At 44.6% G+C, this 71,708-nt stretch overlaps 2 protein-coding genes and 3 non-coding genes across 7 annotated transcripts in view; all 5 read left to right on the plus strand.

Annotated features, from left to right (window-relative positions):
- Positions 1–8,476, plus strand: part of bicral (BICRA like chromatin remodeling complex associated protein) — a 15,333-nt gene extending 6,857 nt beyond the window's left edge. For both annotated transcript variants that reach the window (XM_061233190.1, XM_061233189.1), the window contains exons 5-13: positions 102–167; positions 491–1,819; positions 2,489–2,537; positions 2,712–2,770; positions 2,974–3,023; positions 3,577–3,722; positions 3,841–3,935; positions 4,289–4,391; positions 5,251–8,476. In XM_061233190.1, the coding sequence (XP_061089174.1) occupies positions 102–167; positions 491–1,819; positions 2,489–2,537; positions 2,712–2,770; positions 2,974–3,023; positions 3,577–3,722; positions 3,841–3,935; positions 4,289–4,391; positions 5,251–5,735 (2,382 nt within the window). In that variant the 3' untranslated portion in view covers positions 5,736–8,476. The remainder of the gene's footprint in view (positions 1–101; positions 168–490; positions 1,820–2,488; positions 2,538–2,711; positions 2,771–2,973; positions 3,024–3,576; positions 3,723–3,840; positions 3,936–4,288; positions 4,392–5,250) is intronic.
- An 8,664-nt stretch (positions 8,477–17,140) lies between these two features.
- LOC133121961 (echinoderm microtubule-associated protein-like 4) lies at positions 17,141–54,020 on the plus strand. Of its 2 annotated transcripts, XM_061231568.1 has the most exons (22): positions 17,141–17,282; positions 24,079–24,258; positions 25,108–25,243; positions 26,228–26,359; positions 28,414–28,439; positions 31,448–31,571; positions 33,462–33,611; positions 34,248–34,317; positions 34,823–34,933; positions 39,399–39,494; positions 39,730–39,864; positions 40,349–40,484; positions 40,578–40,729; positions 41,207–41,332; positions 43,119–43,250; positions 43,480–43,547; positions 43,678–43,766; positions 46,633–46,730; positions 48,086–48,173; positions 49,133–49,234; positions 49,786–49,916; positions 50,245–54,020. In XM_061231568.1, the coding sequence occupies exons 1-22, from the start codon at positions 17,258–17,260 to the stop codon at positions 50,665–50,667; spliced, it is 2,730 nt and encodes a 909-aa protein (XP_061087552.1). In that variant the 5' UTR covers positions 17,141–17,257; the 3' UTR covers positions 50,668–54,020. The 2 variants fall into 2 exon arrangements, with proteins under 2 accessions (XP_061087552.1, XP_061087551.1); XM_061231567.1 differs by lacking the exons at positions 17,141–17,282; positions 24,079–24,258 and having other exon boundaries at positions 25,151–25,243; positions 26,219–26,359.
- Positions 35,893–35,986, plus strand: trnai-uau (transfer RNA isoleucine (anticodon UAU)). The gene is made up of 2 exons: positions 35,893–35,930; positions 35,951–35,986. It is a non-coding gene; the product is annotated as a tRNA-Ile (tRNA).
- On the plus strand, positions 37,763–37,856 carry trnai-uau (transfer RNA isoleucine (anticodon UAU)). The gene is made up of 2 exons: positions 37,763–37,800; positions 37,821–37,856. It is a non-coding gene; the product is annotated as a tRNA-Ile (tRNA).
- trnai-uau (transfer RNA isoleucine (anticodon UAU)) lies at positions 40,955–41,048 on the plus strand. The gene is made up of 2 exons: positions 40,955–40,992; positions 41,013–41,048. It is a non-coding gene; the product is annotated as a tRNA-Ile (tRNA).
- Positions 54,021–71,708: the final 17,688 nt, after the last annotated feature.

The following is a 71,708-nucleotide window of genomic DNA, read 5'->3' on the forward strand; positions in this document are numbered from 1 at the left end:
GTGACAACATCCAGCTCTAAATGGCGTGTAATTGGCCAGGTTGTTCCCTGCTCTGAAGAGGAAAACGATCGTGGCTGACGTTTGTTGTCATTCTTTTGCAGATCAATGAAGATGACGTGACAAACACAACCATTGGCTCTGCCAACTCTTTCTTTATCAGCAATTCCGTAAGTAGATAAGTGTTACTGTGCACTCTTAGACGGTACACGTTACACTACATTTTCCATAACAGTTACACAATGTTCTGAGTTGTCAACTATTGTATTATACTGTCATTGCATGGATTATAACATGCACATTTTAATTTTGTTTGGAGTCACCAATTGTGCTGTACTCTCCTGCCACCTTGAGACACACTTCTGCTGAAGTTTACATACTCTTCTGATACACCTGTCCAAAGAGCAATCCCTCACCACACAGTGTACCAGAGGGGAGCTAGGCCCAGTGGCTTGAGAGGCGTGTAATGTGTCTTTGTCCACGTGTCATGCAGGGAGATGGTGGCTCCACCCTGAAGGATGGTGGTGGCTCCCTTCCCAGCGTGGGCGTGCCTGACGGGGCAGGGCTTCAGCTCCCCAACAACCTGCGGTTCATGGAGGAGGAGCTGGGCGAAGCTTTGCCCTCAGGGGCGGAGCTGGGGGAGGAGCAGCCCTTCGACATCCTCCAGAAATCCCTGCAGGAGGCCGACATCACCGAGCAGACCCTGGCCCAGGAGGCCCTGTTGGAGTCCCCGCCCGCGCCGGCCCCCTTCGCCCAGCAGCTGGTCTCTGGGGGATTCGGGGGTGCGATCGGGGCGGGGCCGTCCCCTCTGCCTTTCTCCGGGGCCCAGTCTCAGGGCGTGCTCCAGCAGGTCTCCCAGCAGCCCCTGCACAACGGGACCGCGGGGCACATCCAGGTGCTGGGAGCGTTTGGAGGTGCACCTTCGGTGATGCCCATCAACAGCCTGGAGCGACCCCAGATCGTCCTGCGGCCCGGGGGCGGGGGAGGAGGAGGGGCACAGGGCGGCATGTTCGCCCCCCCGGTCACAGGGCAAGTCGGCGTCCCTTTCAAGGCCAGCGGGACGTCCATCCCCCTCCAAAACATCATCATCCAGCAGGGGGGGCCCTCACCCCAGGCACTTATCAGGCCCATCCAGCCCAAACCGCTCCAGGTGGGCGGGCAGACTGTGTACAACATCAGCGGCCTGGGCCTCCAGGCCCCGCCCGCTGCCACGCCCCCTCAGCCTGGGGGCTCGTCTCAGCCGCCCCAACCGCAGATGAAGGTGGTCAACCACTCGGGCAACATCATGATCCAGTCTCCCCTGGGGCAGCAACAGCAGCAGCCACCGCCCAGTCAGTTCCTTTTGCCTGCCTCCTTATCACTCACCCCCACCACCTCCGCCCAAGGCCTGCAGGCCCTCAACGGGCAGATCCTCCAAACCTCCGACCGCACCTCCACCAGCACCACCTACTCCATTCTGACCAATCACAGTGCCGCCGTGCAGCTTGTCGCCGGGCAGAGTTTCGCGGGCCAGCTCATCGTCAACCAGGGCGTGGTGCCAGGAGGCGCCGGACAGGCAGCCCAGGTTTCCTGGGCGACGGCGGGTGGGGCTAAAGTGTGGGCTGGTCTCCCCGGCAACGTCCCGCCCGGTGCGGCCGTACAGAACCGCTTCACCCTGGTGAGCTCCACGGGGCCTCAGATGGTGGAGGGCGGGGCCCCGGGGCCCCAGGGGCAACAGCAGGTCTCTGTCAGTCTGGGGCAGAGTGTCCTGGTACCCCTCACGCAAGCCCCCGTCCCGGCCGGACACGCCGTGTCAGAGACTTACACTTTCTCCAGCAGCCAGGTGAGACGGGAGATGGTGAGATGGTCCCTCTCTACATCCCTCACTCCCTCATTTCGTGTGCCTTTCATTCCCGCTCTTTCCATCCCTTTCTTTTCCAGCCTCTCCCCTGCTTTGCTCCCCCTCTTTCTCATTCTCGCTGTTTCTGCTGCTCAATTCATGCTAGGACCATCCTACCTTTCTCTCACTCATTCTCTCCCCCTCTTTATCTGTTTAGGATTCAAACTGAAATTCCATTTAGAGACTATTATGCTTGTTTAATACAATCTTGCCAAGGCAGCAGAAATAAGTAATATGTAATAATGGCAACAAAGTTTAATTATAATAATGACAACATTATACAGTACATAAATACAATGATATATGATCAGCTGCCTATAGCTGAGAAGTTTGAATTTAGACCCTGACTCACTTGAGCTTCATATGCTTGTTGCATGTGAGGCAAATGCATGCATCTTGTTCAACTGATATTCTGTCGTTTCTCTTCAGCAAAATGTTGCCAAATGTACTTCAAATAAATTTAGATTTTCAGATGAACAGGGTCATTCCCTGTTATCAAAACATCAGGCTGGTCTGTTCTATTGTGATTTCACGGATAATCAAAAGGCTTTATTCGCCTGACAGAAGCTATCTCCCTCTCTTTCGGTGGTGTCTGACTTCTCTTACTTGCAGGACTTCTCATCAGTGACCCCCCAGTTTATCAGCCTACCAGGGAACAAAGGTAGGGTTGTGCAGATGCTTTTAAGTGTGTGTTTGTGTGTATGTGTGGCCATTCTGGTATGGACTTGGGTTGGATGACTGTGTTTATGATTATTTTGATGTTGATGTTCATAGTAGTAGTAGTAGTATGGATTGTAAAGTGACTTGCTTCCATTGCCTCTGAATTCCCTCACAGTTTTGAAAACAGTGATGCCCCTCAACCAGGTCGACTCCACCAACACAACAAATGCCCAGGTATTCATAAGATGGATAGAGTTGTGTTTGTGTGTGCATGGGTGTGTGTATTCACACATGTGCCTGTTATAAATGAAGAAATGCTAAATCCTGTTGTTTAATATATATGCCTAATATCCTATTGCCAGTACACAATTTGGTGTGTTAAGAAAAATGAATAAATATATACTGAAAATATACTGTGAAAACATTCACTTTTGCAGCTCAGCTCACAGAAGAGACCCGCCCCTCAACAGCTCACCAAAGGAATCATGTGAGTGGATGCTTCTCTTTGCTAGTCTGAGTCTATGTCCATGAGTCACGCAGCCCTGGCCTTGTCTGTAGCTGTGCTCTGATTATACCCTACCGTGTTCTTCTCTCCCGCATTTGTAACTGCCAGAAGCTGTATAACTTGTATTGCTAGTGGCTTTTGTCTCTGTTGCATGTGTTTGATATGTCAGTGATGTGTCTCTTTTGTGTAAAGGCCAGTTTATAATCCATGACATAAAACTTTATAGAGTGCCGCTTGACTGAAATTTCTGAATGTTTGTGAAAGTTCTATTGTCGCCCAACGTATACTGTGGTCGTTGTCCTTAGCCAAAATATATAAACGCACTTGGTTTGTACCAGCCGCCCAGAGTACAAACCAAATGTTGCTGCGACCAGTTGCATCCCTGATGCTGGACTGTAAACTGGCCTTTACTACGGATGTAGCTTAATGTGTGTGTGTGTGTGTGTGTGTGTCTGGAGAGGCTGTGTGCCTTTAAGGAGCTCTGATGTAACTCTGATGTGTAACTCCATGTGTGTGTAACCCTGCTCCACTGTAGGGTTCTCCAACAGCTGAGGCGGGACCAGGCCAAGGTTCTGGCAGCAGACAGACTGCCCTTCTCTTCCTTTGAAGACGCTGCTCACCAACTTCTGCCCTACCATGTGTACCAGGGTGGTCTGCCTACCAACGAGGACTTCAAAAACGGTGACTTCATAAGTTCTCTCTGTCTCCCTGCAGTGAAAAGTGTGTTTGTGTGCATGTATGTATGTGTGGGTGCCTCTGAATGCGGGTGCCAGGCTCTTAATGACATGTCTTCTTGCAGTGGATGAAGAGTTTGAGATGGCGGCCACACATGTGCTAAAGCGAACACAATCAATGCTGAATAAGTACCGGCGCCTCCTGCTGGTGGATGCTGAGGTGAGTTGCTCAGGCTTTGGGTGCAGTCACACTATTAGTGAACCATTAATGTGATTACACCAATGAAAATTTCACCAGTGATGGTAATGTGTCAAAACATTAGTTCAGTGAATCTAAATAAATATATTTTCAGCGAAATAAAAAAATACTGATTCATAATTTTGGCTGAAGTTTGCAGCTTTAATCATATAATTACGCCTTAAGGGGCTTAGAAAATCTGCCAATATGAGACAGTTGGCACACAAGTCACTGATCTGCATTTCAGATTTTGGTCTGTGGCTTGGTAAAAATTTTTTCTGGTGTTTATTTTCTCACCGGGATTAATGTTGTTTGACCCCGCCTATCCCTGTCAGCGAACCAGTCCATCGTCGGAGATGGTGATGATTGACAGGACCTTCAATCAGGAAGAGCGGAGCGACCTGACCCGGGACAAACGGCTGGCGCTGGTGGACCCGGGTGAGTGGGAGGGCCAGGGACAGTGGGCAGGGGGCAGATGGGTAATATCTACTTGTCAATAAACGCAGACATTATGGAGTATGTTCAGTATGGAGGGCAGTTTGTTTACATAAAACTGGAAAAACAGAAAGTCTAAAAAGGAATTCAAACCAAATACATATTCCCATTGTTCATCCTTCCATGTCCACCATATTAGACTCATCCTATGCAGGATTTCTTTCCTTGTTTCGCTACTGTGATTACAATCAAAAATGTCATCCCATAAATGACACCAACAAACACCAACAAAACACGATCATTTTGTTCCGGCTAGCTATTTAGGTAGCTTTATAACATTGTATTGCAGACTTTTGGGATCACGTGTTTCAAAAATATTATGCAATAGCTGCATTCATACCAGTCTAGCAGTCAGAAGTATGTCAGAATGCTCGGTAGGCGTGTCACAATTATGACATAATTGCCTGATTGCAATTATTTGAGCTGACCATGTTTATTTTGAGTAATCGTTAGATGCCATTATGCGTGAACCAACTAGTCTCTATTTATAGCGTATTTAAGACCAACCCTTTAACGTTGCCAAACAAAACTGAATTTAGTTGGCTAATAACAGCAGTTACCTGATGTTATTGAATACTGACCAGTTGGTTAGCATTAGGTTAGCCACTAAGGGGACCCTATCTCTCCAGCTCCAGCACTAACCCAGCTGAAAATGCACCATTGTATCCAATCCTCAAGGTTATGTTAGTGATAAAGTATATATCTTCCTTCCTAATTGCTCCTGTTTACAGCTAGTGCCCTGTCATTGTGAAGAAAGGGTAATGTGTCAACAATATTGATCTGTTTGTGGTTGTTTTTTCAGATGGCTTCCTGGAGGATTTCTGCTGTCTGGTCAAGCCTGAGTGTGTGAGCTCTGCAGGGCTGGAGACATGCCCCGTGGGGGTAAATGAACTGCAGCCGACATCCCCTTGCCTCCCAAGGATGGGGCATCACCACGGCGACCTGAAGGACACGGGGACTAGGCAGGCAGACCAGAAGGACCCTGCCCACAGGACAGAGCAGCAGCCCGGGTGCAAGGACCCGGGGTGGGAGGGGCCGGAAGTGTCCCTCAGCGAGCACTTGGAGACAGCCATTAAGAGCATCCTGGACCTCAAGAAGACCCGAAGGCGCAGCTACGTCGGCCAAGTGCCCCCGGCGACGCCGTCGTCCACACAACACCACGCCCCTCTGCCGCCTCAGGGGCGGGGCTCAGAGAAGCCCCTCCCCTCAGAGCACAGCCAGGCTCCAATGGCCACCCACACGGATTCGGTGCTGGAGGCCGCTGTAAATAGCATATTAGAATGTTAAACAGTGCCACACTCGTAATTTGTGTTTGTACCCCTCCCCCAACACCGCCAACTGTGCTTTCCCCAGCCTGGTAGAGAGTGAAAGAGAATAGGACAGAGGACAGAGGACAGGGTTAGGGCATACCCCCCAACCTTCCTCCATTTTGTGTCTCTTATTGTCCAGCTGCCTCTGTCTCAGTCGGGTTTCTGCCTGTTGCCGGACAGAGTTGGCATAGTCCGGCTTGTCTCCTGGTCAAGCCGTTTACATGAAGACATATCATCTAGCCCGGTCTAGTGTCCGAGCCTCGTGTTTGGTGCGTGAATGCGAGCAAAATACGCGTTTACATTGGTTGTAGCGCAATGGTGTGTATGATTTGTAGGGTGTGTCAGGTATGTAAGCTGGGTTACGAGTGTGGGGTGTCTCTCACCTGACTACAGAAATTCTCACGTCTATTTCAACAGTTGTCTGTCTACAAGATTGTCTGTTACAGTTGAAGCAATTGCCCTGACCAGTTAAGATACATCGGGGAAAGTCTATTTTCATAATCATTTTTTGTTTTTTAAATGTTTTCATTTTGTTGCTATATTAGTATTTTGTACCTAACAGGTATGTGACTACACACTTCACAGGAGTGGATTTTTAAGGTCAGTTTAAGGCCTCAGATTGAGGCATTTATGTTATTGTATGATTTTATATATATTTTTTACATTTAATTTTTGATAAATTAAATATTATAGCATTCTATTTTGCGGGCAGCACTTTGCTGTTGTGGTGGAACCTTGGAAGCGGTCCTCTGCTGCAGGGAACTCATTTCAATGGCGCACGTGAAGTTTGTGCCTGTTTGAGTGACACACAGGAAGTAAACACTAACCAAATGGTTGCTGAAACTGCAGTGTTCAGTTTGATAGATCTAAAGAATATTAATGAAGGTTCGTTTATAAGGGTGATAGCAGTGCTGAAGGATACTGCATCATTGGGCATCTCTCTGCTGAAAATCTATAAACAGTAATACAGCACTAGGTGTTCCTGTTGCCAGTCAGAACCTCCTAGAGGTAGTTGGTTGTGAAGGTAGATGCAGGAGCTGCCCAACTAGTTACTATAGAGAATCTGTGCTGACATACAGGAAGAACTCCCTGTGGTCTGCTTTCTATGGGATCAGTTTCTATATTGAGCTGGTGTGACTTCCCTTCACATGGGTGCTGTAAGGGGTGGGAGATTGGTGTTGCCTGAATTTCACATGCGGACCCTCCTGAAAAAAACAGCTAGGTTTTGAAACAGCTGGTTGAGCTCCCAAGTCAACATGGTTTAGATGATTGACCACTTCACATGAGCTCCCAGCTTGACTTGACAAGCTATGTTTTGAAGCAGCTGGTAGTTTTTTGAACAGCTACCAGCTCAGACAAGCTACCAGCACTAACTGGCTGACCAGCTCATACCCAGCTAGATCAGCTTTTTGACTAGCTTGGCCATGCTGGTAGACCAGCTTATACCCAGCTAGAATAACCTATGACCAGCTTCACCAGCTCAACTATCAAGCTGGTCAAGCTAGCACAGCTGGATTTTACAGCAGGGGAGCTATCCAGTATTATCAATGACTCCTTAATTTCAAACACTCATATTGTTTTTGCAATAGTAAGCAGTGATCGAAGCTTTGGCCGTTATGGGGTTTGTGAAGCCTTAGTCACTTATGGTTCTGAACCCTGGCCATCTGTAGTTGTGTGACCCTCCAGTCACTGTGGGGCTGCACCCTTACACCTGTGATGTACCTGGAACTTTTAGTTGTGTTGAATTAACAGGGCTTTCTCAAGAGTCAAGTTGTGTTATTTCAATGTGGTTTCTGCCTTGACAAAATAACTGTGCCACTGGTTGGTCATAGTTGCAGAGTGCTATGGGGGGACCCTGAAGGCTTGGAAATGGTGAAACAGTGGTGCATTTGTAAAACCACCTTCAGAGCAGCGTCTGTAAGTGCTTACACATCCATGTCCTGACCATTTATCAAAAAATAATGTATAGAAACATATCACATGTAGTGTGGATGTGTGTGTGTGTGTGTGCATGCGTGAGTATATGAGTGCATGTATGCATGTGTATACATCTGTCCTTTGCTCATTTTGTGCGGTGCCTATTTCTGACTCAAATGTTTTCCTTAAAGATACACTACATGTCTAGTATGTTCCAACAGTGCCCCCCCCCCCCACCCTAAAACAAAGTAATAGGGGAGGGAAACATGAGTGGTGAAACCATGAAACCAGACGGCCTACATTTCAAAGTGCTCATTCGCCTTAGGAGAGAACAAGTATGAACACACAACATACACACTATAGTTGTTTTGCTGCTTTTTGTTAAGAGTTTGGCCTTCTCAGTTTGCCTGTGGGGATGAGAATCTTACAGGATGCTTCTCGTCACCTTCATCATCATCATCAAAATTTTCATGATCCTCTATGTTTGGCCTTCATTTTGCTCTTACTTTCTATGGATGTGTTTGTACATCAGTCTCCCTCAAACACTTAGTTTCATTTTTTGTATAAATGTGGGGAAAAAAAGAAAAATGTAAAACAACATATTTATAATTTTTTGTAAGAAAAAGAGAAAATGCACAAAAAGCTGTCAATTTTTATGTTGGCTGTGAAGTTTTAAATGAAGATCTATGTGTTTTTGATTTATTGTCACGTCCTTGGTTTCTTCATCGTTTTGTGTGGATGTTCATTATAAGAAAACACAAAGTAAACAAATCAAAACATTAAATAGATTTTCAAATATTACTGGAGACTGGTTGATGCCTGTGTTATTTTGTCTGTACACCTATCTGCGTAATGTTAAAGGACTGCTTTTATTTTATCATTTTAGTTCATGTACTTTTATTTTTCAGTTTTACGGTTCCTCCTTCGTTCTTCCGAATGCGGGATGTCCCATTTTAACCATACAGGTGAATGCCCCATCAGGTGAATTTCCTCCTTTCCATAATGCTGCTGTGACTCACTGGTTCTCAGACCTCTCCTTGGGTTCTGCCAGATCCAGGTATTTGATGTGTTCCGCTTCAGGCACACCAACACAATGGAGCCCTTGATTAGTTGCATCGGGCGTGCTCGAGGCAGAACACATCAAATACCAGGATCTGGCCTCAGGAGAGGTATTGGACCCACTGCTGTGGCTGATTAACAGTCTGCTCTCGCACCCTCAAGCTGCAAACAGTCTGCTGTTGGTCTTCATGCTCTTCTTCTGATACAGGTATTTGCATCCAGTTTGCTGGCCATGCCCACGTATCCACCCACCAGTAAGAGAAGCTAGCCAGAATTTTGAACAGAGAAAGCTTCTCAGATTCCACTTGGCAGGGCTTATGTTGGGTTTATGCACTTCCATGGGTGTCAGTTTTGAGCAGGTCTTATAGACTGCATCAGTGTGGTCTTACATGTCAACTGGTGGACCAGTCGCATGAGTTAAATATCACTGGACCCAGTGTCAGATCTGGCTAATATTTTTGTTTTTTTTGTCCTCAGAATGTTTCTTCACTGTACAGAGACATCATGCTAAATAAACATTCTTTATTCTATAATTGGCCAATTCCAATGGCATGAACCACTGAAATACATAGGTCGCTTACCATTCTGCCAGAATAGCCGTTTGCTGCTGGTCTTTAATGGTGTTCTGTGGGCTAAACTCTTGGGTTTAAACCCTTGCTAAGCTTGCAGGAAATGTGTGTGGCCAGAATGGGGTGGAGAGGTTCAAAGCCACGCCAACCTCCCTCTTATTAGGGTGTTCTTAGTCATGTGACTGGATTAGCGCAGTCCAACGATTTACCTTCAGATCCGTTTAGCAAGACAGGTGAGTGACCTGGCAGCACGACATCACCATTTGCCCAGCAACAAAGCAGCGCTGGAGTTCCAGAAATAGGGACTGACTTATTCTGAGAAATTCACACCATATGTCAATTGATTTTCTGACTGTAATTACTATTGCTCTAGGTTCTGATTGCGTTACAGTATGTTCACAGTACTCTAGGGAATCTGGCCACCCTTCATATAGTGAAACTAATTGTCAAAAGGAAAACATTTTTTGTTTTGGCGGTTTTCTGTGTATGCAATTTCATTGTAGGTAGGGAAGTTACTGGCCTTCTTAATGATAGCGTACTCATTTTATCTTGTAGTAAAGAGTCTTAACTCTGGGTTTTTTTGATATTATTTTAGTTTCAGTGTATGTTTTCAACGGTTGAAGACCGCAATGAATATATTTCCAATATATGATTCTCATCACTTGCCAGCTTTAGAATAGCTAGTATGAGAGCAAAAGGGTGTTCCTGGTCAAATCACGAAAATATGTTATAGGGGCATTAGGGACTTCATTGAAGGGCATTTTCTTGATTTAGACCACAAATCCCCTAATGCCCTTGAACTGCCAACATTCCAATGTTGGCAGTTCATCGGGAACTTACATTTCTGATGAACTCTATGTTTTCTGTCATTGTACACAGAAATGGCAGTCTTGGCCAATCAATAACATACATACAATAATATTAAATGATCATTAAAAAATATGCATGCATGCAAACACACATACCCACATGCAAAATATCAGTATTATATATAATATAATGTCATTTTATACAAAAATATTTTTCAATGCTGATCTGTATCCATGTATAATTGTGCTGTACCTATAAGATTATAATAAGTCTAAGAATTTTATTTTGTTTTTGGGGTATTTTTCTCCTCAAGTAGTCAGTGAGTGGTTTGTAAAAAGTTTACCAGGATCAAAGGATGAGTCCATAACATGCAATTATGTCTTGAGGCCAGTGGGTGGAGTACCATGAGACCACGACTTCACTCTCAAACCTGAAGTGCAAATAACTAAGGTTCCCATCAGCACAGGTGAAGTCCAGGAGTCAGAAAGTAAAAGTCCTGCTGTGTGTTTCTTCCACCCACTTACTCAGCCAGCTCATTTCACTAATTAGTTCTGCCTCGTGGCAGAAGATTTTAACTCATTAGCAAATCCAGGTGATTGGAACAAAATACTGGGGAGGAATTTTACTTTTTGAACCTAGTTTTCACCTCTGCCCATCAGCTCTAAGTTCAAACCCTCAACTTATGTTCAGTAATGCAGGACATTCCCTGCCTTTCCTGGACACTCAGTGTTTTGGATTCAAATACTTTTCTATGCTTCACTGAGCTTGTCTGGTGTATTGGAACCAATGAAATTATACATTACATTACATTATTGGCATTTGGCACAACAAACAAAGTGCATACCCATAACCAGGGATAAGTGTGCTGAAAGACCCTAGAGGGAAGTACAATTTCAACTGCTACCTGTACAACAAAGATAAGGACGAGGGCCAATTTTTTATTATTATTATTATTATTTTTTGAGCAAAGAAACAAACAAACAGAGCAAAAGTGACCAAAGTTAATTATCCAAACACTGCTTACCTAGCCAACTAAAAATACCGATACACAAAGCAAGTCACAGACACAAAAATTAAGGTTCACAGGGAGGTAGGGAGGGATGGGGAGAGGTGCTGCTTGAAGAGGTGTGTCTTCAGCTTGCACTTGAAGGTGGGGAGAGATTCTACAGCTCTGACCTCAATGGGGAGTTTGTTCCACCACCGTGGAGCCAGAACAGACAGTAGTCGTGAGCGTGAGGTGGAGGTTCGGAGAGGGGGAGGTGCCAAGCGGCCTGTGGAGGCTGAACGAAAGAAAAGAACCTGCAAGACTGGGTCACCGTCGCAATGTTCTCGGAAAGGGACAGTCTGCTGTCCATCACCACGCCGAGGTTCCTTGCACTGGGTGACAGCGTGAGTGTGGTATCCCCGAGGGAAATGGAGAGATCCAGATGGGGAGAGGTATTAACAGGGATGAATATCATTTCAGTCTTGCCTGGGTTGAGCTTTAGATGGTGGTTGTCCATCCAGCTCTGGATGTCCCTCAGGCAAGCAGAGATACGGGCCCATAGGATAGGATAGCCCATGTGCAGTGATCACAGGGCCAAGGGAGCGAGTGTAAAGAGAAAAAAGAAGCGGGCCAAGGACTGAGCCCTGGGGAACTCCTGTGGCGAGGGGCCGAGGTGTCGATACCGAACCAGCCCAGGCAACCTGGAAGGAGCGACCAGAGAGGTAGGACTCAATCCAGTCCAGGGCTGTGCCACAGATGCCCGTTGCTGACAGGGCAGACAGGAGGATGGAGTGATCCACAGTGTCGAAGGCAGCAGAGAGATCTAGAAGAATGGGGACAGAGGAGAGGGAGGCTGCTCGTGCGGCATGGAGTGAGGAGCGCAGTCTCTGTCGAGTGGCCCGATCTGAAGCCAGACTGATGGGGGTCTAGCAGGTTGTTGTTAGAAAAGAAAGAAGAAAGTTGAGTAGAAGCGGCTCGTTCTATAGTTTTAGAAAGGAAAGGAAGAAGAGATACCGGGCGGTAGTTCTGGATGATGGAGGGATCCAGAGCAGGCTTTTTTAGCAGCGGAGTGATGTGGGCCCTCTTGAAGGATGCTGGAAAACAGCCGGAAGACAGGGAGGAGTTGACAAGGGAGGTGACAAATGGGAGACTGTCTGGTGTGATAGTCTGGAGAAGAGAAGAGGGGATAGGGTCAAGGGCACAGGTTGTAGGGCGGTGGCAGAGCAGGAGTTGAGAAACATCAGAGTCTGTAAGGGGGGAGAAAGTGGAAAAGGAAGGGATGGGCCTAGAGGGGGGGAAGGGCACAGTGAGGGGGGCGGTGGTTGTAAAGGATCTGCGGATGACTGTGACCTTCTCATCGAAGAAATCAGCAAAGTTATCAGCAGCGAAGGAGGACTGAGGAGGAGGAGGCGGTGCGTTGAGGAGAGAGGAGAAAATAGAGAAAAGTTTCCGGGGGTTAGAACCGGAGTTCTGAATTTGTGTTTGATAGTATTTCGCTTTGGCGGCAGTGACAGCGGAAGAGAATGCCGCCAGGAGAGACTGGTAAGTCGTGAGGTCTGAAGCGTCTCTGGATTTCCCCCAGTTCCTCTCCGCTGCGCGGAGGCTGGCCCTGGAGGTACGGAGGGTGTCAGATATCCAAGGACTGGGAGGGGATGTGCGAGGTGGCTTTGAGACAGGGGGACAGAGAGAGTCAAAGGCGGAGGAGAGAGATGAAAGGAGGGTGGCAGATGCAGAGTTAGTGGGGAGTTTGAAGAAGGATTCGAGAGGGGGGAGTGAGGTGGTGACCGTGCTGGCAAAGGAAGAGGGTGAGAGGGAGTGGAGGTTATGGCGGGCTGAGGAAGTGTGGGTAGGAGGAGGGGGAGGAGGAGGGGGAGGAAGAGGGAGGGAGAATGAGATGAAGTGATCAGATGTATGCAGAGGGGTAACCGTGAAATCGGAGCATGAGCAGTTCCTCACAAAGACAAGGTCTAGGACATTGCCCGCCTTGTGGGTTGGAGGAGAGTGTTGCAGGGAGAGGCAGAAGGAGTGGATTAGCGGAAGGAAGGCAGCAGCCTGGGAGGCTTCTAGGTGGATGTTGAAGTCTCCAAGGAGAATCAGTGGGGTGCCATCCTCAGGGAAGGAGCTGAGAAGGGTGTCTAGCTCATCAAGGAAGTTTCCCAGGGGCCCTGGAGGACGGTAGATAACTGCAATGAAAAGATTAGTAGGGTAGGATACTGCAACAGAATGGAATTCACTAGTGGATATGGACAGGTCAGAGAGGGGGAGAACAGAGAATTTCCATGAGGGGGAAATTAAAAGACCAGTACCACCGCCACGGCCGGAAATACCCTCAAAAAGTGCAAACCCTGCCTTCTAGTCCTCTTCGTTGGCTCAATTGTACCAGGCAAGATCAATTGAGCGCAGAAAAGTATTTAAATCCAAAACAGTTATGTATTTGACGAAGATCTGCCCTGGATACACTGCTGTATGAGGGCCTTCCTTTACATCAGCAATTAATCACCTCTGACCTTTTATTCATAACAGAACTACAGTGAAATACAGTCCTGCCATAGGACAGAGACTGCAAACCGCCTCCGGACTGGTTATGGAGTGTCTGTAAAAGGTATCCCAGAGCAACGTGCTGTGATACAGGCAGGCAGTGGCGTCAATTACCCCATTAAACCCTGACAGGATTTATCTGCAGATTATCAGTCAGTACATGCATACCGTGACAGCATGATGAAACATATACTCATATTAGATAAAATGTTTTTGGTCCAACGCCTACCGCTTTTGTCCTTCCAGAATTTAGAGCCAGCTGTTACCTTTTTTTTTTTACAAATGGCTTGTTGAGAGAGTGTGCATTTGCTTGAATAAATGTCCTTCCCCCTTGTAATATGCAGCCGCAAGCTATCATCTGGGTGAAGTGAAGTGAGGCAGTTGATCCCACCTTTGACCCCGACCCCTGACTCTTCATGGGAGAGAGCTGCAGGAGAGTATAGTGACACTGTGATGCTGATGTGGCATTGTGTCTTTGTGGGGGTATCTCCAAATGACGTAACTGATGTTTTTGGGTGTGAATCTTGAGCAGTGCTGTACTTGTGTGACCTAATGGACTCTTCCCCTCCATTCTTCTGGAAGAAATCGATTCACTCTCACTTTTAGATCTGGAACATTTTCCCTTTTGTATGGACTATGGACTCACATAGGCCCTTGTCTTTTTTTTATCAGCCCCAGAATGTTATATTTAATGTTATGCTTATTAAACCCTGCAGGTATACATGTGAAACACAGAAAAACACAAAAAACTGTCTAGCCTTTGGTGTTAGAACACAAGGAAGGGCAGATAAATCACTCGGAGAAGAAGGGATCTGTGTGCAGCACACAGGTCTGGGACATGAGTCAGTCCGTGGGCGGTTCGAGGGTGGTTTGGCCCAAATATCTCTGAGGCGGATGCTGGCTGGTGGCTCAGGAACGGGTAATGGAGCAAAAAATCTGCTGCTCGCCTTCAGTACAGCACACGCCCTACTGACCATGCGCAAAGCCCCATATTAAAAAAAGACACGCTAACCTTTCCCAGTTTAATTAGAGAACAGCCAAATGCCTACACGTCACATTTGCATTGTAAATCTCCAGTTGTGATATGAGTGAAATGAAAGGAGAACCAATGTAATTGATGTGCCACGGGCAGGGAACATTCTGTGAGTTATCAAATGAGGAGGAAGATTACTATACCACTTTGCCTGTAAAAACATTACATCCAAATGGCCGGTGAATACTGTGTCATGTTTGTTCTGAGGTTGTCTCTTCATCTTTTAGAACAGGATCGCAAGTTTGTCTCTATACGTGTAAATCTGCGGCAATTAACTGGATTTCTTATGAAACTCATCCAATTTCTACTGGTTTAAAGAAATGCTGTCGAGGAGAGCTGAGTGCCAGCTCCAGGTGTATCAATAACAGAGTTTTCCGAGTAACCAATAGAGGGAGCCACAGATTAAAGAATTTATACTGAATCCCCCACTGCACCTGTTTTGTGTGGGATTGTGTTGGAAATATGTGAAACATTGCATCTGTTGGACTCGGTGATATTATGTCCTTCCTCACTTAAATGGAACGGTTATTAATTATGAGAAATTATGAGAAATAGGGACATTGGGGGTAGGCAGAGGCTTCAAGCTAACCCCAGTCTCATCTGACCAGCTCTGGCTAAAATGAAACTAATCCTATTATCCATCTCCACAGGCCAAAAAAGCAGACCATTGGAGAATGGGAGAGGCAGCGCAAAGCTGCTATTGCCCTAACTTTTCCCTAATCCTTCATAGAATCCTGATTTTCAGTAGCGTATTGCACAAGAAAACCGCAGTAAAGACAAAAAATTGCTAAAATTATGCTAAAAGTACAAAAATGTGCTCTAGGGAAAAAGTAAATGAATTAATGAATTAATGAATTAATGAATTTTATATTATTTCAACTGAGGCACAAAACATATCTTAACATTTCAAACATTTCTAAGATGATATGAATTTCTATTGTGTATGAGAAAAAAATGGTGCCACCAAAACAGGTGCATGTGTCATCATCTAATAAAATCAGCATTGAGAATCAAGATGAAGATGCAAAGGAATGTGTTCAAGCTGGCTTAACCAGGCTAAACTATCAGAGCTTGCCATCTGAGGAACCTTGTGCCCAGGATGATTTTTTTAAGGGAAGGCCTGTTAAGGAAGTTCCAATGGCACTTTGATTTGTTGTTCTTAATTTATTCTCCCAAGTATATGAATATAAAATGTAGCACATTATTTCTGCTTTCAACACCTTAACGTAGGCCTACTGTGTAAAGACAAATCGTACAGGCCACTCCAAAAATAGCTAAAATAGCTTAGCCCCTGGTTGGGGCCAGTGTGGGTTTTTTGCATTAATTTTTTACAGTGCAATTTCCGATCACTATGGTAGCGACAACAGTTCTATATTTTGTGGCAAAACAAGTGTGGGGTCCACCTTCTCTGCATTTTTTGGAAATCTACAAACTACACACATATCGTGTTAATGTCAGTGTCCTTTTTACGGCAAGGGTCCAGCGAACCAAATGCATAAGTTCTAATTCAAAAAAGCCACAATAATCTGTATTCACTCAAAAAAAGAAAATATTTTCAGTGAGAAAAAAAAATCTACCACTTCCACTTCATTAGCTTCTCAGCTTTTTCACTGAGAGAAAATAAAGTAAAGAATACAAACAGGAGACTAATACGAAGAGCGCACGGATGGAAGAGAGAGAGTAGAATGGGGAGGAGTCACTGGAAGACAGCACAGGAGCCTGGTGATCATCAGGTAGTCCATTTTTCTTGCATTTGCCCACCTCCCAGACAGATGTGCTTACAAGTGACAAGTCAGGCTACAGTAGACAATTCACACCAAGGGGTGTTGAAACAACTAAGTGGATATTGTCCTGATGAATTGCTTAGATTGTTAGGACAATGATCTAAAAAATACATGATCTCTGATAGTAAGATAACTACGATTATATAGACTCCAGTCTAGTGTTTCAGTTTCATAAAAGGCCCTATTTTGTCAAAATAATTTCCTAAATTGCCTTTAACTTTCCTAAGTGGCCTTTAAAGGTTGTTTTTTTATTTTATTTTATTTTTTAACTCTGGGGGTTCATGCCCCCTGACCCACCTGTTTTTATTTGTTCATGCAACTGCAATTCATTGCTCAGCCCCCCTTGGCATGAAATCCTACAATCGCCCCTGTCGTGTACAACGTGTAAACACGGCCTGTCTCGCCTCGACGTGTGACAAAAGGAAGGTACCATCAATGAGCCCGTGCGCCTAGACTGGGGGGACGCGCACTGTCACAGCTACTGAGGTCCAGGGACAGGGGGAAACTCCCTGCGCCAAATCAGGCGGGGTCGGAAACGCGAAAGCCTGGCAAAGCACAACCATCCCACCGTCGGAGGAACGCGACAGAGCTCACTGCACCGTCAGTGGCACTGCGTAGCCGGTTGAGGGTCGCACGGATCCGGCAAACAGCATCACTGTTCGCTGCATGAGAAGGCTTGAAAAATCCTCCTGCTTGCCTTTACATAACCTCATACTCTCCTCCTCGATTTAAAGACGGAACGCATATAGGACCAGCGGCCAACCAGTACAGGAATATCTCCTGTCTATTCGTATATTTCCAGAAATGGACGGTTTTGCCGGCAGTTTAGGTGAGTAGCATTCAATTGAATTGTTTTTGTTTTTTTCTTGCTTTGCCGAGGTGATGCTCTTATATTCAATGGAATGTCGGAACCTAGGGAAGGCAGCTCATACTGTTCTTGTTTGAAGAAAGAAGGATATCAGATTGTGACGTTGTTTTGATTTGGTTTACTATATATGTCGTTTTTAAGACAATAATTTACAACGCTTTGATCCAGAAGACAATGTAGAAAGCGAGGTCGTGCGTAGTCTTTGGGATTACATTGCTTTGTCTGTACGCGTTAGCCTTAGTACGCTTTGTCTAGCTGTGTTTGGAATATCAACTAGGCTACATTCAGAACCGTAGCTGACAGATCATAAGATATGTCAAGCGACGTGCAGAATGCCATTACTACACGTTTTATTATTTTCTCTGTCATTTCCATATGTAACACATCTAGATGTTGCGTTCTGATATTTTTACACAGCAAGACTCAAAGCCTTGGTGGCTTTGGTGAACCAAAAGTGAAATGATTTAATAATTTATAATGCCCTTGTTTTTGTCTCGAGATCTCGCACTACGATGACAGTTCGGTGATGTTGTGCTGTTTAATCAGTGCCTGGTCCACACACCGATATGGTTGTTGATGGAATGTGGAAGCCTAGGTGTCTTGGGACTTTTGAGTTTGACAGCGCAAATCTTAATTACATGTCTTCTATGTGCATGCTGAATCGTATTGCCTAAATGGGAGCACTTCATTCATTCAGACTTATGAATTATATTGGAATCCATGACAATATTCTTTAAGCAAAAAAATAGCAACATTTCATTTAGGCTAGTGTGGATTTTAAGAACCCCTCATATTCACATTTGTGGTCAAGTTGAGAAGCTATGCTGTATCTCCTCTTGACACATGACCTGTGTGTAGCACCTGCCCAAGCTGTGTGTACATCTCCAGTTTTACTCTGTGCAGTTATACTGTGTTGCAGTCCACATAGATTATTGGGTTTGGCTCTTTACCTTTGTCTGTTTGTATCAGTACCACTGTGTACTGTATGTAGTCTAATTTCACATTTGTGTTAGTATTTCTGGGGGCCTAGTAGGATAATTGAATGTTTCTGTCAGTACTGCCATAGGTTTGGTAATTTTGTGTTTGTGTTCTTGGCACCATATGTCTCTGTGTGCCAGTACTGCTGTGTGTGATGTCATTCTTGTGTTTCGGATCAGTACTGAGCTTTGATTGATGTCATTACTGTTTTTCTGTCTGTTTAAATGTGTTTACCATCTTTTTAGTGTCTGGTTCAGTGTTACTGTGTGTGATAGTATCACTTTGTGTTTGTGGCTAGACTGTTGCATTTAAGATATCGTTATTGTGTGCCAGTATTTCTGAATTTTTGCCTTATTTTGAGAACTGTACTGTACTGTAACATGTGTCCCCTAGGGAGTACCATTTAGAAACGAGTGGTCCACTGTGTTTTCACTAGCATATTTGAGGTAGGGAAGCCTTTTTTTGGGTCATGAATTCACCACAAGAAGGAGACTCTAGAAATGAGTGTAACTCTACTGCTGGGTCCTAAAAAGATGAGTGGACATTGTTGCAGACTATCCTGTTCACAGAGAAAGGCACAAATAAGAAACACATTGACAAAATATAGGCTTAATGTACACAACTTGGATGCTATGACTGGCAGACCTGGTTGTCCAAACAGGATAGGCTGGGCTTAATATTTCCATGTTCAAGCGGAAGAAACAGCTCTATTTCCTGGCAACATGAAATATGGAATTTGTGGCCCTCTCAGAGGTACAGTATAGAGGTTGTCATTCCTCTCGGGAGAGGGAAAGGCATGTGTGGCTTTGCAGCTTTGGCAGCGTAGTGCGTTGCCACTTTCCACAAACTGGGGAGCGGTGAGTAAAACAAAAATAAAATAAAGACCTTATATGGTCTGTGCACTAATTTCATATTTAGGCTATGTCTGGTAGATGTAGAATGTTCTCTCTTTCTTGTGTGCATATCTGTTTGTTACTGCTTATTTTGGTTTAGCGTATACTAGAGAGAGAGGGAGAGAGAGAGAGATTATGAACAATCATGATGAATGAATTTTTGTAATGACTGACAGAAAGAGAGAAACAGAGGTTCAGTACATAGTAGTGCAGCTGCAGCAGACACTATTTCTGAACAGAAAAAAATGGCGCCTCAGAATTCCTGTGACAAGGCTTTGGTGCCATAAAGAGTGAAGTGAGTGAACGGGTGCTTAGAGGCCCAGGATAAGGCACAATCTCTTTGATGGTGAAGGACCCTCTACAGCTCCTTAATTATCACCCTTACCTGCCAGGAAGTATGTGCACACAACAGCACTGCATTTGATGAAGGAGAGATTTGACATTGGGGTCCTCTGGCTGCCTGTGGTGGCAAACAAAAACAAAAACAGAATTCGCCTGGACCATCCTCAAAGTACAGACTACTTGTCTTTTTTGTGTGACTGGTGGCCAGAGAGCAGGGTGGAGTCATGCTTTATATGCCGTACCCTAATGAGTCTCTAGCGGGTGGAAGGGGAGGCATTTTGGGTTCTGTGGGCACGGTGGGGGGCGTTTGACGGAGAGTGTGTGCTGTGGAGAGAAGCAGTGGATGTAAAGTTAGGGGTTAAAACGTTTCTTCCCGGGTGGGGCTTTGTGAGGGCCTTTTGAGACGTTTAAAGGGACAGAGCTTTTAGGGGGATGGAGCGGGTGGCGTGCAGACATGCTTGTAAAAAGCACTGCAGCCGTCTGGGATTCCCCTGCCTTTCAGACACATGGGGGCCATGCGTGTGTGTGTGTGTGTGTGTGTGTGCATGGGGGGGTACTTGGTGATTCCTGCCTCCTGCCATCAAGTGGGATTGAGGGCGATTCTCTGTGTCTCATGCTTGTGTTGTGTGTGTGTGTGTGTGTGTGTGGGGGGGGGGGGGGGGGGGGGGGGGGTTATGGGGCATTTTGCATAGAAACTAGGTTACTGGGATGGTAGGTATTTTTTTTGTGGGGGGGATTCTGAGCTTAACAGAAAGCTAAACTGAAGATTGAGGTTATGTCACACTTACAGTGGGGGAGGAGTCTGAGCGAGAGAGCCACACTGCAGGGGTTAACTCATCGCCTCCACCGGTCCTCCTTGGATAAAGACCCTCCCTTCTCCAGGAAGGCTGGCTGGCGATAGGCTGATATTCCCGGGGGGCGTCTCTGTACCGTATGGCTGCAGCTGCACGCATGGGCAGCTGGCTGCACCAGAAAAGGATGCTAATGAATTTGGAAACAAGAAAAATGCTTTCAGCATGATCTGCCCCTGTAGGGGGTGGGGGTTGCCGTTATGTGCAGAGGGGGCTATGGTAGACCACAAGGGGGTTTTAATCTCTGAATTAATGTTGTGGAGAGATAGACCGGCTTTAGGATGGATTAAATTGGAAACTGTCCGACTACTGCTTGGGGAATAGGACGTCTGATCTGGGAGTAACCAGGTGTATGCTAATGGTTGACATGGAGGGGGGGGTTTGTTATGGATTAATGGAACTGGTTAATGGCTGGTTTACATTTTTTGGGAGGGATGGAGATTTTGTCAGTGAGTAAAGGTGGCTGGGGTAGGGTAATGTAGAGATGGGTATGTGTGTTAGATTCAGTGAGTGGATCGGTGGGGGGCAGATTTATGTAGAGTTAGATTCACTAAGTTAATCACATTCACCTCTTTTAGTCTGTACACTATGGCAACAGCCAAACATGCACATGGAAATAGTGATATTAATATTTCATTGAATTTAACTGTTGATTAATGATGCAAATATATTGACCTATTTCATTAAGTGGCATTTACCACTTAAGATTCATATCTTGAATTTTTCATCAACATAAATTGATGGTTGTCAAATAAAGTCCTATCATTCTGCAAAACCATTTGGTCCGTTGTTGTAAAGATGTTAAATTCATATATTCAACAGTGCCAGGTCACAGGTCACACATTTCAGAGATGTGACAGGCAGTCACGTAATCTACACAGATTGCAGGCCTACTTCCTGCATCCATTAAACTTTCAGAATTTCGATTGTTGTTGTGGATGGGGAAACATACATTTTTTCTAAGTAATCATACTGCCTGACAGTTAGTTTACTGGACACATTATTCCAGGACTAATCTTGCAGACATTGACATTGAAATTCTGTTTTGAATCCTTAAGTACCTCTCGGTAAGTGTAACTGTAAGTGAACTGCGTCTCTTTCCTGTATTCCGTCATACAGTTGGCATAACACGTTTTGAAATAAGTGCTACATAATGCGGCATAACCTTTTTGTAAGAATTCATACATTTCATAGCAGGGCATTTCATAGCATTAAAACTAGTTACTTTGAGGATTTGGCATATGATTTCAAAAGTACCTGATTTATAATGCATATAAATGTATATAACTGTGCTTCATAACCTCCTGTGTTACAATTTTGTCATAATGTTAACATTTTATGTTAACTTTTACAATGTTTCTGGCAACTATTTATTTAGAGCTGATAAAGAGGTCGTGAGAACACACTTCAAATATTTATTGTTGTGGGAATAAACCAAATGTATTTATTACCTTTGGTGAGAAAGCTCCTAGTTGGCCATTTTGGACCAAGCTTGAGCAGTGATACATCATTTTAATTCAGGGGGTGTGGTCTGATGACTTCATCCTGCATGGCAGTGTAAGTCATGGGAGCACAGAGTGATGACCTCATCCCATCTCGCAGCATCCCAAGCAGACGCAAAGTGACTACCCGGTCGCATATGGCGCAGAGTGATGACCTTCTATAGGCGCATTGCGCAGTGCAGAGCAGGGCCAGTGCAGCGCAGCAGCGTTGTGAGTCTCTTTGGAGAGCAGAATTGGAAGCAGGCTTTGGTCTGGAGTCTGTCCTGACTGGAATGTTTCCATGGAAACCTTGGGAGTGCAGAAACTGGGGAATGGCTGTGATGTCCGCGATGGCCAATCAGAGAACTGGAGTGGAGCGATGCCTGTTGAGTGCAGTCCTCCAACACTTCAGGTTCCCCTGTCGAGTTCACAGAGTGGTCCCTGCAAGTTGCAACTGCAGCAGGGGGCTTACGACTGAGGGTCAGACTGATAGTTTTAACCATACAGAGTACACAGTATCTTTTTAAAATATCTATTTTGCTTTGCTTATTAGTATTGCCTGACAATATGTGATGATGTGCTTACTTGTGTTGCTGTACTGAGACAATAGAGAGAAATAGAGAAAGAGAGAGAGAGAGGGGAGCATTTGAATATTTGAATTTGTCAGATCTCTGGTTCCTGCGAGTTTGTTCTGTGGAAACGCACTGCCTCACTGGCTCACCCCAGGACTGCAGTGTGGAAATTCGTAATGGAGCCAAATGAAACTGGGGCACCTCTCTACTCCAAGGAACCATCTCAGAAACTGCTGATGCTGTTTTATCTGTGTGTGTATGAGAGAGACAGAGAGAGAGAGAGAGAGAGAGAGAGAGAGAGCGACAGAGAGAGAAACAGAGAGAGACAGAAATGTTTTGAGGAAATAGAGGCCATGATGAAAGCTTGTCGAACCATTTTCATTTTAAGTGTGGTACAGAGGGAGTAGGAAGTTGCAGGGATGGAGAGAGGGAGGGGGATGCCCCAGTGTCATCAGGACAGCAAATTATCTGCAGCAGCTATAGGGTCTAAGCATGGGGTTCCTCTCTGTTTCTTTATTAAGCGGCCTGAGAACCCTCATTTGTTACCACACGTGCATTGTGAACGGGCTCAGTTTTGTGATGCCTGTAATGAGCTGGGCTACAATAACCTGTTTGACATAAAAAAAAGTCCAAACCTGAAATGCAACAATTTGTCCAAATCTGTGAGTGACTTCTTACATGTGGAAGCCCCATGCATATTTTCATGAAAACCTTCAGTTTCCCCCTTCATCTGGCAGTTGAAAGGTTGCCCTGGGTGCATCAAAATGTCCCTGAGCGAGACACCCAACCACCCTGCCGAGCTGGTCGGTGCCTTGCATGGCATCCTATTGCCGTTGGTGTGTGAGTGTGTGAGTGTGTGTGAATAAGCGAATGAAAGGCATTCATTGTAGTGAGCTATGTAAATGCAGTCCATTTGATTAAATAGGTGATGGTGGCTTTCACAATATAGGCTGCACTGGCGCCAGTCCCTACAGCAAAGGTGGTGAATTAGGCTTGCAGCCCAGGCCGAGAGTGGGGGAAGGGTGTGAGGTTAGAAGAAGACTAATGTCGGCAGCCACTGCTGAGCATGATGGGATGGTGGAGGAAAAAGATCAATCCTTGGTATTGATCTGTTTTGGACAAACGCAGCACAGCAGGTTGAAGGAAATGGCAGTTTTAGGGCAGGCAGTGTTTGCTAGCTTGCTGAGGGAATGTCTTACAGGAAGGCTAAGGCAGTAAGGAGGTAGTTCTGACCTTCTGGATACATTAGCACTTGTTGGTACGCCAGATACATTGCTAGTAAAATAAATATATATTTTAATGCAAAAATATGTCAATCTCAACCAGAATTTTTGTCTTATATTGAATATCTATGCTATACCAGCCCTATAACATGTGGTCTAGGAATGAGCATACTATACCACCCCTATTATATGGGGTATAAGAATGAGTCTGCTACACAAGCCCGATAACATGTGGTACAATGAGCCTGCTATACCAGCCCTATTACATGTGGTATAAGAATGAGTCTGTTAAGCCCTAAATATTGCCAAAGCATCGGCATACAAATGTGTTTAATGACACAAAACATACAAAATCGAGGTGTAAATATGCAGTTAAGGGAGAAAACATGCGCGTGCTTGTTTAACGGCTGTCCGCAGACGACAGCATCTCGGCGGCGAGCGCGTCGGACGTGCAGGACCGGCTGTCGTCGCTGGAGCTGCGCATGCAGCAGCAGGAGGACGAGTTGGCCGTGCTGAAGGCCGCCCTGGCCGACGTGCTGCGCCGTCTGGCTCACTCCGAGGACAGCGCCGCCACCACCAAGAAACCGTCCGGCAAAGGTACGCTCCGCTCGCCCCCTCCGCTCCGTCGAGGCTTTTCACGGCTCCCGCTCCTTTCTCTACGTCCCCGTCCACGCTGCAAAACACGGCTGTGCTAACAAGCGTTTTTAGTATTGTACTAAGACTTTAGGCCTTTTTTTCTCTCTCTCAAGTGGACAATATGAGCTTATTTTAAGGTTCTGTTTGCTTGACACGTGAAATTTTCTCACCCCGTTGTCTAAATATAAGACACTTGTTAAGACTGACATTTTTTCTTTTTTTTGGCAATGTAACTCATTCACTTATCTGACCTCCTTAATTTTTCCATTTCTCATAAGTGAGGTAACATCTCCCCCACCCAAAGTGATGTGTAATTTAGAGGCAACTCTTCAACTGCGCATCAGAATTAATGAGGGATGACTCAATGTTCTGCGGCACTGCCGTTTCCTCCACGTTCCGGGTCTGTTGTGAGTGTGCCAGGCCGAGTAAACTGCCACGGCTCTAGGCTCATCTTTCACGTATTACGGTGTTGCCTATGCTCGCATTCCTTCTTGGCAACGACCTTGCGCCCTGCACTGATAGTTGCGCTTGATACGGAGTGGGGGACAGGGGAAGCGTGCCAAAACAAGTCTTCTCTCTCCTCTGTGGCGACAGTCTTTTGTGCTGACTAAGGTTTAACATTTTCCTTAATCCATCATTTAACACATCAGAAACGAAACACGTGTCCCTGGATAATCTTTTTTTTCTGCCTGAAAAACGCGGAAGTGGCGTTTTAAAGAGAAACACGTGGGGAAGTCAAACACGCCTGTCTGTAGAGGCATTGCATGTATTTTCTGAGTGTTATTTCCATATCACTATCACACCCTGTAGGGCATAATCCTTTACGTGAGGCATACTCCATGTCTTGCATAGCCAATGGAAGCTCCAGGAGTCGCAAAGCCCATCACAGAGACGGCCTCTCCCTGTCTGTCGCCAGGAAGGAGACCCTCTCCTCTGCAGCCAAGAGGTACTAACACACACACAGACACTCACAGAGAGAGAGAGAGAGAGAGAGGGGGAGAGGGGGGGAGGGGGGTGGGGGGGTGCACCCACATGCACATGAATCAGGCTAGGGGACATGTGACCTGTACTTAGACTACCTCTAAGTAAGTCTTTGTCACACACTTCACCCATTTATGACTCAATGTGTATGGAAGAAATATGCCTTATTTTGGCAATGCTGACTTTAATCTGATTGGACGTGCTCAGTTTAGGATTATGAATATTCAAGTCTTGGCATTGTAACAGCAAAAACAGCAGCAGAACAGAACAGCAGATAATTACAAGGTTCTAACTGAAAAAAATGAGTTATTGTCATACATATGTTGTTTATAGGGCACTAAATACACGTGTGAAATTTTATACAAAAATACTGTTTAAAATTTATTCACTTTGGAATCTTTGAAGCTCAATATCTCAAAACTCTCAGAATGCAGATAGAACCTTCTAATTCTCAGCTCACGACTGGAGGTTAAAGAAGGAGGTGGCTATGGTTTTTCAGGTTTTTTAAATGAGGAAGTGTGTCACAGAACAGGCTGGTTGACTGTTATAGCTAGCTTGCCAATGTGGCTGGCTATATAGCTATCTTAATGAAGTTAGCTTACTGACCAGTTAGCTTACTTTCCCCTTTGGTGAGCTCGGTCAGCTTGGTCTGATTTCTGTGGTGCATAGTATTGTTTGGGGCATCAGGGTCCACCAGTGACATGAACTTGACTAATTTGCATTGTGGGAGTCTAGTGTGGTATAACACACACATTTTTAAACTATATAAAAAAAATAAAAAAATTTCTGTGTGTGTATGTGTGTATTTGTGTATTTGTGTGTGTACTTGTTTGTGTGTGTACTTGTGTGTGTGTGTGTGTGTGTGTGTGTGTGTATGTGTGTATTTCTGTGTGTGTCTGCGTGTGTGTACTTGTGTGTGTGTGTGTGTGTGTGTGTGCAGGGGTCACAGCGCAAAGCGTGGGTCGGGAATCGAGCGTTCACAGAGCAGCACGTGGGAGAGCGGTGAGGAGGGCAGAAGCAAGCTGGTGAAAGCCGCCTCCACCTCCAAGCTGCTCTCCAAGGCAGCGAAGAGCGCAGAGAAGTGAGTGTGGCTCTCTCTCCATCTCCTCACTGCCTCAGTTAGCATGCTCAGCTAGTGTGTGAAGATGAGTCATACTGTAGGGAGTACAATGGCCATGTTGGGCTTGATAGAGGGAACGGCTAGGCTAGGCAAAATGCAACATACTTCCCATATAAATACAATTCTAAACTAAATCAACACCTGTTGGCAAGGGTTGCTTTGCAGATGGCAGAGACTTTTAAACCATACAATGTAATTACGTATGAGAAACCCTTATTACATGAGTTACATACAGTGGGGTCCAAAAGTCTGAGACCACATTTAAGGAGTTATTTTTCATGTAATCGTGGAAATAAACAGAAAGTTTTAGGATTTGGAAAAATGTAAAACAAATTAAAGTTACTTCAAAGCTATGCAAGACCTACTTGAAGACCAAAGAAGAGCAAGGAGTGCTGCACAATCTGACCTCAACCTCAATGAATATTTATGAGGACACTTTAAGTGTGCATGCCAGCTCAAGCGCACAGTGCCATTAAAGTAAAAGGGGGACATACCAATACCAATACTAAGAAATTCATTTTTCAAAGATTCAGCTTTTCACTTAAATTGTTATGCTGATAATATAATTTATAATGAAAAAAATGTAATGTAAATTATATCACTAGTGGCCTCAGACTTTTGGACCCCACTGTACATGCATACACAGATTTGAACTATTGCCCACCCCTGTTTCTTTTGGCGAGTGGTGTGAGAGCTCTCCTGTAAGATAGGGATGCTGAGAGGGATTACTCATATGAGGGTATGTAGAATTAGTCCCACAGGAGAGAAGAGTATGGACGATTAACTCTGTGAGAGCAAGAGTTGAGGGAGATGAGTTAATTAGGTGAGGGGTGTGGGGAATTAGTCCTGTGGATAGAGGGCTTTCTCTTTACAGCACATGCAGGTGTAAAACCATAGCCTCAGCTAGCACAACCAGGCACAATTTGATTAGCCATCTGAGCTAAGACTAACACACTCTAGCAGATTTGGTTCGGTTTTGTTTTCCAAAATGTTTTTGTTGAGAGGTTTCCATTACCTTGAACTGTACATATTACTATTCTGTGTTTTTTTTTTTAAAACATGTTGTAATGGTTGTATGTACGAGGCCTAAGGTCCCTGGCTAAGGGTACTAGTCATACTCTAATGGCTTCTCAGGGGTACTCTGATTGGCCACTACCAACTGTAGTGGCCAATCACATATCTTGCAACATTTTCCCCCTCTAAGCTAGCACAGCAACCAACCGAGTGTATGTGTGGTGATTGATAGGCATCAGTTGTATTGTCCTAGTCACTGTCGCAGCACCGCTGAACAGAATGAGGCAAAATTAGCTCACCAAGCCAAAAAAAGGTCAACTCAAAGTATTATAGTCTTATATTTAGACTTAACATCTTATTTCTAGAATTATTTTGCTAATATTAATATATTAATATTAATACATGCTAATAGATTTTTTATACTTGAGATAAAAAAAAAGAAGATAATTTTTTATTACAAGACGGTTAACCCTATGAACACTTCCCCCTTGTGGTTGAGTCGTCACGTCCCAAGTTATTATTGTGTTCATATTTCTATAATAATATGAACTGTTACGAAATAAAACTGCAGAATGGCGATGCCAGATTGTTAAAAAGGCTCTCCGCTTGCGAGAACAGTAGTGTAAATGCTAATCAGCCTCTTATTTGTAAAACAGGGCAATAAAACTCCAGCCTTATATCGAGTAAATCGTTTTTGAGATATTGCCCTTTTATAGTACTAGTAGAAAATAGGTGGAAATTGCCCTCTATGGGGGAAAGGGTTAAGGCGGTCTTTTCTGCAGTGTGCAGTGGACGATGGCACGGAGAAATCTACCACACGTGCATATTCTTCCCTTTCATTTTGCCAATGTCACCAGTTCAGTTCATTGCAGGACATCCTATCAGACAGTGAAAATGAATTGGTGTGACAGATTGCCTATTTAGTCTGAGCAGGGTTTCTCTGTACAGGGGATCAGAGAGGAATCTGACATTTGACCTCTGATCTCATCATTCTCTTTCAGGCACAAAGACCCTGTGATCAGCCAAGGTAAGGCTGATTCTGAATTCTGCACAGATGGGACAGTTTGTTTAACTGCACAAGGCTGTTCAGTCATTCATAGTTTTGTCTCCCTCTCCTCCCCCATCACTACACAGAGCCACCTCAATAAAGTTGAAGCAGTTTCTGTTTCTAAAATGTAGCTAATCTACTACAGTAACTTACAGTTAATGTGAATATTGCTAAAGGCAGTGTCAGACTTCCCTCTGCTGTAAATGTGCTGTGAAGTAACAGTAAGCTAGCTCAGCACACAGCCTGGCCAAGACCATTTCTCATTGCCTGTGATGTTACTATTATCAGCCACAGTTTTGACATTTGCTTATTAATTTACATCATGCTTTTTCAATTCGCTCAGGAGTTCATAAATTTGAACTCCTGCTTTAAGCCTCGTATTATTTTAAGCCTTTTGACCGCTTTTATGTTTCAGAATAAAATTGACCCAAACAGTTTGAATTGGCACAAAACTTTTGATACTTTGCGTGCAGCCATCTTATTGTCTCCCTCATGCCTTTTATTCATAAATATTAAAATTATGTGAGAAACATCCCATTTTAGAGCCTGAGGTAAGTGAAAGTTTCACACCTGTATTGCAGAGTGCCACAAGAAACATCCACAAGGAAACTGAGATAAAAATAAAAATGGTTGTATATTTTCTTACATTTTATACAGCTAGTACAGAGAGCAAAGCTAACCCCACACAGCATGTTTGAATGCACAGTTTGAAAACATAGCATTGTGTTTAATTAATGTTTCCAGTTTAATCCCATCAAATGAGAAAATTAGAAAAATGATCAGTATCAAGATTAAAAGAGGTTAGCTGGTTTTTAAGAGATGTCAAACATTGAATGGGGTCAAATAGACCCCAAGCATAATATGAAGGTTTGAGCAGAGGAAATTAGCTTGTTGTAATTACTCACTATAGAGAGGCCTGAAGAAATCATATCTTACTGAAATAACTGGGGCATCATTTCACCACCACACCTTACCCCCACCGGCCCCTCTCAAAACTACTCCTTAAGTTATCATGTTGTTGTCATCGTTTTTAAAGACCATTTCTGTCATTTGTTTTTATTTAGTGTCATTTTTCTGTTTGTTTGTGTCTTTGTTTTGAGTGATTGTGTTTCTGTCTCATAACCAGCGAAAATATCGACCCGAGAGAAAAACGGAAAAGGTAAGAGCTCGTTCTGGGGGTGTCCACAGCCCTATAAGGGCGTCTGCACATCATCACTGCTTTCGGCTGTCACTCGCTCACATGCTCGCTCCCACTATTGAAACTCCTTGCAGAAATCTCTTTTGCTCATCTTGGGGGTTTCAGCAGCCCTGGAACAGGCATTTGCACATTGTCACTGCCTTGGGTCTCTCTCTCTCTCTCTCTCTCTCTCTCTCTCTCTCTCTCTCTCGCTCTCTCTCTCTCTCTCTCTCTCTCTCTCTCTTTCTCTTTAATGGAGTGTGTTTACAGGATTACTCTGTCACTCTCTCTGCTTTGTATGTGTTGAAACATTGGGCACCCACCATTACCTTGACCCCCCCCACCCAATATAAAGTTGAAAACAAAACCCCACTTTGTAACGGCTGCCGTACCGCCCCTCAGGTGAAAGGAGGGTCCCACTCTCACACGCTTGCAGCAGGGATACTTTACCGCAGTGCTTCTGATCCCTGATCCGCGGTATTTAAATACTCTATTAAAACTCTATACTCTATCACCTCACCTGGTTCCTTGGGTGGGATTTGGTACTGAATTTATGAAAGACCAACAGACTGTGGCCCACCAGGCTCATGGCACAGAAGCCCTGCTTTAGGTCAGATCCCACTGCCCTCTTGTCGGGACCGGCAACGGCATGGCGTTCGTCACCCCCCCATTCCTGCTGCACCATTTTCTCTTCATCCCCAGTGCCACGCCCAGGAGAGGGGGGTCACAGCCTGACAGGACGTACTGCAGTAACCTGTAGTCCCGTCCACACCAAGAATTATAACTATGATAGTAACTATAAACATATCAAAAATATTAAAAAAATATTCTAACTCACGGGGATAGCTGAGCCTACACCACAACTATAACAACAACGACAGTGAAGATATCAAAGAACAAATATACTGCCCGTCACATTCAAAATTATCATAATGTAGCCAAGAGACTATTTACAGTACCTTCATCAGTATGGAAGCTCACATCGTTATAGTTATAGTTCTTGGTGTGGATGGGCCTTAACCCTAGTAACCCTTGTAACTATGGTAACTCCACTAAGCCCTTCGGACCACCCCAGGCTCCAAAGCTCACTCCTTTGCACTTTCTGTCACCCTACTGTCCATTTGGATATGATATATGGTACTTTCTAAGGCAATTAGGCTGTGTGCCTTTACTGAAGAGTGTAAAGGCTAAGCCCCATATACTGGCTGTTAGCATAAGGCCCTGTAATGTACTCTTGCCCTGCATCCGCGTGTTTATGGGGCTGTGACTTTAGTTTCCCTCTGGCTTCCCCACCCCCCTCCTCTGCGCCCGCGCTCTCTGCGTGTCACTGCGTCTCCGCGTGTGCCGATTGGTCGGTGGCAGGAGGGGGGGCCCTGACACACAATGCTGTTGGGGGGGCATGTTGGCTAAACCAACTCCGCACCGTAGTACATCTCTGCAGTGTTTCTGAGGGTGATTTTGTGTGTCGTACAGCACACAAGAATTGAGAACTGCTGCCCGTTGTCATGGTAACGTGCATATCAAATCTGAAGTACTTGTTTCAATGAGAATCCCTGGGAAATTCCGAAAGGTCAATAAGCACAGATGGAGTTTTTCATTTAACTCGATTAGCAGACACCAGAACAATTTTTTCGAATTGATACATGCATTTTCTGCATAACCAGTCCCTACCCCTGTATCTTTAATCATCTGACACTTGATGTCACTGGTCTTTGTCATTGAGCGGGTTTGGCGGGGGGGTGGGTATAGAGATCATTTTGAGATTTCGAGATTTTTGATTTAATGGATCCTCTCTTGCCCGCACACACAGAGGGGGACTACATCAAGATGTTCCTGCGGGGGCGTCCAGTAACCATGTACATCCCGTCTGACGTGCAAAACTACGGGGACTTCCGAACCGACCTGCCAGAGGAGCGGCTGAAGATGGAGTGGGTGTATCCAATCCAGGAAGTGTCTGTCTGTCTCTCTGTCCATTCATCTTTCTCTCTGTCACATACATTTAATATACACACACATACATACATCCATATACACTCACATGCACCTGTCCTGCATGCAGACATCCAGACTCACCAACCCACACGCAAACATACACTCATTAGGCTATTTATTAGGTGGACCTGTACACCAGCTTGTTAATGCAAATATTTCATCAGCCAATCATGTTGTAGCAAATAAATGCATGAAAGCATGCAGACGTGGTCAAGAGGTTCAGCTGTTGTTCAGACCAAATGTCAGAATGGGGAAGAAATGTGATCTAAGTGACTTTGACTATGAAATGATTGTTGGTGCCAGATAGGTGGTTTGAGGATCTCAGAAACTGCTGATCTCTTGGGATTTTTGTGCACAATAGTCTCTAGAGAAGTGGTTCTTAACCTGGGTTCGATCGAACCCCAGGGGTTCGTTGAGACAGTCTCAGGGGTTCGGCAGGGGTCATAAAATATATACCTATGTTTTGAAGAAATCATATTTTCTTTTTCCAATTACGAAGGGTTTGGTGAATGCACTGATGAAGCTTGCAGGGTTCAGTACCTCCAATAAGGTTAAGAACCACTGCTTTCAGAGAATGGTGCAAAAAGTAAAAAACATCCAGTGAGCAGCAGTTCTGCAGGCAAAAATATGTTGTTAACAAGATAGGTCAGAGGAGCAGGGCCAGACTGATTTATGCTTACAGGAAGGTGACAGTAACGCAAATAACCACGCAATACAACAGTGGTATGCAGAAGAGCATCTGAAAACACAAAATGCATCAAACCTCAAAGTGGATAGGCTACAGCAGCAGAAGACTTAATAAGTAATAAATACCTAATCAAGTGCTCACTGAGTGTACCCTTGTGTATCTGCATGCACATTCACACACAGTACTGACTCTGTGACCTGCATATGGTACTCCTGTGGCGCAATTGCTTAGCATGCGGTACTTATGCCAACCCTGGCAAGAAAAGGAAGCCAGAACAATAGGTGAAGACGGGGAAATCCAGAAATCCTGGCTTTCACTCCTATCCATCACAAAGCACACTACATTCAGCAGCAAGAGATATCATTGAACTGCAAATGAGTAGAATCATGTGTGCAATATTAGGTTTGAGATAAAAACCTATGCCTTGTCTCAAATTGTGCACTAGTTAGTGTGTAAATCAAGCACAGAAGTTCATGTCTTGTGGACAATAGCGTCCCAAACTCACGTATAAAATTGGTTATAGTACAAATGAAATTGACTGAAAGTTATTTTGTTATACTTGGGAGGACCGAAAATTGGAGCACACATTCCATTCCCGTTAGTGATTATACATGGGCCATGCTTTCTGGCATACACTCACTGAAATGTGCACACACACACTCTACTCACACAAATATGTGATTGGCGGTATGGCTCTAGTGGTGCAATCAGTTCTTATGCAGCAGGAACTTTTGGTACTGTGAGTGTAGATGTACAGTACGTACATACACAGGTTTATATCCGTCTTTCTGTCAGTGTCCAACCTATTGGTGCTGGATGTTGCAGTGTTAGGATGAGATTAACATTGGTCATTAGGGAAAATAAAACCATTGACAGAAAAAGGAAGAAAAGTACTCTTCCTTAAAAATGTAACAAAAGAGGTGAATTGGGAAATGTCGTCCATTGCATTTGTAGCATTCGATACATCGGAACTAGGTCTGAGACTGAGGTCGTGATTACACCAAGCTTACTGGAAGAAACCCGTCGCAGGCTTTTACCGGTCAACATTAATGATTTAGCGGGTTTGCTGGGAACCCATTTCTCTCCCTAACGTTCATTCAAAAACTCCAGATGAAACACGGGTGCCCTTAACTCACCTGGTCAGCTATGGGTACAGAGGCCGGGACTGCAGGGCGAACGTGTACCTGCTGCCCACGGGAGAGAGCGTCTACTTCATCGCCTCGGTGGTGGTGCTCTTCAACTGCGAGGAGAGGACCCAGCGCCACTACCTGGGGCACACCGACTGCGTCAGATGGTGCGTCAGTTTCTCTTTTCATTATCCATGACGACTATCAGTTCATGGAATATCTACTCGTAGGGCGTAAACCCATTTTACTTTTAATAAACACATTACTGTCCAAATACCCAGTCCTCTCTCTTTTCAAAAATGATGAATGGATTAATTAATTCTGCAACACTTTGAGATTTCACTTTTTAAAATCACATTGAAATGGAAGTTGGAGCTGCACTAGCTTCCACGATATGGCATGTAAGAGAGCGAAAAAATTATAATTTTGCGGAATTTATGAAGGGTGGGTAGTCGATTTGGCTGATGTTGAATGAGGAAGGGGAGGAATATGTGCAGCTGCATGAAACGTTGTTGATGGGAGGGGAATGAAAAATTGACATTTGACAGAAATGATCTATCTTTTTCCAGGAACTGGAGGGAAAAAAGCTTTGGAGAGAAAGAGCACAACAATTAAAATTAGATTTTTTGGAGGAATATGTACATTACACATGTTCTTGTGGCTACTGAGAATTGACAAAAAAGCTCATTTTGATTTCACTGTGTCTTTCATACCAGAAAGGATGTACAATATTTCTCATGAGAGCAGATTCATACATGGAATGAACAAGGACAGGCATTTCTCTCTCTCCCTCTCTCTCTCAGCCTCGCCATTCACCCGGATAAGATCCGAATCGCCACAGGGCAGCTTGCCGGGGTGGATAAGGATGGGCGGGTGAGTGTTCCCACCTCCCCCCTCGTTAGCCGATGGATCTCATGTCACTGCAGCCTTCAACGAGTGCACTGCGCTACCAAGCTCCCCCAGAGGGAAGAACACGCACGCACGCACGCACGCACACACACACACACAGTGTATCTCCCGTTTTCTCTTTCTCACACACACAAGTGCACCCGCACTCGTTTTGGGGTGGCCTGTAGCGTAGTGGTTAAGGTAAATGACTGGGACAAGATCGGTGGTTCTAATCCCGGTGTAGCCACAATAAGATCTGCACAGCCGTTGGGCCTTTGAGCAAGGCCCTTAACCCTGCATTGCTCCAGTGGAGGACTGTCTCCTGCTTAGTCAAATGTATGTCGCTCTGGCTAAGAGCATCTGCCAAATGCCAATAATGTAATGTAAAGTTTTCTGTCTCCCGCACACACAGATACACACAGTCGTACAGGAGCGTATGCTCTAGTTGTTAATTATGTAATGACGAGGTTGATGCCTGTTGCCTCCGCAGCCCCTGCAGCCTCACGCTCGTGTGTGGGACTCCGTCACTCTGTCCACCCTGCAGCTCATCGGCTTGGGAGCCTTCGAAAGAGGAGTCGGCTCACTCGCCTTCTCCAAAGCGGTGAGTATATGTCACGCGTAAACACAGCCACACACACCACTCACATCGTGTGTATACCCCCTTTGACAGATAACCCATGCAATTAAATGGCTGGCATTTATATAGCACCTTTATCCAAAGCACTGTACAATTGATGCTTCTCATTCACCCATTCATACACATACTCACAGCGATTGGCTGCCATGCAAGGCAACGACCAGCTCATCAGGAGCATTTGGGGGTTGGGTGTCTTGCTCAGGGACACTTTGACACAGCCCAGGCAGGGGATCAAACCGGCAACCCTCCGACTGCCAGACAACTGCTCTTACTGCCTGAGCCATGTCACCCCAGTTAGCTACATGGGGTATCTGTTCAGTCGTACCTTTCTTGGTCACAATGCAAATTCTGGTTTGCCGGGTTAAAATTACACCTTGTGATTATACATCAGCCTTCTGTGCCTCCTTGGTGATGTCACATTGTCCTATAATGCAGGCAGTTTCCAACATGAATAGGAAAAGGAGCATTGCGTTTAGTGTAGCTCATCTATGATAAGGGGAAAAATACAAAAACATTATTTTTACTTTTCCATGTCCATTTGCTGTTATTCGATACTTCAGTGGCAAGCCATCTGCTGTAGCCATCGATCGAGTTTGTTCCCGTCATAATCATATTTTACTGTTGTGCTCTTGTCCACAATAATGATGCATGTGAACAAACATAGCAAAACACATTACTGTATGTCACTCTCAAAAAGAGCATAATTGTAGTGTAAAATTGTAACCTAACATACACAAGCATACACACATCCATATGCTCACTCTCATGCAGCAGCACACACACACACACACACACACACACACACACACACACACACACACACACACACACACACACACACACACACACACACACAAGCAAACCCTCAGGCCTGCATGCAAATTCACACACAGTTCTAACTCAAACAAAGCACCTCTTATGTAGCTCCAGTGGCGCAATCGGTTAGCGCGCGGTACTTATACAGCAGTACGAAGCAGAGCAATGCCGAGGTTGTGAGTTCGAGCCTCACCTGGAGCACAGTATTTTATAGGCATACCTGTGTAGGTAATCTATCTCATGCAGGGTTGCCCAACCCTGTTCCTGGAGATGTCCTTTCCTTTAGGACAGGGGTGCCCAATCATGTGCCATGTAGGATGCTGCCCAACCCTGGCAAGAAAAGGAAGCCAGAACAGGAGGTGAAGACGGGGAAATCCAGAAAATGTGAATTAAGCAAATTGAATGTCCTTCCTCCTTCATAGCTCCTTCAATCAATTTCCAGGTCAAGCAAGGGACAAGGAGAGAGGGAACGATAAAATAAGTGATTGGAATGAGCCCCTGGATTAGTTTAATCAGGTGTGCTACTGCTTGGTTGAATTGAAAGACTGCACCCATACTGGCCCTTTCTGGATAAGATTCTGACACAAAGAAGACGGACAGCCTGTAGTGTAGTATAGTGCTTAAGGTACATGACAGGGACACAAGTTTGGTGGGTTTGATCCCCGGTGTTGCCTCAATAAGACATTGGGCCCTGGAGCAAGACCCCCTGCTTAGTCTAATCAACTGTACGTTGCTCTGGATAAGAGCTTCTGCCAAATGCCATTAATGTAATGTAACAGAACATGAGAACTCCACGCAGAGAGGCCCCGGCCGAACAGGATTCAAACCTAGGACCTCCCTGCCGTGAGGCAGCAGGGCGACCAACTGCCCCATCCGTGCTGCCACGCAATAATCGTGCTTCATGATATTCCACCCTGGGCCCTGTATCACATAGTAGGATTACGGAGTTAGTTGGATAACTGCACTGAGAAAAACCAGGAAAAGCTCTTTTTACTTCATCCCATGTTACATGTTTGGAAGGGTTCCGGGTTTTACTCAGTGCACTCATCCAGCTAACTGCAGGTTTCCAGCTAACTCGTGATACAGGTGCCTCGCCTAGTGGTATAATCTTTTGTCACAATTCAAATAGTTGTTTGCTAGGTTAACATTACAATGAGTGATTATTCATTACCTATCTGAGTCTTCTTGGTGATATCACATTTCTGTATTCCTGAGAGTAACTCCACTGTATATCTCTCTGGATAAGGGCATGATTGTAATGTAATATTATATTGTAACATATACACGCAGACAGATGCATGAACATACTCCAATTCACCTGTACACACACCAGCTGATTCAACTAATTAACACACCTTCAACCAGAGAGGACAAAACTAATTAGTGGCACCTACAGGATGTAATCAGAGCAATTAGAGCAATTAGGGTTCAGATGAAATCCTACAGGATGTCTTCAGAAACAGGGTTGGGAATCACAGGGGGGCATATAATGAAGCATGATTGCTGAGTTAGCTAGATAAGTTCACCAAGTAAACCCCAAAAATGTTTTGGTCACAGCCTGATCTTGTTGAGCTGCTAATTACAATTAGAATCTCCAAGAACAGGTTTGGCCGGCCCTGGTATAGTTGTATAATCTCATAGCTGCCAAGTCTCACGCTTTCGGCGTGAGACACACGCATTTGCCTGTTTTAACACGCACATGCAAATGCGTGTGTCTCACGCCGAAAGCGTGAGAGTTGGCAGCTATGTAATCTTTTGTGAAAATGCTAATTCTTGTTTACCAGGTTCTCATGTAACATACACACATCCATATACACACTCACATGCACCTGCACACAAATATATAGACACACGCACAGACACATGCTTATGTACACATATGCAGACTCACATTCACAAACCCTCAGACAAACATACCCTTGTGTATCTTCATGAAAATTCACACAGTACTCACTCCAACATCAATATGTTTGGCAAGCTCCAGTGGCGCAATCGGTTAGCGCGCGGTACTTATACAGCAGTACAAAGCAGAGCAATGCCGAGGTTGTGAGTTCGAGCCTCACCTGGAGCACTACCTTTTATAAGTATAACTGTGTAAATATGTGTATATGAAAATGAACTTCTGTAATCAGACAATTATATATATAAATATATATATTTTTGACTGTTCGCAGGTTTCACCTTTTATGCGTATGTTACCTTTTATTATAGAAGTATAGAACCAGCACAGTTTTATACAGTATGTGACACCCCCAGTCTAGAGGTATATTCTTCTCAGAATGCAAATGTCAGAATGCAAATTGTTGTTTGCTAGGCTAACATTGCACTTACTGATTATACATGGGCCTTCTGTTCCGTCTGCCACTTACCGCACACACACGACATGGCGATTAGTTTAATCAGGTGTGCTACTGCTTGGTTCAATTGAAAGACTGCACCCATACTGGCCCTTTCTGGATAAGATTCTGACACAAAGAAGACGGACAGCCTGTAGCATAGTGTAATGGTTAAGGTACATGACTGGGACACACAAGTTTTGTGGTTTGATCCCCGGTGTTGCCACAATAAGGCATTGGGCCCTAGAGCAAGGCCCACTGCTTAGTCTAATCAACTGTACATTGCTCTGGATAAGAGCATGGCTCGGGCTGTAAGAGCAGTCCTCTGGCAGTCGGAGGGTTGCCGGTTTGATCCCCCACCCTGGCTGTGTCGAAGTGTCCCTAAGCAAGACACCTAACCCCCGAATGCTCCTGATGAGCTGGTTGGGGCCTTGCATGGCAGCCAATCGTGTGTGAGTGTGTGAGGGTGTGAGTGTGTGTATGAATGGGTGAATGAGAAGCATCAATTGTACAGTGCTTTGGATAAAGGCGCTATATAAATGCCAACTGTTTACCATTTACACACACCCGAACATGCACACGCACACAAAGACTTAAGTGGTGCAATATTTAGTGTGTGGTACTTATACAGCAGTGTGTGGCTGAGCAACAGTGTGAGTTCGAGCCTCACCTGCCACATGGGCTTTTAATGTAACGTCCAACATAACATAGGTACCGTTTACACTCACCAAGCACTTTATTGGGAACATTTTTACTTTATTACACTAACATATTCATGCAATTATCTAATCAGCCAATTGTGTGGCAGCAGTGCAATACATACAATTATGTAGATAGGGTCAGGAGCTTCAGTTAATGAACCATCAAAATGGGTAGAAAATGTGATCTAAGTTACTCTGGCCGGGGAATGATTGTTGGTGGCAGACAGGGTGGTTTGAGTATCTCAGAAACTGCTGATTTCCTTGGATTTTCACACACACTAGTCTCTAGAGTTTGCAAAGAATTGTACAAAAAACACATGCCCTGTTAATGAGAGAGCTCAGAGGAGAAAGGCCAGACTGGTCAAAGGTGACAGGAAGGTGACAGTAACGCAAATAATCACACATTACAACAGTGGTATGCGGAAGAGCATCTCTGAATACACAACACATCATAACTCTAAGTGGATAGACTACAGCAGTACAAGTCTAAAAAAGAAATCTAATACATACCTAATAAAGTGCTCGGTGAGTGTATATACATTGTGCAACACCTAATTACTAAGATGGTCCTTACAGGATTCAGGCACCCACCTCGCTGTGGTTGATGACTCTAATGAGCACATGCTGACTGTCTGGGACTGGCAGAAAAAAAACCTCATCGCTGAACTGAAGGTAAAAGTTCACATTCCTGTCCATCTCTCACTGTCTTCTGTATGACCCAAACTCTCCTCTACCTCCTGCCCCCCTCCCCCCACCAAATGTCCTCTGGTCACTCCTGTTTCTCACATTGCTTTATATTCCTCTCTGTGCAAAAATATGTTTTTTTTTGTTTATTATAAAGATACTGACTGATGGTACTTGGTGTCACACTGAATTCCGCCCCCTCCCTCTGTGCCCTGACCTCCAGACCACCAACGAGACTGTTTTTGCAGTGGAGTTCCATCCAACGGACACCAGCACTATCGTCACCTGCGGCAAGGGCCACGTCTACTTCTGGACCTGGAGTGGCAGCTCGCTGACACGCAAGCAGGGCATATTCGGGGTACGGACACACGTGGACACTGCATCAGAGCATGCTCTGTGAATAGTCAGAGTTTCTTTCTTCATATTGTATTTCATGTTCTTGCTTCTGGTAAGTCTGTGTATTGCATTTCACCATTTACATATTCCCTCTTGCCCCCACATCCTTCTCTCTCCCCATGCTTTCTCTCTCTCTATCTCTCTCTTTCTCCCCACGCTCTCTCTCTTTATCTCTCCCTCCCTGCTCTCTCTATCTCTCTCTCCCCACTCTCTCTCTATCTCTCTCCCCGCTCTCTATCTCTCCTCCCCGATCTCTCTGTCTCTCTATCTCTCTCCCCACGCTCTATCTCTCTCTCCCCGCTCTCTTTTTCTCTCCCCCTCTCTCTCTATCTCTCTCCCCGCTCTCTCTCTCTATCTCTCGCCCCGCTCTGTCTCTCTCCGTATCTCTCTCCCCACACTCTCTGTCTCTCCCTCTCTCCCTCTCTCTCTCTGCTTCCTCCATTCAGAAGCACGAGAAGCCCAAGTTTGTGCAGTGCGTGACCTTCCTGAGCACCGGTGACGTGGTAACGGGCGACTCCGTGGGCTTCATGATGGTGTGGAGCCGTAGCACCGCAGAGCCCGCCCCGGGAAAAGGGTCTAAAGGTAACCCCCCTTTACTCCCTCTCCATACGCTCCCTCTCCCATCACCGCCCGCTCTCCTCCTCCCTCCTCATTGGCCTGTGATTCCACCCGCAGGCGCCTATCACATCAGCCGTCAGATCAAGGCGCACGAGGGGAGCCTCTTCACACTGTGTCAGATGAGGAACGGGACCTTGCTCACAGGAGGGGGGAAGGACCACAAGGTCATCCTGTGGGACCATGACCTCCACCATGAGAGAGAGATCGAGGTGGGACACACGGGTATACCCACCTGCATTAACCCAGCATGCGTAGCTCCACTGGCCCAATCCATATACACACTCACATGCAGCAGCACACACACACACACACACATACATATATGTACACGCACATATCCAGACTCACATTCACCAACCCACACACAAGCATACCCTCAGGTCTGCATGAAAATTCACACACAGTACAGACTCAAACAAAGCAGCACGTCTATAGCTCCAGTGGCGCAATCGGTTAGCGCGCGGTACTTATACAGCAGTACAAAGCAGAGCAATGCCGAGGTTGTGAGTTCGAGCCTCACCTGGAGCACAGTTTTTTACTGTGTGGGTATACCTCATTCAGGGCTTCCCAGTGTTGACCAGTCACAGCTAACGCGTGCACACACACACACTCATTGTACTTACATATGGAAACTCACACTCACTCTGTGTATATTCTGATTTCTGTCAATGTGTGTGATTTTAAAGGTGCCAGAGCAGTATGGAACCATTCGAGCGTTGGCCGAGGGGAAGGGGGAACAGTTTCTGGTGGGGACTTCCCGTAACTTCATCCTGAGGGGCACATTTAACGATGGCTTCCAGGTGGAGGTGCAGGTGAGTAGGTTCATTTGGGAGGCAAATTGAACAGTTTGTTAACTCAATTCCTGTGCGGCGGTGTTTCAATATGTAAAGCAGTGGTCTCCAACTCAGTGCCATGGAGAGCCATGTGTATGCTGTTTTTATTACAGCCTCAGCTCTTGATTATATAATTAGTTCAGTTCTCTGCTTTAGGTATGGACATTATCTGTATAAGCTGTATGAAATGTGTTATTTGTGTTGTCAAAATAACAACTGTGGCTTATATTCTGTGCTTTACTGCAGTTAATTAAAAATGGCAGAATGAGTCATTGGAATGAATCAGCATTAATTCTTTGGAATGAAAACCTGTGTACAAAAGGGCCTCCGTGTCAACGAGTTAGAGACCACTGATGTAAAGAGTAGAAAAATGTGTGAAACCTGTATGTAACATTAGATCCGTTTCAAACTGCAAGTCAACCATTATATTCACACTATATCCATAGGGTCATACGACATACTCTATGTCAGGGGTCGGCAACCCTGGTCCTGGAGAGCCGCAGGGTGTGCTGGCTTTCGTTGTTACTTGGCATTAATTGATCAATGAAAGCCGTTGATTGCACAGTTAACTCGCCTCACCTGGTTTCTTGGGTCTGAATCGGTTGCTTATTTTAAGGTGGAGACGAAAGCCAGCACACCCTGCGGCTCTCCAGGACCAGGGTTGCCGACCCCTGCTCTATGTGCATACTCATTAAAGTACTTAATGCATGTTAACCTGTGTGAACCTAGAACCGGGGTCAGAAACCATGGTCCTAGAGAGCCGCAGGGTGTGCTGGTTTTTGTTTTCACCTTAAAATAAGCAACTGACTCAGACCAAAGAAACAAGGTGATATGAGTTAATTGTGTAATCAACTGCTATCATTTATCAATTAAGTACTGAGTAACAACAAAAGCCAGCACACCCTGCGGCTCTCCAGGACCAGGGTTGCCGACAACTGACCTAGAACCATAATACAAAATACATAAATAATGCAATAATAATAATACAACTCAAAAGATAATTAAGCAATATCACACTCAAGGTCATGCTGTTATTCTCTATATCAACATGGCTGTGATTCGGTTGTAGGCACAAGGCCCCTGGCCAAGAGGCAAAGGTAATCACTGCCGTGCTGTCTATTAAACAGTATAATAGCATGACCGTGAGTGTGATATTACTTTATTAATTATTCAACAGTTCAATAAACACGGCTCTTTCTCAAGTAATGGTAATCTGAGACAATAATTTGAGACAAATTGACTCTGCCAAAATGTTTCCTTCATAATTCTATTTGCCCCTGTGCCAACTGTCACCGTTGCCAGGCAACGCTATAACAGACTGAGTTACCTGGCTCAGAATAAAAAGGAAAAGGAACAGCAGGCTCAGTAGCATAATCAGTGTCCGAATGTTCTTCTGTTGTCAATGGGTGGAAGAGATCAAACATGATGTTATCAAATGATCTATTCACTTTGTTGAAGTTGTTGAAATGTAGTAACTTTTTTCCGATTTGAGTGACCTATCAATCTAACTTAAACAATGCGGATTGATTCTAGCCAGTGATGAGGTTAGTGGAATGCTTCTCAGCCAGTCACAATGCACAGTCGGAACTAACTGGTTTATAATTATACATAAAACTAATTATGATCATACAGCTAAAATGCATTTAACCAACTAAAGTGTTTATTAAGAGGGGGTATGAATAGGAAAATGTATTATCTCTGTCCCAAATTTAAATGGCACCTTTCTCCTCTGTTCTCTTCCCACTCTCCCCCAACCCCTCTTCAGGGTCACACAGATGAACTTTGGGGGCTGGCCGCACACCCCTTCAGGGACCTATTTCTCACCTGTGCCCAAGATCGCCAGGTGTGCCTGTGGAACTCTGTGGACCACTCCCTGGAATGGAACAGGCTTCTGGATGTAAGTAGAATGACAGCACTGTATTCTGGGGGCACTGAGCCTTGACCCCCAGTGCCAAACAAGAGACATCATTAATGAAAAAACAAGCAAAAAAAAAAGCTTTAACTGTACTGTTCTGCCCCTCTCCTCTCCCTTGTTCTGCCTTACCTCATCTCTGCTTGACCTTCTCTTGCTTCTCTTTCTTTCCATCCTCCTCCATTTTGTTTTTCCTGCTTTGTCTTCCCTTCAGGAGTCAGGCCACTGTGCAGACTTCCACCCCAGTGGTGCTGTCGTGGTTATTGGGACCCATTCAGGAAAGTATGTGTTTCTATTCTGCTCTGGACGTCGGGAGAAAGGGCGGGGGGAGGCTCAGGTTTTGTTCCAATATTTCAACACCGCCCCCCTCCCCTCTCTTTCTTCCTCCACCCTCTTCCCTTCTCTGTTGCAGGTGGTATGCTTTGGATGCCGAGACCAGGGACCTGGTTGCCATCCACACGGATGGAAATGAACAGCTCTCTGTCATGCGCTATTCTTCAGGTGAGCACGTGAAACCGTATCACCTCCGTTAGCAGGCCCGCGTTCGGCCTCCCATTGGCAGGGCTGTCAGCCCACTAGAGTTTTACAAATCACCGCTATGGCGGTCTGACGGGTGAGGTGAGTCGGTCAGGAGAAGGACTGGCCATTGAGAGGTGGCGCCACTGAATGGTCTGCGGCTAATGGCTGCTGTAATAAAGCACTGCTTTGCAAAATGCTAATGAACCAACAGCCGTAGACGGCAGCCGTCTGATAGGAGATTGCTTCTGCCGCTGCATTGATATGATTGCTACGGTGTGGTGGATAACACTGTTGCCTCAAAGCAAGAAGGCACTAGGTTTAAATGAGCATATGCTCTCTGTGCCTGCTTGGATTTCCTCCCAGTCTAAAGGCATGCACGTTAGGAGAGTCCATCCATCCATCCATCATCACCCGCTTATCCGGAGTCGGGTCGCGGGGGCAGTAGGCAAAGCCGGGTATTCCAGGTGTCCCTCTCCCCAGCAACGCATTCTAGCTCCTCCTGGGGGATCCCGAGGCGTTCCCTGGCCAGAGATATATCATCTCTCCAGCGGGCTCTGGGTCTCCCTCGGGGTCTCCGCCCAGTTGGACGAGCCCGGAAAACCTCCAAAGGGAGGCGCCCGGGAGGCATCCTGATCAGATGCCCAAACCACCTCAATTGGCTCCTTTCGACGCGAAGGAGCAGCGGCTCTACTCCGAGCTCCCTCCGGATGTCCGAGCTCCTCACCCTATCTCTAAGGCTGAGCCCGGCCACCCTACGGAGGAAGCTCATTTCGGCCGCTTGTATACGCAATCTCGTTCTTTCGGTCACTACCCAAAGCTTGTGACCATAGGTGAGGGTTGGGACGTAGATCGACCAGTAAATCGAGAGCTTCGCCTTCCGGCTCAGCTCCTTCTTCACCACAACGGTCCGGTGCAACACCCGCATTACTGCTGACGCTGCACCGATCCGCCTGTCGATCTCACGCTCCCTTCTACCCTCACTCGTGAACAAGACCCCGAGATACTTGAACTCTTTCACTTGGGGCAAAGACTCTCATCCCGGCCGCTTCACACTCGGCTGCAAACCGCTCCAGTGCGTGCTGAAGGTCACGGTCCGATGAAGCCAGCAGAACCACATCATCCGCAAAAAGCAGAGATGCGATTCTGAGGTCACCAAACCGGACACTCTCCTCACCTCGGCTGCGCCTTGAGATCCTGTCCATGAATACCACAAACAGGACCGGTGACAAGGGGCAACCTTGGCGGAGTCCAACACCCACCGGAAACGTGCTTGACTTTGTGCCGAGAATGCGGACACAGCTCTCACTTTGGTTATACAGGGACCTGATGGCTCGTAACAACGGCCCCGGTACCCCATACTCCCGCAGTACACCCCACAGGGTTCCCCGGGGGACACGGTCGAAAGCCTTCTCCAAGTCCACAAAGCACATGTGGACTGGATGGGCAAACTCCCATGACCCCGCCTGCAACCCTGCCAAGGTAAAGAGCTGGTCCACTGTTCCACGGCCAGGACGGAAGCCACATTGCTCCTCCTGAATCCGAGGTTCGACCGTCGGTCGGAGCCTCCTTTCCAGTACCCTAGAGTAAGCTTTCCCAGGGAGGCTGAGGAGTGTGATATAGGTGCAGATTCCCCCGAGTCTTCAGGCTTTGCCTCTTCCACAGAGGACGTGTTGTTCGGGTTCAGGAGCTCCTCGAAGTGCTCTTTCCACCGCCCGACAATATCCCCAGTCCGGGTCAGCAGTTGAAAACAGCTGAAAACAGCCTGAGACAAGCCCTGCTTTCCCTTTCTGAGTCGTCGGATGGTTTGCCAGAACTTCCTCGAGGCCAACCGAAAGTCCTTCTCCATAGCCTCCCCGAACTCCTCCCATACCCGGGTTTTTGCTTCAGCGACTGCCGAAGCTGCAGACCTCCATGTCCCCAGCCCGGCGCCTCTCACCTTGAGCAACTCCAGAAAAGAACAGAGTCCAGCCCCTCTCCAGGAGTTTGGTTCCGGAACCAGTACTGTGCGTGGAGGTGAGCCCAACTATATCTAGTTGGTACCGCTCCGCCTCCCGCACTAGCTCCGGTTCCTTCCCCACCAGAGAGGTGACGTTCCACGTCCCCAGAACCAGTCTGCGACGCCGAGGATCAGCACGCCCGGATCCCCGCCTTTGCCTACTGCCCGTTGGACAAAGCACCCGACTCCGATGCCGACCCCTGCAGGTGGTGAGCCCACAGGGCGGCGACCCCACGTGACCAGTCCGGGCTGTGCCCGGCCGGGCCCCATGGGATAAGGCCCGGCCACCAGACGCTCGCCGACGAGCTCCCCTCCCGGGTCTGGCTCCAGCAGGGGGCCCCGGTTTCTCTTTTCCGGGCGAGGTAACTGGGTCTTTGTGTGGCCGTATCATGGGAGTCTTTGAATCGCTCTTAGTCCGGCCCCTCCCCCGGGACCAATTTGCCTTGGGAGACCCTACTGGGGGCTAACAGTGCCCCCGACAACCTAGCTCCCAGGATCACCGGGACACTCCACCACGTTAAGGTGGCGATTCCTCGGAGGGGGTTTTTAGGAGAGTCTAAATTGCCAAATGGCATGTGCCCTGCGGGGGATTGTCGACCTGTCCAGGGTGTATTCCTGCCTCTTGCCCACTGCATGCTGGGACAGGCTGCAGCAAAATCGCATCCCCTCCCACAACCCTGACCAGAATTAAGTGGGTTAGATAATGTAGGTATGGATGGATGATAGGATACTGCAGTCTTGTGTGTGCATTTGTGTGTGTGTGTGTGTGTGTGTGTGTGTGTGTGTGTGTGTGTGTTTTTGCTGTGCTGTCTTCTATCATATTGATGATGTAACCCTCTGTTCCCTCCACAGATGGCTCGCTGCTGGCAGTAGGATCACATGACAACTTCATTTACCTGTACAACGTGTCTGAGAAAGGCAAGAAATACAGCAGATACGGGAAATGCACTGTGAGTGAGGCTACATATACTGTACACATCTTTTGCCAACATATACATGAAAATGACACTTGTTAGTGTACACAGTAAGTCTCTGTGCCTTTGTATACATCTGCCATTAATCATATTCTATTCTAAATACAGTCCATCTCCATGTCTTTAGATACATTTATTATAAACCAAACCTCCGGTATATGTTTATACTGTATGTTGCATGTTAATGTTTTGGAATGCATGAAAAAAGAAGCAAGAAAAAAATATTTATTTAATACCCTGATACGTAAGTAATGTGCTGTGTACAGTTTAAAGCTTTCTAAAATACAGCTGGTGATACAAGTCATTTGTGGTTCAATTACAATGCATTAATGAACAATAAGGAAGCACGATCTGAATTGATCAATGTTTTTCTCTGGAGAGCAAAGTCTTTCTCTTGATCCAAACAATTAGGATTCACAAAACCTCACAAGCTTTAATGTCTTGCACTGAACTGTTCTGTACTGTCATTTATGCAGCATTAACTTCAGCAAATGTAATAAATGCAAGATTGTGTAATGTGGAAATATAAATAGCCTTTGTGGATTGGGACTGTAGTCGGTAACGCATGAGGAGTAGCACGTGTCTCTGGATAATTTTGCACAGAAACAGAAACTTCATTTTTAGACTTTGTGGTTCCGACACTCACTGATGAGTCACCTGATTCACAGATATATTTAGGCCCCTGACAACAGCACAACTTATTTTCTAGCTTCATCTCTGGTCAGATATTGTTTGAGAGTGGAGGAAGTCACTCTCTGTGTAATACTCTGTAGTAAAGCTTTTCTTTAGTTGAAAAATTATCTCTCGTTGCTTTCCCCTTTTCCTATCACTCTGTTAATATGCTGGGGGTCACCGTGTGGTGGCAGCAGAGAGTAAAAAATCTAGTGTCTATACTTTAAAATAGGGTGAGCATTTTTGACTAGAACAAAATACATTACTGTCACACGCTGTTACACACTCCTGAGAGGACAGACGAGCAGGCCACAGGGAGATATGGAAAGTCCGGATCCGGTCCAGTTTTAATGAACAGCTCTCTCTCCTATGGTGATGTGACGATTCACCTACTGAGGAAAGAGCACACATTTTAAAAGCCTGGACTAATTTGAAACGTAGTCCAGGTCATCTATTTTGTCTCGGGTGTTTTGTATTTATATTTTTATGCAACTGTGTGTGTGTGTGTGTGATAGAGAGAAAGAAAGAAAATTAAAGACAGTGGCTCCCTGATAGGGGATAGGGATAGGTGGGGAAAAGCTAACCTAATATAACCTCTTTAATTTGGACAAAATCCTCTCATCCTCCTAATTCACTGTTTCTCTCTCTCTCCTCTGCAGGGACATACCAGTTACATCACACATCTGGACTGGTCTCTCGACAGCAACTTCCTCATGTCCAACTCAGGAGACTATGAGATCCTTTACTGTGAGTGTGGAGCTCAGCACAAACACTCGCACTGATGGTACTGCTTTTACACTGTGATTGGAGATGCTGTTCCTCTGCCCATACTGTTTTGTGAATAGCAGACATGCCATTCCGGTTGCTTATGACCCATATTCAATGTGTACTTTCACATTGCAGAAGAGTGATACATATGAACTGCATATTCTGGTGGGAGAAAAAGTTATCTCTTTCCTGAACCTTTGTTCAACCATTTTGCATTTTATTATAAAGGACACAAGTAATAATGAAGTTTGCCTAATGCCTTTTTTTTCAATTTCTTGTTTGAACTGTGATTACATTGCCATTAAGAGCTTCACCTTTTAATTCTAATGAAGTAATTAGCAGGATTTAAGTTTTTTAATTGTTTCATTAAAGCAAATTTTCACCTTTGAAATTGCGCCCCTTGAGTCACCAGTTTGCTGGTTACACCCATCCATCCAATGAGCACTACAGGTGCACTCCTCCACAATACTCTCCCAAAATTGAATTGAATGCTCAATTTTCATGACAACCTTATCATAGAACATTCTCTTCTGTCATTATCTTTAGCTAAGTGTAGCAATAGCTTCCATGTCTTGAGCTTGTAAAGACTCCTCTTCGACGATGCGTTCTTAGTTTATACTTTTTATGAGCAACGGTGTTCAAAATCAAAGTAGAGCGATAATGGAATGTTGGTGGCAATATAGCAATATCCATCCTCTGATCATACATTGCCCGACTAAACTAAACTGGCCTTTACGTACATTATTCAAAGCATAGAAATGCACTGTAATGCCATGGCACAACTAAGTTAAAAGCAAGTGAGACACAGGACAAGTGATCCTTGCTTTTGCTATCCTTACCGTATCCTTAGAATTGGCAAGCTAGTTAATCATGTTTTGAGATGATCCAAGCCCTCATCTCCACTGTTTCTGCCTCATATGTCTCCACTTGCCTCCTAGGGGATATTTCAAGCAGCAGCTGCAAGCTAATCAAGAACCGCTCTGAGTGTAAGGACATTGACTGGGCTACCTACACCTGTGTACTCGGATTCCATGTCTTTGGTGAGATGTTGCTAAATGTCGAGGGGACGAAGGATGGAGGATGGGGGAAGGGGTGCTTTTGTGCACAGCACTGCTCATAATCGGTTTTATTTGCTGAATTGTAATTAATATCAAAGTATTATTTGTAATACCATAACCCTTAGTTGAGAGAAATAGTATGTCTTATCAAAAAATTCTCAGCAATTTGCAGGAGTGTTTTAACATATCACATATCTAAATCATAGTATTTGGTCCAGTCTGGAACTGAGCTATATTATTTCAGGTTGTATGTGTTTGTGCAGTATGTGTAGGTGTGTGTTCGCACACACATTCAGCAAGCTTGTTTGTGCATGTTCATGTGTCCTATATATATTTGTCCTATATTGTCCTATATTTGTTAAGAGGACAAACCGCATTAGCGTACTGGCCAAACTGTCAGCTCTGCTGACATCTGCTGGACACAAACAGAAATGACAGAAGAGTCTGCCTGTGACATCACTCCTCTTTACGTGTCCTGACAGTGAGGCAATCTCCTCTCTCCTGTGTCGTGTTCTGTGTCCTGTTCTGCACAGGGGTGTGGCCAGAGGGCTCAGATGGCACGGACATAAACGCCCTGATGAGGTCTCACAGTAGAAAGCTGATTGCACTGGCTGACGACTTCTGCAAACTTCACCTCTTTCAGTACCCCTGCTCAAGGCCCAAGGTCAGCTGATACAGAACATTCCCTGTAACAATAATAATGATAATGATGATAATAATATATAATAATAATTATGAATATCGGTCATAATATGTGGGACAAATGGCATCACAGGTGAATCTGATTAGACAGGCGTGTTCGCTTCCTTAGTGCAGGTATAAGAAAACAGTAATTAGTCTCGATTATAGTCTTGTTATTTGCTTGCTGTATGTAACATCTTTACTGGGAAAGGGTCAGCTGCCAATGAAGGTGAGGGAGGGTTCAATTTCTGCAGCGGAAGTGAATTTGCACCGCTGAGGATCTGTGTGTCGACATGTCTGTCCCTTCCCAGGCCCCCAGCCACAAGTACACGGCCCACAGCAGCCATGTGACCAACGTGACCTTCCTGCACAGCGACAGCCACGTAGTGTCCACGGGGGGCAAGGACACCAGCGTCATGCAGTGGCGCGTGGTGGAGCGAGCCCCGTCTCTGGGCAGCGGCGACGCGCTCACCCTGGGCCTGGGGGACGGGCTCCTTCACAACTCCTCCCCCTGGGGCGGGGTCTCGCTGCCCGCGCAGCCAACCGTGTCCTCCGAACCAACCGGGCCCCTCCCCTCCTCCGCCGGGCCCACCCATAACGGACAGCTGCAGAGCTCGCCGGAGAGCACCCCGCCCCCCTCCGACAGCACGCTCAGCCCCGAGGATAGCCTGGAGCAGCCTAGCGACGACTTGGCCACGCCCAACGACGAGCACGGGCCTTCCTTACCCTTGTAAGACGCTTAGCAGTTACCCTGTTCCTACTCTGGAGCGGCTCCTAGTGGCACCCAGATGTCACTGCAGCTTCCACTGTGGAGTGCAGTAAACTTTTTTTGTATGAGAATCTTTTCAAGGTTTTTTTTTTTTTTTAGAATGCAAGAGGTCTGAGGAGAGCTGTTGCTTTTTCTTTTTGTCTTACCACTCAGCTACATCTCATGGAAAAGAATGAAGGGGAAGTTACTATACACATTTTTGTTGGGTTCTCCATATTTCATAAAACGTACATGGAGAGACTCGCTTGGTTGAATGTCTGCATTATATTTCAGCTGAATGCAGTAATTGTGCTGGAATAACTGGAATACTGAATGAATAGTGTTTAATTTATCACAGCTTACTTATTTCTTTCATGATTTTTTGCAATGGCTGTTTGTGTGCTGCATTTGTTTTTTAATGGGTGATTGGAGACCTTCTTTCCTTTACCAGCAGTACTTTGAAAAAAAAAAAAAAACCGGTGGTGGCTGGAGCTTTTTTGAAAAGTAACAGTAAGAAAAAAGAAAGAGAGATAGTGTCAAGTGCTTTGGTTGTTCTTTGGATCCTTTCATTTTGTTACAGTGTCATCCCAGGCCTTGTTCCCTGTTTGCCAAATCTCAGGGTCAGCCTGCCAGGTATCACACCGCCAGCAATGATGGAGGCGTCCATCTGCTTTCACTCCTGCCCGCCACCACCTGAGAGCAGTTTCTCTGTCCTCCAAGTAGGCAGACTGATAACATTAAAGAAAAAGCCTTCCTCCAGTTGACAGCTGGGAGCACCATAGATATGGTGTCACTAGACTGCTGGTTTGTGAGCTCTGCGCATCTCACTGGCCTGTTCAACACCAAGCAATGCCATAGCAACTGGCATGCTATGTGAGCCTCACAACATTGATATGATTGGCTGAGCTACAGCGAGTTGTGATGTAATAGGTCAGATGTAGGCAGCAATAGCTTTTTTTCTACCAGAGATGGGGCTGTAATGCCATGCTGTAATTGGCCAATTGCGGGTCATGGCACAACTTTTTTCTTTTTTTTAAGTGCTTTGTTTTTAAAATGCCAGGCCACTTTTGGTGTGGTGGATGCTGTAAAAAGGCATGAAATATGGATGCTTTGTTTGTTTCTGGTTCTGTGAAGTGAGAATTTGAGACGAAAGGTGACGCCAGTGCATGATGTCAGTGTTACGTGGATCTAAACAGATTGTGGATGGAAATTATGTAATGTAAAGGTTCAGTATAGTGAGAGGATTCATTTGGTAATGACGTACTAACATGACACCAACACTGTTCTCCATTAATTTTCAAAGCTCTCTATGTTACTGCTGGTGTACAGAGAATCTCTTTTTTTATCTTGCTCGGTACAATGTCGGGATTATTGCCAAATGCAATGTTTGCATTTTTTTCTTGGCAAAGGAATGATTTTCCATTATGCTTTAGCAACTTACCTGAAGTGTCAACAGGCAGCGCAATCCTCGAATGCTTTGCTGTTCGATACGGGAAACCCAGAGGAGTTGGGATGGCACTTGCCAGTTTTGAAATGCTGAACACTTACACAGGTTACAGAATCACATAAGCTAGCTAGCTAGCAAAGCTAGTGGAGAAAGATAGAAGGTGTTCGGTTGTACAGCCAGTTGGCAACATGCTTTGTGGCAGACAAATGATACTATCTAACATTAAAAACCAGTCCTCAGGAGAAAGAAGAAAATAACATGCTGAAGAATGTGTGGTGTATTTTTAACAAACTTGAGGCCTGTGCCCCATTCTGGTTGTGTGAATGTGTGACAGGGGCAACTCCTCCAGCTGATTTCTGCTAGCTCATTCTAGTTCTCAGATACAGTACATACTCACTACATGTCTACGTTTGCCCTCATGATAACCACTCTGACTTGGTCAGTTCCTGTATATATTGATATGCCTTTGTGTATAATTCTGTTGACTGACTTTATTTAGGATTTGTTTTTTGAACTTGCACTTACGGCCAAGAGTATTCTACTGGTACACACCAGTATGCCCTACTAAACCAATGCATGTGTAAAGTACATTTTAGTCGTAGTTCATTATAGTATTTTGATTGTAATGGTTGGAAAAACATATGGTTTTGAAACCCTTGAGGGTTGAAGTAGTGCCACCATGAACATTTTGTCTGACACCTTAACCTCTGCCAATAAGAGCAACAGTGACCACAAAATCTAAAAATCAACAGTACCAGCAACATCAAAGAGGTGTGTGTGTGTATGTGTGTGTGTGGGTGTGTGTGCGTGAGCGAGCGAGCGAGTAAGAGAGTGTCTGTGCACACCTGTGTTTATGTGTGCATGTGTTTTCCAGATAGCAAAACTGAATCTGTAGACTCTTGGGTTATAAACATGTACTGTTCACATGAAGAATTATGCCTGCAACAACAGATATGCACATAACCATACAGTTTACACAGCGCAGGTAATAAAGACAGTTAACATAGATGATTTACAAAGGATCATTTAATAGCTTTGAAGGCACGGTATAAAATGGATAACAACCAGTTAAAGAGATATTAAATTACCTATTGGATAAGGCAGCCTAGCTGTCCATGTTCATGTGAATGTCACAGCTGGATACCCTGGCTGCAGGTCCCCCGGGTAAATCAGAATGTCTCTTTCGCTCTCTCTGCAATATTCTTCCCGCTTCGAAACTTAAGTCAATGAAGGGCTTGGACTATTCACCTTTTCATTTTGAGAAAGAAAAATAAACATTTGACGACACAGTCTAGCAGTGGCTAACCCGATTGCTTAGTGCTGACATTGCAGAAGGGTCATAGCCATGCGACTGGGCTCGCAGCCCTCAAGTAACTGAACATAGTCTGCCCAACACCATATAGGGGAGGAGCCCAAAGTGGGTTTGTGGATCCCTGAGCAATGGATCGTCACTCCGCTGATTAATTGGGTTGGAGAACAGTGAGCTTTCCAGAACAGGAACCCACCCATATAGTGAGTGGAACCCTGTGCTGGATTGGACTGTGTTTAAGGGACTGGTATTCAGAGAGTTGAGGCCAAGTTACAGGCTTTAGTGAAGGTGATAGTTTAAAAAGAAAGGTGGAATGAGCATGATACAATAAAACAAGACCCAGATCCAATCTAACTGCAAAGTGCTTTAGATTGAATATTGAATACAAATGTAATACTTTATTGGAACGGAACCAAATGTACCATTTGTCCTTTTGTTTGTCATTTGTATGTTCCTCAAAGTTAAGGACAAAGTGAAATGATGTGAAGATATTTGAACCGATATCTTGGTTGCTCTTTTATTCCTTTCAAATGGCAGTACAATGCTACGAATAAAAAAACAAAAGAACTTTTCAAACAGAAAATGCTTTCTCTTTTCTCCATTGTTTCTTAAACCCAACCTTATATAACAGTACTACAATGACCAAGTCTTAAGGAGGATGGATGGATGATTTCAGTTTACAACATACAACATTATAGATTTCCTCAGATTATCTCACATTTACACAAGGATTCACCAATCATCTCCATACAGTCAAATAGCAACACAACCTCCCTAAGAAGCAAGTGGACTAGAGTTGGACAAGAAGGGCTGCATCTGCTTCTATATATGAAGCCAACATGATATTTTAGCTGATATTTTTGAAAGAGGTGTACAATTTGATAATAGATTCCAGGTATTAGAGTGGTAGTAGACTGGACGAGCAGCAGCATTCTGATCTACTTAGAGGGACTGATGATGGGGATACAGGGATAACAAACAGGAGATATACTGTACAGTAGTTACCCATTGCGAATTGCAGTGTTCTTACTGCAGAGATGTTTAAAACTCATGATGCAAGCTCCTGCAGTAGCTGTAGTCTTTCAGTGTGCTTGTACGGATCACCATTTTAGTGGTACATCGGGACACTGAGCAGAGATTCGAGTTTCTGCCATCTGCATAGACTCCGGCGGAAAGCCGACAGGTGCCTGCATCCACTGCACACACTTCTCCAGCCGTAGGTATGCAGAAAAGGTAGAGCAATCCGAAGGGCCCTGCCGAACAGAGCATTAGAACGTGGTGTGAGATCTCATCATGGTGCCCGGGATCCCTGGTGCCTCCCATGCTGGCAAGAAGGGGAGATGCGGTCAGAATGCTCCTGTAGTGGTTTGTCATATGTTTATTACGCACGTCTTTTAACACTATTGGTTATTGTAAATGTTGCTAAACCGTTCTGCGTGTGTGTGCTATGCAGGCAAAAATCAGGCAACAGAAACAAGCTATTGGTGTCAGGAAAAGCGGCGACATAATTGCTAACTGTGATCTGCCGAGTATCACTAAATTCCATCCATCCATCCATTATCTTAACCCGCTTATCCTGAACAGGGTCGCTGGAGCCTATCCCAGCATACATTGGGCGAAAGGCAGGAATACACCCTGGACAGGTCACCAGTCCATCAAAGGGAACACACACCATTCACTCACACACTCATACCTATAGGCAATTTAGACTCTCCAATCAGCCTAACCTGCATGTCTTTGGACTGTGGGAGGAAACCAGAGTACCCGGAGGAAACCCACGTAGACACGGGGAGAACATGCAAACTCCACACAGAGAGGCCCCGGCCGACGGGGATTCAAACCCAGGACCTCCTTGCTGTGAGGTGGCAGTGCTACCCACTGCACCATCCGTGCCGCCCATCACTAAATTCTAATTATACAATTATAATAGGCCAATAATGATAAAAAAACAACTACAACTAATTATTATTATTATTATTATTATTATTATTATTATTATTATTATTTGCCTACTACTACTAGCCTACTAGCCTAACCTACTACACCTACTACTAGGCATAAAATATATTCCATACTTCAATCTACTTAAATCTATTTCAATCTATTTCTTAATACAAATGTAGGCTAGATTGCCCCCCGCCGCCAAGTGAATAAGTAAATTGACTCAGCTTGAAATTCTGTTTTGTGATGTAACAGTGGGACGTCGAGGAAATAGCGAGGGCTCATTATATTCAGAGTAAATCATGTTTACGGTCACATTACGACTTACAACAGCTCAGTCGCATATTTTCACTTTATTAATTAGTCTATCAGAGCGTTTCCTGTCGAACAATGAACGGAAAACAGGCTATTCTAGGTTTGAGATGTGGGCAGTAATGGCAATCGACCAAAATGCGGGACATTAGGTAAGCGGTCAATGGATTATATTATTTAGCGGGAGGCTTTTACTGGAGTTTACTGGATTTCTATGCCGTCATCGGGCATTTGTTAATCAAATAGGTTACAATATGTTGCTTAAAGTGTATAGAAAAGTAGCCTAATAATAACATCGCACACCAAATGATAGGCTAGCCTATATGCTAATATAATGTGGAAGGTGGATGGATAGACACAACGCACCCATTTCTGGACAAAAGTATTAAATGTAATGTTATTGTTCTAAAATTTCATGAGCTTTCCTGATTAAAATTATGGATATTACTGAAAGAATATTTTTTTACACAAAATGTTGCTAAGTTGCTCGGAACAGATAAAAATGAGAACTTTACAACAGTCCATTGGATGTATTTACCAGTGCTGTGATGAAAGCAGAACTGGCTGACATGGAGAAGAGAACTATTGACATGATAAAGAATGGGAAGATTATTTTGGAGAAAAACAATTGGGGAAAGGAGAGGGACTTGCCTGGTGGCAAGGAAGAAAGAGGTTAGGGGAAAAAATGGAGGTAGAGATATAAATGATGAAGATGGCATTGGAGATATAGGGAAATGTTGAGTGCAATTTGAAGATGAAGATGAAACTGACCGTGAATGAGAAGAAGCAAATGCAGGAAGAACTTCAGAGAAGACTATGAGCCTGTCACCAAACAAAAATTGAGAGAGCAGGAGAAATGTGAGTAGGACAGGCATGTGGAGAGGAAGAAGATAGAGATGGAGAGAGAGTATGGTGGTTGAGAGAGAAAAGATGGAGAAGGAGAGGAAGAAGGTAGAGGCAGAGCAGCATAAAGAGAAATAAAAAGTGCAGTGGAAAGAGGAAGAAAAGAGTAAGCAGTGGAAAATGTTGGTGAAGGGGAGAGAGAAAAATGAATTTAGACTAAAGATGGAGATTCAGCAGAGAGAACAGGAGAGGAAAAAATTGAGATCAGTGATGGAAGAAGTGGACATGGAAGAAGAAATCAGAAATAAAAGTAGTAGTAGTAGTTGGATATCAGGTTGTGGATACAGAAAAACTTGAAGGCAAAGGTGATGAGCTGGTGGAGGACTGTACCATAGGCATTTGCCAGATCCAGCCAGACAGGTCGAATAGGAAGACTGGTATGTGCCCTGGGGAGCCAAGTGGGATGTGCTGGCCACTTAGCTGGTTCTTGATGGGGCCCCTGAGTTCTTGCTCCATAATCTCTTACTTCCCATTCTTCTCTGAGATTTCAGGAGTACCTTGACCTCTCCTAGTCTTTCTTGCTTCTGTAATTCCAGATCAATTTTGCCCTCCTCAGAGTTGCCAGTCTGCTTTTGATCTGGCCCCAGACTGTCTTCATTCCTTCCTTCCCCTGCTCTTTTGCTTTCCCCCAGGACTTCCTGAGTAGATGCCTCTCCTTCACCAACCCCTCGGCGATTTTCTTCCTCTGGACCATCTCTCTGAAACTCTCCTTGCCTTCTCATAGACGATGTTACCAAAGAGGTTCAACCTGGTTACCTTTTCCAGGATTATGTACTGACTCTGGTCCAAGTTTCTCCAGGCATCCCTTTCCTTGGCTTCAAGCCACTTGACTTTAATGCGTGGAGTTGGCCTCTCTTCTCACCTTGCTTTAGACATGGGTTTATTGCTGGGTGTCTTTCCCTGACGCTCATGTGGGGAGGCTGTGCACCTGTTGTTGGCAAGGCTGCTCCTCCTCCTCCTGACCATCTGCAATATTGAGTTCAGTAGCACTATGCTGCTCAACCTGCTCTGAATGCTCCTTGGCTGACCTGCTGGCACAGCACAGGATTACATTTGGTTCTTCCTGCTGCACTTTGCCTTCCTGTGGTGGATTCGCAACTGCCCTGTTCACAATAATCTCTGGTGTTCCAGACATTCTAGGTAGAAGCATGGGTAACTGGGCTTTGCGGCCTGTCTCAGAGGGTCTTATAAAAGGGTCTGCTTACTTTACGGCATTAAAAAGGGGAGGCCTGTGGCGCAGTGGTTAAGGTAAGTGACTGGGACCCGTAAGGTTAGATGGTTTGATCCCCGGTGTAGCCACAATAAGATCCCCACAGCTGTTGGGCCCTTGAGCAAGTCCCTTAAGCCCGCATTGTTCCAGGGGAGGATTGTCTCCCTCTTAGTCTAGTCAACTAAGTCGCTTTGAATAAAAAGAGTCAGCCAAATGACATGAAATTTAATAATGTTTAAAAAAACAAAAAACAAAAAACTAGTGCATTCTTCACCAAGAAGACTGAAAAACAAATGTTTCCGCTGTAATTGCTGTTATAAATTGCACCTCACCCTGTAAATGGGCCTTTAAATCAAATAACTTGAATCATAACTGAGGAGGAATAATCTTCCTCTTTATCAAAATTCCTATACACCTTGCAGATAATTCAGGGCTTCAACTTTCACAGAATCAAAGACTAATCTCCACATTATTTTTAATGGCACCAATGGCACCACTGGATTATCACATTTATTGACATAATTTATATGGAGTACTCTATACAGTAGCATCCATTATGCCAGGCATCATGTTGCATTCATGATGCCAGGAATAGCACTGCGACAGCTTGGAATTCTGCTAGAGAACAGTTGAGGCTTGTTCTAATGATGGATTTATAAGATTATAAGATTAACATTTATGATACACTCTAAATTCTGAATCTGTATTACTATTATGTATTTGGATAGGGTGGCATGAGGTGGGGGAATGGTATAATTTTTTGCTCCATTTTTTGTCATTTTACTTAATGTAATCAAGAAAGCAAAATGAATTTTTTGGCATAATACTTTACAAGGTTTCAATATCACTTTTTGATATATGGAGGGCATATCCATTAAACTATTTAAATTGACTGGATGGCATTTTCACTGTAATTACACAGGCACACACATGGACACCTGGGAGTGGCATCACTGCTCTCATCACAGGCATGCAAGCACACATATGAACACACACACACACACACACACACACACACACTCACAAACACCAATATAGGCATGCCTATACCAGGCTTTTTTTTTTACATTCTTTATTAAGAATGTCAGCATTGTACTGTCTCCCAGAAGGGGGCGCCACAGTATAGCTAAATGAACTGCTTGAATGGTGTGTTTAGCACCCCGAATGAATGAGACACATTATATACACACTCACCACTTTATTAGGTATTTATTAGACTTATTACTTTGGAGTTATTGGTCCTCCTGCTGCTGTAGTCCAACCACTTCAAGGTTTGATGTGTTATGTGTTCAGAGATGCTGTTCTACCACTTTTGTAACACATAGTCATGAGTTACTCCTCACTTTCCTGTCAGCTTGAACCAGTCTGGCCCTTCTCCTCTGACCGCTCATTAACAAGGCATTTTTGCCTCAGGACCTTGGATGTTTTCACACCATTCCCTGTAAACTCTCGAGACTGTTGTGCATGAAAATCCCAGGATCTTCAGCAGCAGTTAGATACACAAAAGCACACAAAAAAGCACCAACAGTCATTCCACAGGCAAAGGCACTTTTGTCACACTTTCCCATTCTGATGCTTGAGCTGAACAAAAACTGAACCTCTTGACCATGTGTGCCTGAGTTTATGCATTGAGTTGCTACAACATGATTGATTATTAACATGCTGGTGTACCGGACTATATAATAAAGTGGTCAGTTAGTGAGGTGTATCTAATCGCTTCCTCAATGGAGGTATAACAAAGCTTTCTGTTTCGAGCCTTTTGATTGCCTTTGTAGTCTGTTATTGTCATTCAGCGCTATGAAACAATTAGCCCTTACTTTATTCTATAAGATATAATTTGATGAGCAATACATATTGCATGTGATGAAGTGATATGTCACAGCACATCCATATTTCTGAAACACCAGCACCATTTTCTTTCAAGCACGACACATTCCATTTCACCTGGAATTGCTGGCAGTGTTTGCTTACAGAGTAATGAGGATGCATTGCAAGGCTACAGGCAACCTGCTACCAGTGAGCGTGTTCTCCTCTCAGCAAGACTCAGAATAAGAATCTAAACATATATTAATCTCCAGAGCAGGGAGGGTTCCGAACTGTGAGGGCACTGTGTCACGTACAAGGAGCCATGGTTTCTGGGAGTGCTGTATTAAGGCTGTTCAATAATGCATGGGGCTGTGAAACATTGGCTTGTTTTCTCTGTGGGAGTGTGTAATTGGTCAGCCTTGGGCTGCAAAGTTCCCAGCACTCGCCAGAACCCCCCGTCAGCCCCAAACACATCCAGCTCTCCTTGCTTCCTGTCTTCACTCTTTCATTCCTCCCCTGTCCTCTCGTCCATTCTTTTTCTTCTTATCCTCATTTGTCTCTTTGCCCCTCTTCTCCCTTTTTCCTCTCATACTCTCTTCTAAATGTCTTATTTCGCCTTCCCTGAACTCATTCCTCTCCTTTTATCAATCTTTCCTCTTCATTCCCCTCCTCCCTTACTTTCTTCTTTCTGGGCACCCTTTCCTCTGCTCTTCTGTTTTCTTCTGCTGTCTTTTCCTCAAAACTTCCTTTTTCATTATTTTTGACATGACGTTACATTTATCAACAGTTAGGATTGATGAGGACTATATTAGGATTACTGCCCTCATATGGAAAAGAATAGAATTCACAGGGTAAGGGACAGCCAATGAGATATACCATCTTTGACCACTTCATCAGATATTTATGTTTTAGGACATATTGGTCTTCTGCAGCTGCTGCCAATACAGATGCCCTTCACTGTTGTAACACATGGTTACCTTCCTGTCAACTTGTGAGAACTGCTGCTTGATATTTATTTTTATTTTTTGGAACCATTCACTCTGGTCTGTTGTGTGTGATCATCCCAGGAGATGTTTCTGAAAAACTCAAACTTCCCCATTCTGATGTTTGATCTGAACAACAATTGGACCTCTTGACCATGTCTACATGCTTGTATACATTGAGTTGCTGCCAGGATTGGTTGATTAGATATTTGCATTAACCACCCTGGTGTGCAGGTCTACTTAATAAAGTGGTCACTCAGTGTGTAGCATTGGGTCTGACTGCTCTGCATGTAATGGCAAGCATTGTGTTACAGAAGTCAATTCTGAGCTTTTAAACCTCAGACCTGCTGACCCCTATTTCCAGATTCTCGCCAATTTAAAAAATCAATTACCTAGTTAAAAATCTGTCTAACATCACCCCCCTTTGGCTCACAGGCATTTATGTTGTCTTTGAACAAATGGTTTTGTTTGAGATTCCTCATTTATCAGTTATGCACTGCATACAATCAGATTTAGAAATATTTTTGTATAAACTCCATGCAATTAAGTCCTCTACATTTGTATAAATCTTTTTTTTTTTACTTGGTAAAGTGTGTATTTCTACACAAACTTCAGACAATGGGGTTTGCTTTGCTATGCGAGAGTTACGTGAGACTGGGAGTCTACTGACATCGTATGTAAAAACCCTTTAAAACTATATTTTTACTCTGAACATTTACTCTTGAGGTTAACACATACAGACCATGAAAGCAAATACATTAACGTGTAGCCACAAACACAGCTGATGTAGATGTTTGTGACTGGCCACGCAAACACTAGCCTCCAAACAATGCACAGTTCCAGTGTCACTCTTTGACATCTTGTGTTTAAAAGCTTAAAAATTATATTTGTACTTGAATTTGGCATTAGGACATGCAGCTTATGAAGGCCATATTGTTTTATATTTTATATTTATATTTATTTATATATTTGATAATATAGTATACATTGGTGTGAAAAAGTGTTTGCCCCCTTCCTGATTTCTTATTTTTTTGCATGTTTGTCACACTTAAATGTTTCAGATCAAACAAATTTAAATATTAGTCAAAGACAACACAAGTAAACACAGAATGCAGTTTTTAAATGAAGGTTTTTATTATTAAGGGAGAAAAAAATTCCAAACCTACATGGCCCAGTGTGAAAAAGTGATTGCCCCCTAAACCTAATAACTGGTTGGGCCACCCTTAGCAGCAACAAGTGCAATCAAGCGTTTGCGATAACTTGCAATGAGTCTCTTACAGCGCTGTGGAGGAATTTTGGCCCACTCATCTTTGCAGAATTGTTGTAATTCGGCCACATTGGAGGGTTTTCGAGCATAAACCGCCTTTTTAAGGTCATGCCACAGCATCTCAATAGGATTCAGGTCAGGACTTTGACTAGGCCACTCCAAAGTCTTCATTTTGTTTTTCTTCAGCCATTCAGAGGTGGACTTGCTGGTGTGTTTTGGATCATTGTCCTGCTGCAGAACCCCAGTTCGTTTCAGCTTGAGGTCACGAACAGATGGCCGGACATTCTCCTTCAGGATTTTTTGGTAGACAGCAGAATTCATGGTTCCATTTATCACAACAAGTCTTCCAGGTCCTGAAGCAGCAAAACAGCCCCAGACCATCACACTACCGCCACCATATTTTACTGTTGGTATGATGTTCTTTTTCTGAAATGCGGTGTTACTTTTACGCCAGATGTAATGGGACACACACCTTCCAAAAAGTTCAACTTTTGTCTCGTCAGACCACAGAGTATTTTCCCAAAGGTCTTGGGGAACATCAAGATGTTTTCTGGCAAAATTGAGACGAGCCTTAATGTTCTTTTTGCTCAGCAGTGGTTTTCGTCTTGGAACTCTGCCATGCAGGCCATTTTTGCCCAGTCTCTTTCTTATGGTGGAGTCATGAACACTGACCTTAACTGAGGCAAGTGAGGCCTGCAGTTCTTTGGATGTTGTTGTGGGGTCTTTTGTGACCTCTTGGATGAGTCGTTGCTGCGCTCTTGGGGTAATTTTGGTCGGCCGGCCACTCCTGGGAAGGTTCACCACTGTTCCATGTTTTCGCCATTTGTGGATAATGGCTCTCACTGTGGTTCGCTGGAGTCCCAAAGCTTTAGAAATGGCTTTATAACCTTTTCCAGACTGATAGATCTCAATTACTTTCTTTCTCATTTGTTCCTGAATTTCTTTAGATCTCGGCATGATGTCTAGCTTTTGAGGATCATTTGGTCTACTTCACTTTGTCAGGCAGGTCCTATTTAAGTGATTTCTTGATTGAGAACAGGTGTGGCAGTAATCAGGCCTGGGTGTGGCTAGAGAAATTGAACTCAGGTTTAATAAACCACAGTTAAGTTATGTTTTAACACGGGGCCATGTCGGTTTGGATTTTTTTCTCCCATAATAATAAAAACCTTCATTTAAAAACTGCATTTTCTGTTTACTTGTGTTGTCTTTGACTAATATTTAAATTTGTTTGATGATCTGAAACATTTAAGTGTGACAAACATGCAAAAAAATAAGAAATCAGGAAGGGGGCAAACACTTTTTCACACCACTGTATATATACACACACACTCAGTGATCACTTTATTAGGCCTATACACCAGCTTGTAAATGCAAATATTTAATCAACCAAACATGTGGCAGCAACTAAATGCATAAAAGCATGCAGACGTGGTCAAGAGGTTCAGCTGTTTTTCTGACCAAATATCAGCTTGGAGAAGAAATGTAATCTAAGTGACTTTGACCATGGAATGATTGCTGTTGTCAGACAGAGTGGTTTGAGTATCTCAGAAACTGCTGATCTCCTGGGATTTTCACACACAACAGTCTTTCTTTGCAGACAATGGTACAAAAAACTAAAAACATCCTGTGAGCAGCAGATCTGCGGCAGAAATGCCTTGTTAATGAGAGTGGATGAGAAGGGCCAGACTGGTCGAAGCTGAAAGGAAGGTGACCACACATTACAACAGTGGTAAGCAGAAGAGCATCTCTGAACACACAATGCGTCAAACCTCTAAGTGGATAGGCTACAGCAGCAGAAGACTTAATAAGTCTAAAAAATAAGTCTAATAAATCACTAATAAAATGCTCACTGGGTGTACAAATGTCATTAAAATACATTATCAAAACAGTGCCCAAGAATTTTGAAGCATCTCTTGGTCAATTACTGAATCGGGAGGTAGAGCGATTTGAAATGTATTTTGGTGGACTGGATAAGTAACCCTCTCCAGTAATAATTGGTATGTGTTGTTTTTCCCTATACAGGAATCCACTCACTATAAACAACACCAGGATGCAGTAAATGAAGTGAATTGTTAAGTTTGTAAAATAACCAGAATGGGTAATACCATTAACTCTCCGGTTAGACCGGAGGGAGGGAAAAAAACACTGCGGGACGCAGTGTCTGCAGGTACTCGCTCCAACCACACACTATGCTACCAGATTTCACTAATGAGCTTATTATCTGAACCAAGCAGGTAAAATAATGAGTGAACTCAGTGGTGTAGCGCCTGGTTGGAGCAAATACTTGCAGACACGGTGGCCCGCAGCACATACAGCATGTATACAGCACAGCGACTCCCACTCCGACCCCCTGCAGCACTCCTCTCTCTGAAGACGGAAACATTACATTGCATTTGGCAGACACTCTTATCCAGAGCGACGTACAGTTGATTAGACTAAGCAGGAGACAATTCTCCCCTGGAGCAATGCAGGGTTAAGGGTCTTGCTCAAGGGTCCAACGGCTGTGCGGATCTTATTGTGGCTACACCGAGGACCAAACCGTTGACCTTGTGGGTCCCAGTTATGTACCCTAACCACTACGCTACAGGCCGAAACCCATCTGTCATGAAAGAGGAGGAGCTTCTTGTACATCCAATCACACACAAGACATTTAAAAGGGGGATGTGCCCAGGCCCTGCGTCACTATGCTTGGCTAGACGACAAGTCAAACCAAGATCCCGCTTGATTGGAAATAGAAGTAATTACTTTTATTCACTACATGTTATCTGAGCAATATTAACAAATATGCACACCTCACAGTCCAACATATATGAATTTAAAGGAATGCAACAAAGGAGAATTGGTTTCCTGTGACAAATCCTCCATCGTGGACCATATCTGTGGATCTGTGAGTTACGTTTAACATTAGAAGGCATGGCATGGGCTTTCCCTAACGGGCCTATAAACCGCAGCTACGGAAAAAAAACTAGAAGTGCAAAGAAAGTGGTACAGAGCACAGTGCCACAAAACTCCAGATATTATGAAGAAATGTGATTAATTATTTATCGTGAAATATGAGGCCCATGTTTTATTGAAAGCATTAAGTTCAGCTTCTGGTTCTTTGTACATGCATCATTTGCGGTCTCCCGAGGTTGAGGACTGCACATCGAAGGAAGCGGGCTATTTCAAGTGCTGATTGGTCTGTGGGCAAAGGACCTAATGTCCTGTCAACAATATCAATAACTGCTCAGAGATGATAGATGCTGAAAAGGGAACCAAGAGCAGAATCAGGACTCGCTTTCTTCCAGGTGGCTTTCTTTGGATGGCTTTAGTCACTTTGTAGATGGTCTCCTCATGTGACATACCATTCAGCATGGTGTTTAGAGTCACTGGCATGTTTTTAGTTTCTTTGTAGTGAATTGTAGTCACTCCATTATCTGATTTTAGTCGCACTTTGAAGTGGTTATTGTCATAGTTCTTGGCTTGACTCTGAAAGAATTCCCTGGCACTACCTTTTACTGAAGGTACTACCGCTAGAGGGTATATTAGTATTCTTGTGTCGTCAGTTGAATTACATTACATTACATTACATGGCATTTAGCAGACGCTCTTATCCAGAGCGACGTACAATGAAGTGCAAATCAAACACAAGTATGAGTGATTGCCTGAAGGTGGTTTGAGGGGATGGGGTCCAGGGCACAAGTAGTAGGGCGGTGGGAGATCAGGAGGTGAGACACATCAGCATCTGTAAGGGGACAGAAAGAGGAGAAACAGGGGGCAGACACAGAAAGGGAGGCAGGCATAGAAGTGGTGGTGGTCGCGAAGGTGCTGCGGATATCTGCAACCTTCTTGTCAAAAAATACCGCAAAGTCATCAGCAGTGAGCGAGGACTGAGATGGTGGGGGAGGTGTGCTGAGGAGAGAGGAGAAAATGGAGAACAGTTGATGGGGGTTAGAAGTGGAATTCTGGATTTTTGTTTGGAAGTAATTTCTGGCAGTGGTGATAGCAGAGGAGAATTCCGCCAGGAGAGACTGGTAGGAAGACAGGTCCGATGGGTCTTTTGATTTCCTTCACTTCCTCTCAGCTGCACGTAGGCTGGGCCTGGAGGAACGTAGAAGGTCAGAAACCCATGGGCTGGGAGGGGAGGATCGAGCAGGCCGGGAGACAAGAGGATAGAGAGAGTCAAGGGCTGAGGAGAGAGAGGAAAGCAGCGTGGAAGATGCGGAATCAGTGGGCAGTTTGGAGAAGGATTGAAGAGGCGGGGGGGGAAGCGGTGACTCTGGGGGCAAGGGAGGAGGGTGATAGAGAGCGGAGGTTACATCGGAAAGAAACAGTGGGGGTGAGAGAAGGGCAGGGAGGCAGAGGAGCTAGGGGGATGGAGAAGGAAATGAAGTGGTGATCGGTCTTGTGTAAAGGGGTAACAGCGGGGTTAGAAGAGGAGCAGTTCCTCAGAAAGATCAGGTCGAGAAGGTTTCCAGCCTTGTGAGTTGGGGGAGAGTGCTGCAGGGAGAGGTCAAAGGAGTGAAGTAGTGGTAAGAAGGCAACAGACTGGGAGGCTTCCAGGTGGATGTTGAAATCTCCCAGGAGGATAAGTGGGGTGCCATCCTCAGGGAACGAGCTGAGTAGAGTGCCAAGCTCATCAAGGAAACTTCCCAGGGCACCTGGAGGACGATAAATGACAACAATATAAAGTTCAACAGGGTGAGTAATTGAGACAGCGTGGCATTCAAAGGTGGACAGGGATAGGTCAGTGAGGGAAAAACGCAGAGAATTTCCAGGAAGGGGAGATCAGCAAGCCAGTGCCACCTTCACGGCCAGAGGGCCGGGGGGGTGTGTGAGAAGGAGAAGGAGGATGAGAGGGCAGTGGGGGTGGCGGTGTTCTCTGGTGTAATCCAGGTCTCGGTGAGGGCAAGGAACTGTAGGGACAGGAGGGAGGCATAACCAGGAATGAAGTCGTGGAGGGCCACGTCGCTGGAAGTGCGTTCTGAAGGGGAGAGAGCAGACCGTAATGGGGAGAGAGCAGACTGTAATGGGGTGCTGACACACCATACCATTCCAAATGGGAGGGAGCGTCGCTCTGAGCATGCTTATATGAACTAGCGATCTAATAATTATCCTAACAATTTCAGCGTCCAAAGTATCTAACTGATTCTGATCACCTGATCAGAATAACAGAACCAAGCGAAACTGCCGGCGGCTGGTGAAAAACACACTAGATTTAATAACGAAATGCGACACACCTGGTCTAACTATCAAGGCAATTTGACAAACAAATGTACAACAGCTGATAGACTAACAAGGTTTCCTTTTTACCTAATGCTCACACGCAAAAAACACAGAAACAATACTTAAGTTCTCTGGAGGTCTTCAACTACACACGGCTAGTGGAAAAAATGAATTAGAGGGTTAATATGTTTCGGTTAATATGTTTCATGTATTCCTGTCTCTTTTTAAAGTAATCCTGCTTTGTCAGTTTAATTAGATTATAAATGTTTTCATGTATTCCAGTGTTAGGGTCAGCGTTCCCGCTTTGACAGTGAAATAGGAGGCGGGATGTCTTGTTTGTCTTTCGTTTGTTTGCATTCGATCTTGACTGTGACCGAGCCAAAGTTCCACAACAACAGCATGCGGTGTGAGCATGACAGATGTTGCCCTGCCAGAAAATCCAGCCGCAGCCTTTTTAAACACACAGCCTGCCTTTTGACAAGATGCAATTAGTTAAAGACCCACGTCCTGGGCCTAGGGGTACCAATCATCATCTCGTTCTCATATCACTTTCAATTGCCAAGTCTCTCTCTCTCTCTCTTTCTTTCTCTCTCGCTCCCCCTCCCTCTCTTTCTGCCTCTCTCTCTCTTTCTTTCTCTCGCTCCCCCTCTCTGTCTCTCTGTCTCTCTATCTGTCTCTCTCTCTCCCTCTCTTTCTGTTTCTCTCTAAAGAAATGTGTCTGTAACCATACTTTATGTTTTGCCCAGGCCCTGGAGGACTGCAGTGTGAGCAACTTGTCTCTGAGATGTTCCCATTCAAACCACTCTGATGTAAATTCACAGGTCTGAGACCGATGACAACTGTGAGTTTTATTACTTATAATCTGTTCTCCTTGGCTCTGGCTTAACTGACCAAGACATTACAATCCCTGCAGTCATTATCATGTTCCAGAGCGCCTTTTGAAACAAATTAAATGCAAAGGTAGAGGGCCACGGCCCAGAGGGAACTTCTAACAGGGGTAGAAGAAACTTCTCCTTTAAGTACCTCTCTAGATGACTGATTATATTACAGCCTTTAGTGTTATAAAAAAGCTGGAGAGATTAGCTAAGACAAAGCTATTTTCAAGCAAAATGCTTCACATTATGACGTATGAACGAACAAGGCAATTATCACAGAGAGAAGTAATTTCACTGAGTGATGGTGGTGTAAGTGGGGCCTCTGTACCCAGGACTGTATGGCGCGGTAATCCCCATTTCTACAGTAGCACTCTGTGGTCAAACCTGTCTATTAAATCTTTTAAAACACTGTACACTCAGTTCTTCACATTTTTTACAGTAATCCTGTATAATACCTAGCAATGCTACATCTTTCATCGGCAGGGCTGTTTACGTTTGCCATGACATTGTCACAATCTATGGTATACCAACCAATTTTCATAATGACATTATAGACTAATCACAGTGTTGTACTGTAGCTCACAGTGATGAGTTTCTAAGACTAGTCCCCACCAAATTTGATTCTGTTTTACTGCAACACAACTCTTCTATGACTGCAGTGAGTAGTTGATAGAAACATGAAGCTCATTTGGGCATCATTGCTGCTTCATCCTTCAAATTTAGAAGGCAGCATCAGTGCTTTGCTTGGTCTGATCCCAGGCTATGCTGAATAGATTTGGAATTGGAATTGGATATACTTATACTGTGGCCATAGGGGGACCTGGAAGGTCGGTGGCTCAAGCCCTGGTGTAGCCACGGTACTGTCAACACAGCTGTTGGGCCCCTGAGCAAGGCTTTTACCCCACATTGTTCCAGGGGGTGCAGTCAATAAATTGTTTGTGTTAAAAATCATTTAAGGGTGGGATGTGTGAGGCAGCCTGAAGGGCAGCTGATAATATCCCCCACACAGGCGATGGTTTAGTCATGGTCATGTCTGGCTATTGTCCCTTTACTATTTGTACTGTACTAAATTGTTGCCATTTCTTGACTAAAACAATAGTTGTGAGAACTCAGTGTGTTGTGCGATCCTGGTGATAATTTTTGTTTAAAATGGAATGGTATTTGCAGTGGGCAAATTAACTTTTGTGAACACTAGTCTCTGCAGATGTCGTCAAATCCACCAAAACTGGATAAGGAAAGCCACTTTAAAGACTTTTGACCATGTTCCTAACATGTTGCGTTTCATTCTGATGTTCTGATCACTAAGACCCAAGCCTGGAAGAGAAGAAAATTTGAGGATTTCTGCATCCAGACTACAAACATGTTTAGGTCAAAAGTCGTTGCATTCTTCAAGATATGTCATGAAATGCTGGTTGACTTAACTGTTTTCTTTTATAACGGATCAGCATTTTATATTCATTGACCCCTTTTGTGACTTTTTTCCTGTCCGTGCTGTCAGCGACTGCCATTGCTCAGTTTTAATAGAGTGTGAGTGCACAGCACTGGTCTTCCAACATCATTCAATTTTATTTACCTGAAATATTTAGTGTGAGGGGGTTCTCTGACCTTGGTCGCAATGGAGAGGGACATTCGTGCGTGTAGGCAAATGAGCTGTAGCAGCAATATAAGTACATGTGGTAGGGTTAGGTGACATTCTGCAGGGATAATTCACTCTTGCCCAGAATTTCTCCAGGAGAAACATTTATATAAGTCATAAGGAAGCTGGGAGCACATAACAGTAACTTATAGGTAGACCCATTTGTCTCAAGAATAGTCACAGAATGTAGCAGAGAAACCAAATACGTAGTGTTAAATTATATGAGAATTACTTTTTGGTCCTCTCTGTAGACCAATGGGCTTGCCAGGGGATTGGATTTGCCCAGGAGCCAAATGAGTAAACATTAAGATGGCGGGCAGCCAATTCTAACAGCACATCAAGCCTTAAATGTCAGCCTTTGAGCTTATCTAGCCCTGCAGTCTTTTCATAACAGCCTTTCAATTAAATTAACCTCGTACAGCTCACTCCCTCCCCTCTTCCCTAACTCAGGTTGAATATATTCCAGATGAAAAAAGTTCATTATAATATCAATTACATCACTCACCGTGTAATGCGGGAATTTATCCACCTCCTCTGAACATTCGAAGTTTACGCTGCTACCGAGGGAGAATGTCGGCCGTCATCATTCAGGCCGTATGTTTGAGCAGTGCAATAATGGCTGGTATGCGATTATGTGAGAGGACTGGGACGAAATTAAATTTTCCTCTGAACTGCAGGATCATTGAACCCAGTCACCTGGACATGTACAAATTCAAAGCAGTGTTAGCATTCATTTAACCTTATCCACCACAGAAGCACAGAGGTCCATGTTAAGGCCCGTGGGAGAAGGGCCGGAAGGATGGGAGATAATCCCCACCCCATTGCTAATATACAAATTCTCCAATAAATTACTAATCAAAATGTAAATAGTAAAAGTCCACCCTGAACATACATTCAGAGATGTATCTCCATAGACTTCTGTGAATTCCCATCATGGATTTGAATCCTTTGAAGCCCCATCTGTGTAAAGGCATATTTTCATAGTCCTAATAAAACCGTTCTGTAGCATGGGTAGGGCAAACCCTTCGTCTTATACTAATAACTAAATAAGTAAGTTATTTGCATAAGTTATTTAAAGTAAATAACTAAATAAGTTCAAGTTAAATAATTGCAAATTAATCCTATGAAAGCATATTGCTACAGTTTAGTAACCAGGTACAGGTACACACAACTTATAGTTAAATATACAGTGATGATGATGAAAATGTGCCTTTTTTTAATGTGTAAATCCTAAGCATTTTGACAGGAATATATTTCTTCTGGTCTCGGGGCATTTGTATGAATGCTTCCTAACCATTCTATGTCAATGATTCTGTTGTATATGCTCAATTAAGATAGTAATACTCTGCATGAAATCAGGTCGTATTCTCTCAGCACACTGTCCTCCACTTTGCTGAAGACTACATGCTTGAGGTACATGTGGAAGAGGTGTACAGGGTTTAAATGAGAAGTGGTAGGGTAGACACATTAGCCAGCTCTGATCAATAATACGATGTGACATAGACAGAGATGGGCTCCAAATGAGGTCTGTGCTGTCCTAAGAGAGAGAGGGAGAAAAGGAGAGTTTCATACCTTCAGACAGGACAAGGGCACAGTCACCCTTTCAGAGTACTTGCAAGTACACGCTACGAGTAGGGTGACCAGGTGTCCCACTTTACGTCGTACCGCACAGCATTTTGACCTTTTGTCCCACAATGACGATGTGTTTCTCCACTTAAACATGAAATTATCGATAACTTTCCCATAATAAACTCTGATATTCTCAGCTGCTTGGATTCTCTAGCTCTCACTCCTCCTTGCGTCAGCACGTGACCTCATTTAGCAGTTTGATTGTAAATTAGCAAGCGCGGGGGGGGGGGGGGGATCAGTCTGTGTTCCACATATGAAATAATTCAGTTTTTCTAATCAGTGCAGTTATCCAGTAAACTCAGTAATCCTGCTCTGTGATACGGGCCCCTGAAATATGGATGCTTTGCTACTTAAAACCCAAAGAAGATAGCCAAGTCACTGCAGCTGAGATAACTGTAGGGGAAAGATCTCCCTCCTAAAAGCATGATAACCAATCACAAGTCAAAATCAGACTCCACCTTAGTGAGCAGGCTGGTTCCTCCAAAACTCTCGACGATGTGTGCT

This window comes from Conger conger, chromosome 2, assembly GCF_963514075.1.
Source record: "Conger conger chromosome 2, fConCon1.1, whole genome shotgun sequence".
Taxonomy (NCBI): domain Eukaryota; kingdom Metazoa; phylum Chordata; class Actinopteri; order Anguilliformes; family Congridae; genus Conger; species Conger conger.

What these genes read in the sequence shown, in the direction of transcription:
- LOC133121961 (XM_061231568.1), top strand. Translation starts at nt 17,258, where the DNA reads ATGGACGGTTTTGCCGGCAGTTTAG. An exon ending in CACACCGACTGCGTCAGATG is followed by an intron (nt 33,612 to 34,247) that starts GTGCGTCAGTTT and finishes TCTCTCTCTCAG; the next exon opens with CCTCGCCATTCACCCGGATA. An exon ending in AATGGAACAGGCTTCTGGAT is followed by an intron (nt 43,251 to 43,479) that starts GTAAGTAGAATG and finishes TCTTCCCTTCAG; the next exon opens with GAGTCAGGCCACTGTGCAGA.